This window comes from Impatiens glandulifera, chromosome 1 (assembly GCF_907164915.1).
Source record: "Impatiens glandulifera chromosome 1, dImpGla2.1, whole genome shotgun sequence".
Taxonomy (NCBI): domain Eukaryota; kingdom Viridiplantae; phylum Streptophyta; class Magnoliopsida; order Ericales; family Balsaminaceae; genus Impatiens; species Impatiens glandulifera.
The window spans coordinates 87,680,927-87,753,015 of NC_061862.1; the positions used below are offsets into that span (position 1 = coordinate 87,680,927).

The following is a 72,089-nucleotide window of genomic DNA, read 5'->3' on the forward strand; positions in this document are numbered from 1 at the left end:
GCCTAAGTGTTGAAAGTTAAAGTGTGTTCTACAATTTCGGTGTAAATTGTAAGAGTGTTATCGAGCAGAGAATAAGTCTCGATCGGCTTGTATTTGTATTCCTTAGTGAATATCCTTCTCGCGGTTTCGAGAGGAAGGGGTGACGTAGGAGTTTTATCTCCGAACATCCATAAAATCTGTTGTGTTATTTACTTTCTGCTGGCTTCACTATATAACCGACTAACTTAACCACACCGCTCCAAACTGACTAACTTAACCATACCGAATATCCAGATTACCGAAACCGACCCACCATCTCCAAATCTTCATCATCCGAAACCGACCGTGCCTATCATACAAGTGTACCGCTTCAACCTGAAAGCAAACCTCTTCCGCGCTTGAACCTAGTTCAAGGGTTTGTGACAGGTTGTGTAGTATTGAAACCCCGGTGTTAATCTCTAACCGGATTAACCACCACCCTACGAGTGAGAACCGCTAACCGGTCCAACCCCCGGTCCACCAGCGGCGACCTAGATCCTAACAATATATAATATATAATATATACATATATATTATATATATTATATTATATATATATATACCATTTTATTAATTTTAATTTTATAAATATTATTTATTCTAAAACCCTAGTACATATATATATATTTATTTGATTGAAAACTTGAAACCCACATTTAGTAATTCTGCTGCTAATCACTCAAAACCTACCACCGCCTCCATCTCATCTCTTCTCTTCTCCAGTCGACGTTACTTCGGTCGCCGCCGCCGCCTTCATGTAGTTCTCTTCTCCGCTCGTCGTCTTCTCTACTCTACACTACTCTAGTGATTTCTCAGGTGAGTCATTTTCTTCTCTGGTCATGTATTTCTTGACTAGCTGTAACCCATATCTAATATGACTATTAAATATTGTATATCATTTAGAATATATATATATATATTAACATTTTAAGCTCTAATTACATATTTGTTATGAAAGGGGGAGAAAAGTATGATCGAGATAAATGATGATGAATGTGATGGTGCCTTTAGAATTGAGAATGTGAATGTTGATGGGGAGAAAGATAAGAAAGAAGATAAAGATGATGAAGTTTTGGAAGAAGGTAAAAATATGGAAGATGATGAAGTTGAGGAAGATAAGAGGCATTTTGAAAGAAAAAAGAGAAAGAAAGTTTCCAAAACTCATACCGAATTCATTGAAGTGATCGGAAATGATGGAAATTTTAAGTACCAATGTATATATTGCAAGAGTCTTCTTTCTAGGCCAACTACCGGTACAACAAGTCATCTTTGGAATCACTTGAAGAGGTGCATGCAAAAAGAAAATGCACACTGAAAAGCAAAAGATATTGCAATTTCAGCCTATCAAATCCAAGTTTGACATGAATCCTTTGTCAGATGGTAAATATGATCATATGAAGTAAAGAGAGGCCATTGCCCATTGCATTTTAATGAATGAGCAACCGTTTAATGTTGTAGAAAATTTTGGTTTTACTTTCATGTTGAGTATCAACCAACCACTGTTTGAAAAGATTTCTCGTGCCACGACAAAGAGAGATGTCATTAATGTATATGACATAGAGAAGAAAAAATTACAATTGGCGTTGAGAGACATCAATAAGATTTCCTTAACCACTGACATTTGAAAGTCAAAGGTGCAAAAGATTTCTTATATGTGTGTCACTGGTCACTTTGTTGATTCAAATTGGAACCTTCACAAACGACTTCTTAGCTTCATACCTCTACCTCCTCCACATGCTGGTAAATTTATTTTTTATAATTAAAATTTTTCTTGCATTATATTTATTGTTTAGTAATTTGATTTGTTTATTTGGTATTCAGGTCATGATATCATTAATGGTCTTATGAAGTGTATAGTTTGATGCCTTGGCTTGGTGGAAATTTCAAGAATTAAAGTTTAAAATTCTATCCAAGTTAGCTCGTGATGTTCTAGCTATCCCTATTAGTACAGTGGCATCAGAGGCTACATTTAGTGCAGGAACGCGAGTGTTGGATCCTTATCGATCAAGGTTAACATCTGATATGGTACAAGTGTTGATTTGTGGAGCAGATTGGGTTCGTCAGATTCATGGGATCAAGAAACCCCTTATGACATATGTGAGTTCTTTATTTATTTTATAATTTATTTGAGTTATATGCATGTTTTCATAAATAAATAAATTTTTAATTGATTTTTATTTTTGTTTAGGAGCAAGAACAACCGATCAATGTCATGTTGCAAACCACTTGATTTGCAAACAATGAAGGATTCGAATATTGATTTACAAACCACTTTAATGAAATGTTATTTTGATAACTATTGTTTATGTTATGTTACGCGGAAGTTTTAATTAATGGTTTGCATTGCATTGTATTGGGAGTTGAATATTGAAATCGTAATTTGAACATTATTATTTAATTTTTATTAGGTAACTTTATTGAATATTGTTATATATTATGTAAAAATATTATTTTTCAAATTTTCGAATAAATTGTATAAAATATGTTTAAAAAAAATCGAATCGAATAATACGAATATCAATTTCAAATCGAATACAAATCACATTAATTATTCGAAAAAATTTCGAATACGAATATTCGAATAGTTTCACGAATACGAATCGAATACAGTAATATTTGCTTCGATTCGATTCGTTTACAACCCTATATGCCACGCCACTATCAAGTGCCGGCCCCGAATTTTGGGATGCCCTAGCCCCGATAAAAAAATTCATTTTTTTTTTGTTGTTTCTTTAGATTTAGTAATAAAAATTGATAAAAAAAAATATTATTTTTGGTGAGATTTGAACTCTTAACTTAAGCAAAATTCTAAATTTGTATCTAAAACCACTATACTATAATATTATATGATTAAGGATCATATATTTATCTATATATAAATTATATATTTTATTAAATGGACTACCTTAGGGAGTGGCTTCCCTACCCGAGGGCTTGTCGGGCTTACTCTAGAGTCGCACTGTCACCATCTATCAAGAAACAATCAAAAAGAGAAAAAAAAAATGGTTAAAACTTTGACAACAAATAAAATCTATGATTATCTCATAAATTTCCATGTGGATCAAAACTTTATATTTCCATGTGGATCAAAACTAAAATTTCCCAACAATACAGTAAGATTGTCATCTTCAACATAGACATGTTCAGGTAGAGGAACCTCCTTAGTTGTAGCTAGAGCCGGCTCCGAGTTTTGGGCTGTCCCATCTTCGGTAGAAAAAAAGTTTATATATTTTTGTTGTCTTAATTATAGTTTATAAAATTGATAAAAAAAATAATTGTTTTTTTTTGAAATTTGAACCTATAACTATATTAAAGTTTCAAGTTTTTATTTTAAACCATTAAATTACAATATTTTATGCTTAAAATTACAATAAATATAACTAAATAATTTAATATTTTTAATAAATGGGTTATCATAAGAGTGAACTGCCCTAGCTTGAAGACTTGTCAGGCTTAGACATGGTCCTGGTTGTAGCATAACTGCATTCTCCACATTGAAATTCAGGTAGAATTTTGCCAAAAATTTTGGAGAATGCCAAAAGAAGATCATCACTGTTATTCCATGTTGTTCACCATTTTTTGGCCTGACCCACTCTTTTGACATATGAATCCTGTATCCAAGAGGAAAGCCACAATTAAAAAAGAAAACATCATAATGGATATAATGTTTAGTTTGAAAAGTCAATCAAAATATGAATATGATGGATGAGACAATATAAGTCAAATAGTACCTGGATAAACCCAGCTTCAGTCATTGATGGGTCTTCAATCTGATATTCATGGATGACCCAATTTGTTCTATCTCCATTTGAGGGCTTGGTCATTGTGAAAGTCTTGATCATTCCACCGTTACCTCATCTCATCTAAAATGTGAGAGACCATACGGAACCTAAATCATAAATCAACTCCACATTCTAAATATTAAAACTAGATACAACGAGAAACACATACTAGAGAAGAAGTTGTAAGTTGTCGATCCTGATTTGTAATCGCAAACAGTTGCGGAATGTTAAAAGAGACGGTGCTGCAAAAACCCTTTTGAAGCACAAGACTCATAGATTCTATATATACCACCCTAGACATTAACTTTTTTTAGTAGGCTATGTTACATGGTATTTCAATCTTGGCATATCAGAAGTAGAAGCTAGAGGTTTATTGAATTTTTGTAGAGATTGGAAACTATGGTAGAAATATGAGAAAAAGAAGGCCAGAAATAAAAAAAGTAATTAGGCTAAAATCACTATTAAGCTTTTTTTTGAGCCTCTCTTTTTATTTAACATTTTTAAACTTTATCATTATATCAATAATTTTTTAATATTAAACTCAATCTTACAATAAAAAAAATACAACCTTTATAGTTGATATTCAATTTTTCCATATATTCATTCTAACAAAATAAAATATCTTCAATTCCAACACCGAATAACAAACTTTTATCAACATGGAGTCAAAACACAGTACACATATTGTCTCTAAATTCAATGGTATGTCCACATTATATGGATGAGAAGTGTGATCTGTGGGATAAAGGCAAAAATCATGAGATAAGAGGTGAGTGGTTAAGAATAACATGAATTAAATTTTGATTGACCAAAATGTGAAAATGTGTGAACTCACGATACTAGAGGTCGATTGAGATTGGTAGTTGGTTTGTCAAGTGTGATAAGAGGCATGTTAAAAATGTAAGGTCATGATATTAGAGGTCTATTGAGATTGATGATTAATTTAACGAAAAATGATAGGTGTGTGAAGTCACGATATGAGATGTTGATTGTGTGATTGGTGGTTAGTTTGTCGAAGTGGTGATAAAAAATATCGCGGTAATAGATAAGATGTTGGTAATAGTGTAAAACACGTCTAACATTACTTTATATAAGAGCAAAATGTATGACACAATTTTAAGTAAAATTTTTAAATAAATCTATACTAACTAACAAGATAAATTGTGTAATTTATTTAATTCGAATAAATTTACATTTTTTAAGTATTTTTTAAATTCATAAAATTATTTTTTTTAACTTTAGATATTTTATAAATTTTAAAATATATTTTAACATTAAATTTTAGATTGAACTTAATTTTTATAAATTAAGACTAATTTTAAATTAATTAAGTTTAAATAATATTAATTTTATCTAAAATATTTATAAATAATTAATATTATATTCTTAAATGTTAATTTGCACGAGAATTATTTGAATATTGATTGATAAGGTCATCAAGCATCCCAATTGCTCAAACAAAGTTGATCTAAAATGACACAGAATGAGCACCAAAATATCCAAAACAAACACTAATCCAAATTATACAATCAAAAATTCATTTATGATTTTATTATGAGAATTCTCTTGAAACCATAGTTGATGTAATTCCAAATTTAGAGTTTTTCATCATAATTAAATTTTGTTTTTTTTATTCAAATTTATTCCTTAAGTGGACATCATGATTCATTTTACATCAGAAAAATAGAAACGGAGATATTTGATCACTTAGGTCATTTGTCAAAAATATATCTGAATTTTGATATTAGTTAAGTATACTGCAAACCTATTTGTACATGTAAATGTGGAGAATGAGGCTGCTCAAGAATTGTATAAAAAAACTGGTTTTAAGGTTTGCATTTTGACCAATAGGAAATATATATATTTTTTTTAACATAAATCATCTAAGATTTACAAACTATCTGCATTATTTAGTACGATGTGACTCTCGTTTTAAGCATTCATTTGTTAAGATATTGAACATTAAAATATAACTTAACAATTAATAATAAAAGAGATAGTCCTCACCAAAATGTATAAGGATTAGTAATGCTAATATTTGAATTTATTGGGATCGATGATATTTGTTAAGAATTGAAAATGAATTTTATAAAATTTTGTTATTTTTATTTTAAATGATAAAAATATTAGTTGAAATTTTCTATGTTTTATTCTTTACACTTTTAATAACATTTCTAACCTTGGGATTAGTCCAAAAATGAACATTACGGCTTTTCCCTCGTAATAAATATAAATATAACTAATCTTTGCCGGTTAAAAATGAAGTTATCCATTCCGTCAAAGCAATATGGTCACTTACCTAACCTAACAAAATTATAATTACTCATCATTTACTTTACTGTTATTAACATTATCTTTTCAACTCATTATTTATAAAAAACTTTAATGATTATAATTAAATTTAAAAAAAAAAATTAAAAAAATTGATGTAACGGATGACTAATGAGTTATTAACACTATCTTTTTTAACTCATTTATTTATAATTTTTAATAATTTAATTAAATTTAAAAATAAAAATTCAAACAATTAGTTCACTATACTTAATAGACTTTATAGTTAAATAATTAAATTATTAATATATTAGTAAAGACAATTTTTAAATATGATTAGAATTAAGTATATAATTCAATAAGGTGATCAAATCTTATATTAGTTAATCTAAATAATTATTCTTATAAACTCTATATCAATAAAAATGTCAATGAATCATGATAAAATAATACGAGTATCTGGAAAAATATCATTTATTTAATATATTCTCTCTTATCCTAACGACTCATCTATTAAAAGGGTAAAAGGATAATTATAATTAAAAAAATTAAGTATAAATAAAAAAATATATATTTTAAATTTATAACTAAAGATGATTATATATATTTTAAGCATCAAACAAGCTTAATAAACTCTAGTCGTCTAGGATTAGATAAAAAGAAAGCTATGACTAAATAAACTCTATAATTTTTCTTTTCATATTTACACAATTTTTTTTTAATATAATAATAAAAAGTTAATATTTAACCAATTAATTATTATAATATTAATTAAAATAAAATTTATATTTAAAAAAAAGTTATATATTATTAATTAAAATATACTTTACTTTACAATATAAATTATTTGAAAAGTTTTTTATCATAACCTAATAAATTGATTTTTCATTAATATATAAATTTCCAAAAATGCCTTTATTTTTATTTTGTTAAATACGGTTATACCATCATTTCAAAATTAAAAATCCATCAATTATGTTAAAAAATATTGTTAGTATAAAATAAAATATTATTAATAAAAATAATATTTGAAATTAGATTGGTCTATTCTGCCTCAAATCCAATTTGACTGCACCGGAAGAATGTATGCCCTTCTCACCCATGTGACAGATGGTGACTCCTTCATCGCATCCTTTGCTGAGGTAGAGTGCCTGAAAGAAGAGCTTACTAAGCCAAGAAGATTCATATAGAGCCAAACATACGGTTTTTTCTCATCAAGCAGCAATCAAATCCTGAGAGTAGGGTAGAATCGCCAAGTCGTCTAGCACCGTTCTATAATTATAAATTAATTTAAAAAATGAATTATATAGATATAAATTGTATTAATTAATAATAATAATAATATCATTAATTTATATAATTAATTATAAATATCATTTATTAATAATTTAATTGAATTTTGATAACCCTAATATGTTTTGTTTTGATAACTTATATAAGTTAAACAATAAAAATAAAACCAAAAAGCATATAACATTCATTAAACAAACTCTATCCATCCGGCCGGCAAACCCTACTTCTTCCTGAGTATGAAGGGAAACACAACCGTCAAAGGCATTCATTCTCTCACATGCTTAATTTGGCCAACTTGGCTGAAGAGGTTCAAATCGCATCTCTGATCAAGAAGTTGAAGAAAGGTGGTTTCAGAGACACTGAAAAGACTTGTTGGGGAGCTAAAGAAGACCCCTGAGGTAACCAAACTGTAGATCTGGTTTTTACAGCTCACCCAACTCAATCGATCCCCTTCTGCTGCGGAAACATGGAAGGTTCGTTTCTTCGAGTTTTCATTGCAATTAGAGAGTAATGTTATTATGCCTGTACCAAACTGTAAATTAATTCATTAATCTCATCTTTCTTTCGGCGCTTCCTCTTCTTCTTCCACTGCAATTAGAGAAACAATAGATCTAAATATTCCATAGAATAACATCGAGAAATCGAATCTGTTCAATCATAGCACCACCAGCGATTCATCTTAGATCTAATTAATTTAACAAGAATTTCTAAACATATGATTGTTGTTATACAAACAAAGATTATCAACATCGTAATAGATCTATGTTCGGAGATTTAACAGACTTGGATCTCAAGATAGGAATAAGTTATTTCAAATCGAACAAGTATGATGATAAGATCAAATTTCACGGTGATTAAAAGGAAAGATATACAGATTCAGTGATGATCAACCATTACAGAATCGAGATCGTACCTTAGCTCTCATCGCAGTTGTTAGATTCTTCAAGCTTTTTCTCTCGGCTACAAAGAATAGCGACTTGGCTTCTTTTAGGTCTGTTCTAGGTATTTAAAGGATAGGGTTTTTAATAAGAGAATAGAGTTGGGCTTCAATTATCTATAACTAAAAGAAGATCCACTGCAAAATGATGAATGCTGATTCAAGTGTTTCTTTCTCCTTTATAGGATCCGAGATACATAATTATTATTAATCTTTTCGATTTCGTGTTCAAATTGTCTTTGACATCTATACAGGTTATCCACCTCGAGTTACACCCGAGGTCACAAGGGTGTGACGTCTGTTTACTGGCAAGAATGATGGCTGCAAACTTGTACTATGCACAGATTGAAGATCTGATGTTTGAGGTTTGAATAAAGACTTCTGTTCCTTAAAAAAATCTTTACTGTCTTCATTCGACCATTTCAAAGATGAAAAATCTTTACTGTCTTCATTCGAACATTTCAAAGATGTTCTAAATGATTCATTATAAATTCTTGTTTGTCAGTTGTCCATGTGGGCGGTGTATATTATGTTTGTATTATTGAATTTTATGTTTGTATATTTCATCTAAAGTATTTCATTAAGTTATATCTTGAATATATAAGGCCTTGTTCTCTTTGAATTTTTTAAAAAATTCATTCCAAATCAATTTTCCAATCAATCACTTCTCAACCATCACATCACTCATTTCATTAACCAAAATACTAAAATACCCTCTATTTTAAATTATTATTTTTTATTTTATTCATATATATCAATACCCTTAAGTTTTTTTTACCAAAAATAATCATCACCTCCTCAAAATCATCACCAATCAATACATTTTTTCCGCTCTAGGTTTTTTTAAAACCCCAATATCCAAACAAGGCCTAAAACTATTTTGAAATAGAGTAACTTTAAATGTTTAATAAATTAATTAATTTTAGATATATAATAAATTAATTTTAAATAAATGGTAACAATATGTATATTTTCTTTGACAATTCAAATAAAAAAATTGATAAATCAATTATTATGTTTAAATTTCTTTTATTATTTAGTTTTTTTTAACTAATTTTGTTACTCATTTTTTAGTTGTATAAATATTTTAAAATTATATATATAATTAGTGAGACAAATTATATTAATATATGTGAAATTATATATTTAAAAAAAGTATTTATCATCTATGTAAATTTTTTTATTTCATATATTTATATCTCAATTATTTATATTAACCGTTGTCATTTTTTTATTTCATATATTTATATCTCAATTATTTATATTAATCGTTGTTATTTTTAAATGTATAATATAAATTTTTTGGTTTTAATTTGATTCAAATAAGATGTTAACTAATTTATCATATTTAAAATAAAAAAAATAAATTAAATTAAACAATTTTAAGTGAAAAAAATATGTATATCAAAAAATATATTATAAACTCATTTTTGATAAAAAGAAAATATAAAAAAATATTAACACATTAAAATATTAAAATATTCTTTACTTTAAATTATTATTTTTATTTTATTTATATATATTAATACATTTTATTTTATTTTTATCAAAAATAATTATTATTTTTTCAGAATCATCAATAATTATTCTTTTTTTTTTCTCTCTAATTTTTATAAAACCTCACTCCAAAAAAGTCATGGTCTTAATCTTCGAAATCGAATGAAACTAACTTGAAGGGATTTTTGGCCTTATAAATCATAACTTTTATAAATAAATGGATAAGCACAAATGTAGAAATTTAATATGATTAAATTATTAAGTATATTGACGGGTTATTTATTTAATCTTTGTGGCCATATTTTTAATATAGTCAATTACACTTAAACCACCTATTTATTATTATATGCATGGACTTAAAAAAATAGTTGAGAATTTTGTTTCATCTATTTGCTTTTTTCTATAATATTTTTATTTTGTCTTTTGTTATATAACATAGCTTATCATATATCCTATATGATTACTATCTTGTCAAGATACATGCTCTATAGTTGTATCATTGAGTTGTATTCATTCAAATAATTGGGTACATTTTCCTTCTTTGACTGAACATTTCAGGCTGAATCAAAGATACAAATCCAGAGACATTACTGGTATGAAAAGAAGACAATACAGAACATTACTTATATGAAAAGAAGACAATACATAACATTACTTATATGAAAAGAAACATTACTTGAAAAGCGATTTATATGTAAAGAAGACATTAGTATGAAAAGAAGACATTACTTATATGAAAAAATGGTTGAAAAGAATTAGACCGTTTAAGAAATATACAAGAAGCCTCCCTTACTATAAGGTCCAATTGTCGAGGCTTCACATGCTTGTGTAGTGAGTGGGAATTATAAACCTATATTTATAATTAATGAGATTTGAGATTCTTAAGACAATTACGATGCAAGTAGAAAAATCGAGCTAAAAATAGCATAAAATAAAGGTCACATTGCACTAAAATCATGCAGATAGCTAGAAGAATCGAAAAACGACATAGTCAAAGTCATTTTTAGTTTCTCATGCATTTTAAAACTAATGGTGAAGTCAGATTTCAAATAAGATGTACACAACAAAATCAAGAAAAAAGTAGCATAAAACGAGAATTCGACGAGGGAGCAACTTTTTTTTTTTGGGGGAAAACGACTTAGCGTCATTTCATTAAAAATTCCCAAAAACGGGAAAAAAAAAACCACGAGTTTAAGAGATCATTCTAGACAGGCCTAGAATGATTTTGAAGTCGTAACATTCTGAATAAAAGCTAAAAACGTAAATGAATTATCTGTTTACAATGCTTTTAATTCTAGTGAGTTTAAAAAACGGTAAATTCCAGTTCCTGCAGATATTCCAGTTCTGCTCCGTGCTTGGAATTCCTCTCCACGTTCCCGCGAGGGCGCTGCAATCCGATACAATATCTTTCCATAACTCGTCAATGCTCCTGCGGGTTCTGTCATATACCCTTGCATTCCGTTCTTGCCAAATGTTATACACCATTGCTCCAAAGCCGCACTTGAACACGCTTGTTGCAAATCTATTTCCCTTGGCTTTGAGTAGTGCCGCTTCTTTGATTTCATTCCATTCGCTCGGGAAACTGATCAGCTCCAGGCTTTTATAGAATCTGTCCCAAAACTCCGAAGCAATACAACAGCTCCCGAATAGGTGATCTATGGTTTCTTCATTTCCTATGCATAGAAGACAGTTCGCGTCCGGGATGCTCATATACTTACTGATACGATCACGTGTGTTAAGTCTTTCCCAGAAGGCGAGCCATAGGATGAACTGGTGTCGAGGGATAATCTTCGTTGACCATACAAGAGGAGCCCATTCTACTTTCTGCGCTTTTTCCCGGATTACCTCCCATATTTTCTTCAATACCAGCTTCCCATTGTCCTCAGCTTTCCATTCATGAATATCCGGTCTGTCGTGTAGTTGTATGTTACTTATATGATCAAGTATCCTCTTTCCTTCTGGAATTCTTCTCAAGAGCAAGTTCCAATTCCCGTATTTGATGTCTCTGATTTTCGCTTTTGCGCAGTCCCTTCTGATACGAATATTTTGAAACTGCTCCTTGTCGATGATGGACTGGTTTTCAAACCAAGGGTCGTGCCAGAATAGAGTGCATTTCCCGTCCCCTAGTCGGATGTCATACAGATCTGCAATATCGCTTCTTAGTTTAAGAATCTTTTTTAGAGACCAACTCATACCTTCGTGAATTTTGCAGGTCCAGATGCTGGTTTCGTGTTTCATAAATCGACGAGGGAGCAACTTGCGATGCACCCATTCCCGTTACGAGACTTAAATGATGCCCCAGGTCGAAAAGAGACCAAGACTTCGTCAGTCATGTCAATAATAGATTGACATTTCGTCGACTAATATATATATATATATATATATATATATATATATATATATATATATATATATATATATATATATATATATAAATTTTCAAACATTTAGATTGAACTCTAGCGAAATCACACTATCCTATATATTAAAGGAATCAAATAAAATTGATTGTTTTCAAATTTTATGTGAACATATATATATATATCAAAATTAATTATATTAAAAAATAGAATAAACACATTTGTAGAATTATTATGAAAATATTATATTAATCTAAATTCCTTCTAATCAAATCATCGATATCAAATCTTATATAAAATGATATAAAATTTGAATAAAAGATTTAGTTTACGAAATTAACCTACAAATATCTAACCATGATTATCTCTTAAAAACAAACTCTTAATTTTTAAAAATTGTTTGATTTATTGTTACATCTATGATAACATCTAGCAAATCAAGTGTGAGATATGAATAACACATGAGAATATAATGAATTTTAATTTTTAAAATAGAATTAGATATTAGAATTTGAAATAGTTATATAGCTTTAACATGTTATATCGAATTTTTACCTAAATAATTTTGATTAGTCGTTTTACAAATAATCATATTTCAATTGCATTTTTTGTTTCAATTGCATTTTTTGGAATGAAGATAGTACAAATCATGACAATGACAGATTTATATTTAACTTTATAAATTGTTACATCCCTCATAATGGTAACTTGAGATCCTCTACTACCAAGTTAGTATGTTCCCATGTTCCCCTCTCACAAGGTGAGGGGTAGTATGGTAAATAAATATTTATTTATTTATTTACCATACTACCCCTCACCTTGTGAGAGGGGAACATGGGAACATACTAACTTGGTAGCAGAGGATCCTATTACCATAATGGTTCATAGCCCTATAATTAAGGGTTGGGATTAGATTGGGGATAGATTTTTTTGCTATTGGTATAATTGGGGCTCTTGCAAGACTTTTGTTTAGTAACCCAGTTACAAAATGAATAATAAATCCCTTTTAAATCCCCAAATTCAATTCAAACTCTTACCCCTTTACTTTAGTTGGAAAGCCACCAAAAAACCCATTTTTAATAAAATTGAAGACAAGTACTCGTATGTGTCTAGTTTTACCCACAAACAGACAAACAAACATCAAAATGTTAATTAATTTGGTAATTTGTATTGCAGGATTCTAGTGCAAGAGTTGTGCATTGCAACATTTCTTCATGGGATGCTATGATTACCTCTACGGAAAGCATTACTACTTCGCATACTTATTCCTCCAAACGATTACTTATACGATCACGGGTCTTGGATACATAGGCGCCATTGTTCCATAGATCAACCCGAGCCGAGCCAAAAGTGATTTACAAGTAGTCTTGTGATGAGTGTCCTGTCCTAAGGGCCAACACAAAAGTAGGCAGATTCATTGAGATCAATCTTCTTGGTTGGATTTGGAGTGGGAGGGTCTTAAATTGGTATTACTATTATTGTTACATGAATAAAGGTTCTTTCTACCTGTTGATCATCATTCAACTGCATATGTTCATATACTAAATGAGCTAAGTATTCATCTTCTTCATCCTCCCAATTTTTGCAATCATTTCCATTATCTGCAACTAGATAAAACTGAAAATAATAAGTGCAGAATCAGAACCCAAACAAACAAGTGCCATTTCATCATAAAAAATATAGAAAATGAGACTAACCTGGTGTTATTTCATCTTTCTCAAGTTCTTCATAGAAAGTTCTTTGCATTTCTAACAAAATATCCTCACATTCTCCTTGATAAGCTTCTTGAAGACCAGCATATTCCCATAACATATCATCTTCTACTGAAGTAGAAGTTAAAGATTCTTTTGTGTTCTTATTAGCATCCTGAAAGTTTCTTATCTTCTTAAAGTTGTCATCAACTATCTCCTGGAATGTCAAATTGATAACATACTGCGCCAACAAAGATATATGAATAATATGATAGAACAGAAGAATGAATTAGGAGGAATAACAATCTTATTGATGGATCCAGATTGATTCTCTTTAGTTTCAGATAATCGTAATTTCCAAAGCAAGTTAGCACGTTGCTTGTGAACCCTTTTGCAGCAGTTATCCCTGAGCTATACGCCGACAAAGAGATACATTTATATACTCTCTACCCCCTATACTTAGGCAAAGAAAGGAAACAAGATTTGCGGTTTCCCCAATTTAAAACATATCATTGTCATCGAAGCATGAAATATCAAGAAATTTTACATCGACATGTTTCGAGGATTACCGAAACATGGGTTTTGATTGCGTACCTTCTCCTTCCAGTGGGAATAACCACGAAAATTGGAGCTTTTGATGTAATGTCGTCCTGGTGGCCTTCGTCTTGCGCCATTTACAAGAAATTAAAAGCAATCAGAAACCAAAGTATGACATAGATGTAAATAATGTAGATAACAGCAGATAATTTGCAAAGACGCTTAATTTTATTATGAAAACAAGCATGCACAGTCAGTTACATTAACATAATGATAAATTAGTTATGTGCTTGTGCCAAAAAACAACAAATTGTAATAATTTCTTGGCCCCAGGACTACCAACAAATATATAACACCATGTCACCCTCAAGAATAAGAATGTTAAATGATACGTCATTCAATGGTATATAATAGAAATTAACATGTAAAGCCTTAAAGAAAGATTATTGATAGGTGACTTGACCACAATGAAAACTCAATTTCTAACAAAGGATTCCTAAAGCAAATGGAACTGATATCATCATAAGTTCATAACATAATCAAATCCCATATTTCAACCTATATATAAGAATGAGAAAATTCAAGCTCAAAATATAATTCAATAGACGGAAAGAAAATCACTAAGAGTTGTAGACTATATAACCAATCAACCCCGGTCCAGCACTAAATATATGTTCACTAAGAGCATCTCCAATGGAGCTGCAAAACGAAACCCAAAATGGGATCAACAGCTCCAACAGTACGCAAAACGAAAACCTAAAATGGGATAACCCATCCTCCCTCTCCAAAAGCTGCATATATGCGTTGCTCCTGTAGCAATCGCATATATTTTATTTTTTTTACTTTTTAGCCCTTGATCTTTTATTTAGTTCATTTTATATATTAAACTTATTTATATAATTAATTTATATATTTTATTTATATTTTAATTTATTTATATTTTAATTTATTTATATTTTAATTTGTTTATATGTTTAATTTATTTATATGTTTTATTTATTTATATTTTATATTTATCTTATATTTTATATTAAGTTTATTTATATAATTATTAATTTAATTTATATAATATTTTTTATATAACATAAATTTATAATATAATTTAAAAAATTATAATAATATTAAAAAAAATTACTTTAATATATATATATATATTATATATATTATTTTAATAAATTTTTATAATTAATTTATATTTAAGTTTAAAATATTTAGATGATATTATAATATTGTGGTGTAATTTATAAGTTTGTAAAAGATATGGATGATATTAAAAAGTTATAAAAGTTGATGTAAGAAGGAATATTATAAGAATATTCTTTTGGGTTTGAGAAGAGGTTTTTCGGTTGGAGTAGAATTACTGTTTGATGTGACATTTACACCAAAATGAGTTTAAAAATGGATTTTTCGGTTGGAAATGGTCTAAAAATACACTAAACAAAAATATATAACACTGAAAGAGAATAATAAGTGAACATGTCCAGCAGCAGCAAACATGGCCACACACAGGACGATGCAGTCCTATTTCATAACCTAGAGCTATGATACTGATTAGAAACGTGAAGGAATATTTTGATTTTTGATAAGAGCTTCATTAAACTACAAAGATCACATCAACTGCACATGTAAAAATTAAAAAATAATTTAATGATAAGTAAATTTACCATGAAAGCTTGAAAACCTATATATATATATATATATATATATATATATATATATATATATATATATATATATATATATATATATATATATATATATATATATATATATATATATATATATATATATATATATATATATAAAATGATGTTTAATTTTTAAAATATTCGGATTAGCATGTCAAGAGTTATAATTAATTTAAATATACATGTGAGAGTAAATGTATATTTGGGTTAGATTGAGGGTTGACCCGTCCAAAATTTAAATGGTTAAAAATAAAATTAAAAATGCTATATGCATAAACTTAAAACGGTTAAACATAAAGATATATGTTTAGGGTTTAGGGTTTAGGATCAACTAGTATGTATCCCGTGCATTTGCACGAGTAATAATATAAAAAATCGTGAAAAAAATATTACGGTAAAATTTTTATGGGCGGGTTAACCCACAATCCGACCCAAATATCCATTTACTCTCACATATATCCAAATTAACCACAGCTCTCGACCCGGCAATCCGGACACTTTAAAAATTAAGCATCATTATATATATATATATATATATATATATATATATATATATATATTAGTTAGTTAAAAAGTTGAACTTATATTTTTTAAATGTCCCGCGTTCATCAAATTTTGGGTTGAATTTAAAATATAAAGCATTATTAGCCTAGTTGATTAAAAAGTTGTATTTGTTTTGTTAGGTTGCAGGTTCGAACCATAACTATAACATTTTTAATTTTATTTTTAACCGTTTTAAGTTTATGGGCGGGTCAACCCACAATCCGACCCAAGTATCCATTTACTCTCACAATTATCCAAATTAACCACAGCTCTCGACCCGACAATCCGGACACTTTAAAATTTAAGCATCATTATATATATATAGATACCAAATTTGTTTTACGCGGGACATTTTAACAATATAAGTTCAACTTTTTAACTAACTAATCTATATATATAATCCGGATGGCCGGGTCAAAAGAGTAAATGAATATTTAGGTCGAATTTTGGATTGACCATTCCATAAACTAATATTATAATAATGATGCTTAATTTTCAAAGTATCTGAATTGTCGGGTTGAGAGTTGTTGTTAATTTGGATATATATGTGAGAGTAAATTGATACTTAAGTCGGATTTTAGGTTGACCCACCCATAAACTAACTAATCTGTCCGGATTGCCGAGTCGAGAGCCGTGGTTAATTTGGATATATATATGAGAGTAAATGAATATTTGATTCGGATTTTGGATTTTGGATTTTGGATATATATATATATATATAATGATACTTAATTTTAAAAGTGTCTGGATTGTCGGATCGAGAGATATGGTTAATTTAAATATATATGTGAGAGTAAATAGATATTGGATCGAATTATGGGTTGACCGTCTATAAATATAAAACGGTTAAAAATAAAATTAAAAATAATATTATATTTTAACGTAATTTTTTTCATAATTTTTTATAATTACTCAGGCGTCTAAATGTACTGTTTATATGCTAAATAAATAATCTAATCAATTCATCATTGGTCCTTTGAATTTCCATCCTTGGGTTTCTGAATTGATTTATCCTCCAAATAATATATTCCTCAGCCATTCCTTTGAAATTTAATGCAAACCCAATAGATCTTCAACATCTGTCACAATAATTAATTCAAACCCGAATTGAGCCTTTTAATCAATGAACTCTCTCGTCTTCATTGATTAAACCAGAAGACAGTACAAAAACAAACAGATCAATATTAGAGAATTAAATCAAGACAATATCTCTAATTCTCAATATCTAGATAAATATCACATATCTTTTCTAATCATACTGTATCTCTTCTAGTTAGGTTTGATTAATTCTCTTTATAATCCTAATGAAGATGATGTTATTTTGAAATCTTTTTCTTAGTACAACATAATAGCATACCTCTGTATGCATCTGTTATGTTTAGTTGGGTTGGTTGGATTGATCCTCTTTTCGAATAAACTTGACAAATTTGGACCTAAAATCTGCTGGTAATCGGACAGGGCGATAGTTCTTGCCAATCCAAACTGCAGTGGCTTTGGCTTCAAGAATAGGCTTTGTTTAAAATGGAAAAAAAAACAAACAAATTAAGCATGATTCAAGATGTTGATCAAGAAACAAGCCTTGAAGAAATTAATTAAACCTCATAATCTGGCAACTTGAAGATGAAGTGTTCAATGTATACTCGAATTGCTGATGAATTCGATATTCTGACCTTCATAACAAACCTGTCTCCACTCTAGATAACATATTGATTGAGGGTCATAATTCAGATTACTAAAAAAAAAACAACCCATAATTAATGTTCTTACATACTCTTAGTGGATTGAGGAATTTGAGTGTAATCTCAGACAAAGCTAGGGCCTCGCCTGAATTAGCAACGTCATCTGCGTTTATTCCTATCAGTTCCAGCAACTCGTGATGTCCTTTAATTAGAAGGAGGAGTATAAGTAACAAAGCATTTATATATACATGAAAACATATATTAGCAATATCTAATTAATAATAGTTGTTACCGTGTTGAATATAACTTGAATAAACGGAATTGTTTACGACACCAAATTGATCGAGTTCGTAGTCTCGCACTTTGAGCTCAATTTCATGGAACCCACTCATACTGAAAACCATTTCTTTCTTTCAGAAGAAAAAGAAGTTAATTAATTTAGTTAGGAAGAAAGAAGATGAAGTACCTTAGACCACTCTTGAATTCCAAAGCTAGATTGTTACTACAGCAGACTGGACGAACAAAGGGGGGCCGGCCAACTTTCCGGGATAGCGGCTGCGGCCGATTGAGATTTCCATAAGGACGGCGGTCACCGATCAACCACTTTTCCCTCCAAGTTAAACTTGGAATTGTTGCCGACAGAGGAAACACAAGACATTGTGACATTTTCTTCTTCCTTAATCGATCGCTGATGGCGGAAGATTTTTCGGTTCAAACTGTTATAATTTGGTCGTGTTAACCGGTGCGATGCATCTTTTTTTTTCTCTTTCTCGGTGGGTTTTATAGCCATTGTTTTAAATGTGGGTCTAGTGTAGTTTAAGTGTGTCTAGGGATGTAAATGAATATGGTCGGGACCTATTCGAATCTCTAGCCGAACTTGAGTAAATTGAAAGGCTTAAAATTTTAAATAAAAGAAGTTAAAAGTTTTAAATATTTGGTTTGTGAATTCTTTATTGGTCTCACATGCATATTCATATATAGATTAATTTAAAATATCGTTTAATATTTAATAACCTAAAATAAATGTAAATTTTTTAAGTTTAAGTTGTAAAAAGTTATAAATGATTTTGACGGCTCATCTCAACTAAATATATGTAAACTCGACTTTAACACTACACTAATATAAAAGCTTAAATTGTATTTGAAGACTTGAGGATAAATATATGCTAAATGATTTTAGCTTGAGCTTTGAACTGTTTAATGAATTTATCATAGTTCAGTTTCTCTACCTAACTTTTGCATCCATACTTGCTTGTTAGAGTTTTCTTTTAAACAATACTAATTATATAATTTTATTATAATTAAATATAAAATAATTTAAAAAAATAATAAATAAAAAACAAAACAAAAATAGTTACAAAATTATTTATTTCAAAAACTAATAAATTTTTTTGTGTAAATATAAATTCTTATTTAATTAAATAAGTATAAAACTAAAATAATATATAAAATCATAAAATTATAAAAATTTAATTAGTTTAAAGTTATTTTAATAATAATCCATCCTCTACCGTAGAATTGTAATATAGTAAAATTTTAATAATTAAATAGAGATTTTAAATATCTTAGATTCTCACATATTCTTACCTTTAATTTAATGTGTGTCATTTCATACCAAACTTAAAATTTGAACTTAATTAATAAAAAATTAACCAAAATAATTATAAACCCTCTTACATATGATGACATTTTCGACCAATTATATATATATATATATATATATATTTTGATTATTTTATTTTTGGAAAAGTACTCATCTACAAATTAAGGTCATTTTAAATAGTTATTTTTAAGTCTAGTGGTAAAAAAAATAGACATAAGATATGTTTTTTTTTTAATTTTAGTGTTTGCAATCTTGACACATATTTATTACTTTTATATTTAATTTTTTCTTAAACTCTAATTCATATTTTAATTTTTTAAATTAAATAATTAATTTATATTTTAGTGATTTATAAATAAATTTACATTTTTTATTAGAATTTTATTTACAAAAATATTTATCAATTAGTTTTTTATTTTTAGTTGATTATATATATATATCCAACTGACCTATTGGAATTTTAAAGAAATACTCAAATGATTAGAATCAATATTTTGGCGAAAATTCAACAAATTGTACTGCTTCGCCTTTAATGCGAATGCAATACTTTGTAAAGGCCTTGTGCAATATATACATTTATTTTATTTAGGAATTCAAATAATTTAAGTGATAATAATGGTTCACTTAAAATAAATATAATGACAATAAAAAATAAATTGAATTATAGTTTATTTGGGATGATTTTTCTCGTCTAATATAATCAACATATATATTTTTTACTTTTTTACTTATTAGAGTTTTAGTGTTTTTTTTTTTTTTTTATAGTTTCTATTTCAATTTGTATAATAATATATAATTTTTAATATATTACACTATACAAAATATAATTATTTTATTATGAATATAGTATTAACCGTGCATCATAAGGATTCTTAAATTTATTAATTATTTTTAATATATGGATATGGACATTAAAGAAGGGGTGACCATAGAGTCTATAATTCGCCCTCGAAGACCGATCCTAATTCAATTCCATCTTGTTATCATATTTCATTTTATTAAAATAAATTATGATAATATTTTATGACAATCATGTTTTTCATTTTATGAAAATATGGGTGCCCCGACAGAAGGGGAGTAGATATGTATTTAAATAGGCCTATGACTCTGATTATGAATATGGGCTTATTTAATTAATAAAGATATATTATGAATTAATTAGTATTAATATTTCTTTCAATTGTCCCATTCTTAGGGCTGGCTGGTACCAATATGTATAAATTGGAGTTGGTTGGTTCTGTCAGCGCAACCACATCAACCAACCAAATGTACAGGCATTTAAATCCGTTACCAAAATCAGCTATATATCATTAAGAATCATCACAACTATATGTGTAATTTTAAAATCATAATAAATATGACCCTTTATTTATTAAACACCAATTTATGTCATTTATTCATTAATATTTTAAATGATAAAATAATGAAACGGTATCTCGAAATTTCTCAATTCTGTATCTTTAATTTTTTTATTTATTTGTCTTTTAATTCTCGGATATGTTTTTAGAAAATATTTTTGAATATTTTAAATAAATTGAGAATTGACTTTTTAGATTATAGAGTCGACACTTAATTTTTCTAAAATTAAGAAAATATTTTGCGTAATTACATGCGTTTTAAAGAGTTTGTTTTAGTGCGGGGGTTGGTTACACTCGAAAAAGAGCTATCGCGCTTACTCCTCCGTACCCATTAGAACGTAGGTCTCTACTTTAAACTTTTGGCCAATTTATTTCTTGACTTTTTCATCAAGTTAAGATTCTCATAACGACAACTTTGTACTATTAATGAGAGTTGACGAAATGTTGCCCCTTTCGATTTTTTATTAACACATATTTTTTAGGGTTAATCCTCCCTTTTTTGCCCCTCGCTTTTATCGAAAGGGTATTATTTAAAATAGCGATGTATTTTTTTACAAAGTGCAGCTTGTTTAGGGTTTGTCATCGCTTCTTATTTCGATTTTGTTTTGGAAGTTGGAATAAAACATTGACCCCTCTAAAAAATTTTGATTTAGTTATCAGGATTTTTTAGAAATCAAAACGTTTTCAGAGCTTAGTCTTAAACACCAATTCTTTAAATCATCTTAAAAAAAAGTCGTGTTTTTTTCTTTTCTTTTTTTAACTTCAAAATCATCATTTTTGAATTCAATCTCGTGTATAAACGATTATTTTGAATTTCTAATTCTCGAAGGAGTTTGATCAAAGTATTAAAACTTTGATGATGATTTTTTTATAGGCCTTACTTCGAGCCATATTTTTGTTGAATGTTACTTCACCTCTATATTTTTAGAGAATGTTTTACAACTCTTGGCTTTGAATAGAGATTTATTGATTTGGGGTTATATGATATAATCGGTATATTTATACTCTTACCGTAGCAATCAGGACTAAGGTCTTAATGAGCAACATGTGGTGATTTTAATGTCTCAACCAACAAAAGTACTTTGCTATTTTCTATTTTTTTCATTTTTTTTCAAAGCCTTAAGCTCTAAAATATATTTGTTCTTGGACATGATGAAATAACCTTTATAATTTTTGGCTTTCAGTTCGGCCTTAAAGTTTGTTCACGAAATTTCCTTCAGGAATTAACACTTTTTAAATATTCATTAAACACTAGAAGGAATTCAATTTGATATTTCTTAATTGAATTTTTGTGAAACGATGGAGTTTCTTTTGAGACGATCACTTTGAAATAATGATCTTGACTCTACTCTAACTTGTTTTTTAAAATCCTTATTTTATTTTGTTTATGTAAGAGGGGTCAAAGCCTCGTTCTTTCTTACAAAATATAAGAGTTTTATAAACATTCGACTGAACCTAAGAACATGTTTCCTACGTATTTTCCATTACAAAAGAATCAGGTCAGTACGTAGTTCCGTCTTGTGGAACATTAAATGATTTTACAAAGAAAGCGATAAAGACTTTTAATTTACATCTCTTAAACAAGGCATGACGTTTGATTTCCTTTTTTTTAACAAGGGAGTCTTTCATTGGTTGTTGTGCTCCTTACTCGTGTTTTGGTAGTGGGTTCTTTTTCACGTCAATAACATGTTTGTCGACCATGTCTTGGATCTTGTCCTTTGGGGTAAAACAATGATTAGTTTTATTTTCTTTACACTGGTGGTACTTACAGAACAAGTTTGTCCACTTCCCATTACTAGTTTATTAGTTCTTAGAGTTTCTGGCTCGATTACCTTTTGTTCGAGTAGTCTTTCAAATACTTATTCCACTATTATTTCCAAATTATCATATACCCGACGGGGTTTGTCATATATCTGAAGATTTTTTTTTATGAGGTTGAGGGTTTTTGTCGTATGTCTGATTGAGTTTTTTACGCCTTAGTTTTTGACGCATTGGACTAGGCTTTTTGTTAGCCATCTCTACGATGGTAACATTAGGCACGTAATGAATATTAGTTTCCTTTTCTTGTCATGTTTGTTTTTGGTTTCAAAAGTAGGATCTTCTTTGGTCATAACCTGATCCATTTCGATTCCAACTATCATTAGGATATCCAAGGTTTTATATTTCTTAATGGCCATTCCAACACTATATGCTCGATTGATACATTCTTTGACCATTTGAATTTGTTCCGTCTCACATGGGAGTGCATTCATATATGAAGCGACATCTTTCTATCTTGTGATGAACGTTGAGAACTTATCATCATGCATTTAATTAACATCTTTTAACTTCCTTTTAGATTTCTCTAATGTGATGTACATAGAAAACCTATCGATGAACGCTTTAGCGGTTTTATCGAAGGTTTCGATCCTAGCTATATCTTGTTGGTGGTACCAACGAAGAGCCGAATTAGTGAGGTATCTTAGAAGCATTTGTTGCATAGTTTCCCTTCCGAGTTATAGGTGACCAAAGATACCTACGTACATTTTCATCTACACTTGAGAGTCCATATCCACGTTGAATTTATCGAGTGACGACATTTTTAAGTCACATTGAATTGGAGTATTCTCGACGACTATTAATCTGACTTTCCATGTGTTGTGGGATCTCGTTCCTTTTCCCTTATTCAATTGTTCACATTGTTCTTGAACTTTGAAAGTTAGGCCTTCAAGTTGTTCCATTTTTACATCGTACATTTTCGTGTACTCATTGACCCGAGTAGTTGGGATTGGGTCAACGAGAGTATCAACATATTGTGGATTATTTTCTTTTTCACGAGCTCCTACCATTTCTTTGGGTCATTCTTACTGTGAAGTTGGTTGACACCTTTCAGTATCGAAATCTTCGTACATAGAAATATGGTTTGGAGGTACCAAAGGTTTAGGTATGGCTTGTGTAAGAGAGATTTTGTGTAGGAGGGATTGGCGGAATATGTTCAGAATCAAAGACTCATTTTCCGAGTCTATTTTCGATGTTTGAAGATAATGATGATATCTATGCGGTCATTTGGGCCATCATGACTTTCATTTTAGCCATTTCAAAATATGACCCTGGCTTCTTTTGTACGGAACTTCCATCTTCAACCATTTATGGCTTTGCAAACCTTCTGGTTTTGGGATCACGTTCTTGAAGAGCCATTTTTAGAGGTCTATTTATTATAGAAGTTTAATTCCTTACGTAACATGTACGTAATAGATGTACAAACACATGTTCTTAAATGAGCGAACACCTCTTTTCCATTCTTATTTTGATTTGAGAAATTTCCCCCTAATTTTAAGAATTATGATTTTCTTTGTCGTTTGTTTTTGTTTTTTAAGTCAAAATGTATTTAGAGGTGTCACTTTGACTATAATAGATATACGTATTCATAAATATAATAGTCATGTAAGGGTTGTAGTGACGATGTTTAGTTGTTTGGCACGACAAACAACCAGCTTGGAGAGAGTATACATATTTTTTTGTGCTAAGAGAATAATAAAAGAGTATCATTCACCGATAGTGGAGAGGGTAAGCCACCACTATAAATAAAAGAATATCATCTCAATCTGGAATTTTTCCCACCTCCACAATGCCTACGTCCTATCGGACGGCTCATCGCCAAAGGGGGGTGGGGCGGTCGATCCCATGCCTTCTAGTTTTTCCTTTCGCAGCATCGCTCATATAGAATATATCGTCATTCCATTTGACGAATCTTTGCACGCATTTCAATAGATGTATAAAATGTATTGTATAATACATTTATTACATATTTTCAAATAAATAGGGTGTTTGTTCCCTTTTCAAATAAAGGCTAACGTAATTTAATTAGATAAGTGTAAAACAACTTTTAAAAAGATTTTTGAATGGCCAAAAATTTGTTTTTAACTAGGCCTCAAATGTCCTAGTAGAGTTGTCAAAGAAGTTATAATGCCTCGAAATCTCTCCGCTCTTTATCTTAAATTTTTTTTATTTATTTGTCTTTTAATTTCCGGATTTGTTTTTTGGATATTTTAAATAAATCGGGAATTGACTTGTTAGATTATAGATTCGCCACATAATATATATATATATATATATATAATGATGTTTAATTTTTAAAGTGTCCAGATTGTCAGGTCGAGAGCTATGGTTAATTTGGATATATATGTGAGAGTAAATGGATACTTGGGTCGGATTGTGGGTTGACCCGCCAATAAAATAAATTTTTTTACATGTATGTTTCAAACTTGAACCTAACAAAACAAGTACAATCCTTTAACCAACTAGGCTAATAACACTTTATATTTTAATTCAATACCAAATTTAATGAACACGGGACATTTTAACAATATTACTTCAACTTTGTAACTAACTAATATATATATATATATACATATGCTTAATTTTTAAAGTGTCTGGACTACCGGATCGAGAGTTGTGGTTAATTTGGATATATATGTGAGAGAGTAGATGGATAATTGAGTTAGATTGTGGGTTGACCCACCCAACTTAAAACGGTTAAAAATAAAACTAAAAATGTTATATGTATGTTTCAAACTTCCAACCTAACAAAAAAAGTACATCCTTTAACCATCATTTATCCATATAGGCTAATAACATCTTTATATTTTAAAATCAACACAAAATTTGATGAACGCGTGACATTTTAACGATATAAATTTAACTTTTTAACTAAATAATATATATATATATAATGATGCTTAATTTTTAAAGTGTTCGGATTGTCGGGTCGAGTGGTGTGGTTAATTTTGATATATATATGAGAATAAATAGATATTTGAGTCGGATTGTGGGTTGACCCTCCATAAACTTAAAATGGTTAAAAATAAAATTAAAAATGCTATATGTATATTTCGAATTTGCAACATAACAAAATTAGTATAACCCTTTAACCAAGTGTGATTGAGATGTGGAGGGATAATAGGCCGGTATCAATTGAAAGTGGTTAAAAAAATATGAATCAAATATTTTATTGACCAAAGTGTGAGGTCACGATGTTAAATATTAAAAAATATGAATCAAATATTTGATTGACCAAAGTGAAAGTGTAAGGTCACGAGATGATAGATTTTTTCGGAAAAAATATGTGAGAAGATAAGTTGTTTTACCGAAGTGAATAAAATGCTGAATGAAAGTTTTCTATTTTTTATTTTAATATATTATTCGTGATTTTTTAAGAATTTTAAACATTGAATACATATAATTATTATTTTTTTTTTAAAATTTTATTTTATTTATATTATTATTCGTATGGATTGCACGTGGATCTTCCTAGTTTTTTTAAAATTAGGAAAATATTTTTGCATAATTACACTCATTTTAGATTCTGTTTTGGTTCGGAGCTTGGTTACACTTAGAAAATAGTGCTAATGCTTACTCGTCTATGCCCGTCAGAACGACGGTCTCCACTTTAAATTTTTTACCAATTTTTAAATTTTATTGTTTTACACATTTAATTTGTTGATGATTTAAATAATAATAATTAAAGATGTTAAATTTTAAGAATTTAAATAATACTTGTAAATATGATTGATTGAATTTGTACCTATAAAAATAATAAACTAACAAATTTAGATATATCATAATGAATATATTATTTGTTTATTATTTTTTTAGGAATTTTTAAAAAAAATTGTACAAATGACAAGGAGAATTAGATTGAAAAAAAACTAATTCTTATGTGTTAGGATCGGTGTTAACAATAGAGACAGGAGTCTGACTACAGCTAACATCTTATGACTTTCAATTCGATTTTAACTTTGTTAGAAGTTTAAACATGTTTCTATTCTTCACAAACTCTTGAACAAGTTCAAGTGCGGAACAATTTGTTGGATTTAAAGTGTCAGACAGTTGAATGCAATGGACGGAAAGTAAAGAACGCAAGGAGTTTTATGTATGTTCGGAGATAAAACTCCTACGTCACCCCTTCTTCCTCAATATGAAAGATATTCACTAGAAGACTTTGATTTAGTAAAGCGACTGCACAAACCCAGTCAGAAAACACATGACTTAACAGTTGCAAGCTTCTGAACTTCTAGCTAACTCTCTGTTGAACAGAACAATCTCTGTTCAACTTTCAATACTGAAATTTCGCACAGAAGAACAATAGATGGATTACAAAATGATTTCAGGGAAAGTGAATACAACACTTGGTTAATCTTAATTCGTACAGAGCTTTCAGTAAGTAAGAATTTAGTGAGCGTGTAAGCAAGTTCAGTAAGTAATGAGTTTAGCGAGCTTGTTCTTCGTTCGTTGTCCTTGGATAGTTATTTATAATAGAAGTGCACCAATGGTCGAATCTTATTTGTGGACACGTGTCCTCCTTTCATTGGACGACCGCCAAAAGTACAAGATGGTACAACATGGATATTATCGTTGGGATCGTGTCTATACTGGACTGATAGTGCGTCAAATATTCTCATAGATCGTGTTGTACTTGGAAAGGTACAACGAGGGAAATTTGAATAATAATAGCATACGTGGTAGTTTTTCATTCGTTGTTTGAGCTGAGTTGTCAGACTGTTAAAAACGAGAATTGTAGATGAGCTGAGTACGAGATCAAACGCTCCTTCGAATGTCTGATGAGGTTGGACGACGTCTAACTATGCTTCTTTTTTAGACCATGTCTTAGAAGATTAGACGATGTCTAACTGTGCTTCTTCTTTAAAATACGTTTAAGAAGGTTAGACGACGTCTACTCGCGCACTCCTTAGACCACGTCTAAGAATGTTAGACGACGTCTAATTGTGCTTCTTCTTTAAATCGCGTTTAAGAAGGTTAGACGACGTCTAACTGCGCTTCTTCTCTAGACCGCGTATAAGAAGGTTAGACAACATCTAACTGCGCTTCTTCTTTAGACCGCGTCTAAGAAGGTTAGATGACGTTTACTCGCGCACTCCTTAGACCACGTCTAAAGGAGTTAGACGACGTTTATTTGTGCACTCCTTAGACCACGTCTAAAGGAGTTAGACAACGTCTACTCGCGCACTCCTTAGACCACATCTAAAGGAGTTAGACGACGTCTACTCGCGCACTCCTTAGACCACGTCTAAAGGAGTTAGACGACGTCTACTCGCGCACTCCTAAGACCACGTCTTAAGGAGTTTGACGACGTCCGAATAAAAATACTTCTTTTATATCTGTACCTGCACAAAATTAAATTATCCAACTTAGTTTTGTTCAAGTCACAACTTAGTTTTATTTAATCACATCATTAAAATTTTAAAATTATGTCGTACTTATTCTTTTCAGTTAATTAATTATTTATCTCTTAATTAATCTTTCTCTTTTCTTTATTTAATTTAATCTAACATTATTATGAGTTATTTTTGCTATATTTATCATTATTTATATTTATAAATGAAAGAGAAAATATTAAAAAATATTTAAATATTATTAGTTTAGAAATGTGTGAATGTTTTTGTAAAATACATTTAAATCTTTATTACCTATCATCATTATTAACTAGCATATAGCCCGTGCATTTGCACGAGTAATAATATAAAAATTAAGAAAAAAATTATATTAAAAATGTGAATTTATAATTTAATATTTTTTTATCTAATTATTAAAAAATATGACAAAACTTATATTTATCCACTCTTTTATATAAAATTGTTTTGTTATTTTTTTAAGCATACCCAAAATCATATAAATTGAAAATATTCATTAGGTGGAAATAAAAGTAATTTTATAAAACAAATCTTCAAACATTGAATTTTGGATCAAATTACTAATCAAATATAAAGTTTTACTAAATCTAATATTACTCATTATTATATATACTTATTTGAAAAAACAAGAATATTAAAAAAATCATTAACCAATTCATTTAAGTTTATATATTTATTATATTTATAATGATTTTGATTATTCAATAACCAAATTCGAGAGTGCATTCTTAAGCATTCGATTACACCTTTAGACATAAACCCTTAGGTTTTTTATCAACAATATTTTGGTTACTCAAGTCGACATTCTCTCCATGGACGAACCTTTAGGTTTTCTCAACATTATCGATTCTGCTTCATCTACCAATGTTAGCAAACTCACATATAATAATTGCTTCATCTACCAATGTTCGCGAACTCAAATATAATAATTACTTCTTTTAGAGGGATTCGAACGCTGGTCTTTAATATAAATATTAATACTTTAACCGTTAGACCATTTATTATTGTTCTAATAATTTTATAATTTTGTGTATGTATATATATTTTGTAAGTTAGATTTTGAATAATTATATGAATTATCTACTAGGGTTTAATATTACTTATTATTATATACTTATTTGAAAAAATAAAAATATAAAAAATAAACTAATCAATTATTTAAGTTTTTATATATATATATATAGATTTTGATTATTTAATAACCAAATTCGAGGGTGCATTCTTAAACATTTGATTACACCTTTAGGCATAAACTCTTATATTTTTTTATCACTAATTTTGTGTTACTCAAGCCGACATTCCCTCAATGGACGAACCCTTAGGTTTTCTTACCAATGTTTGCGTTATTTAAGCCAACATTTCCTTCATCGACAAACTCTTAGGTATTCTCACCAATGTTTGCGTTACTCAAGTCGACATTCCCTCCATGGACAAACCCTTAAGTTTTTTCAAGCCAACTTTCTCGCTTCCGCTTCACCTACCAATGTTCGCGCACTCACATACAGTAATTACTTCTTTTAGAGGGATTCAAACCCCGATCTTTAATATGAAATGTTAACACTTTAATCGCTAGACCATTTATGATTGTTAAAATAATTTATAATTTTGTGTATTTATATATAATTTTGTGTATTAATATATATTTTGTAAGTTAGATTTTGAATAATTTATTTATATATAATGATGCTTAAAGTCAACTAGCACCAAAATAATTCAAGTCATCATGTAGAATCCACGTCATCACCAAAATATTTTTTCTCTCATCTCTCTTACTCTCTTTTTCTTAATTAAATTTTAGATTTTAAATATTATAAATATATTTTATCTTATAATTTTTTATTTCCTAATAATTTTCACCCTATTTAATTATATATATTCTCACTAATCATAATATATATATATATATATTTTTTTATTAATAATTTATATAATATATATATATATATATATTAGATGTAGTTACCTTATATATATTATATTATTTTTTATCATTAATTATATATATAATAATATTTAAGGTCAACAGACACCACATTAATCCACGTCATCAATCATCATTTATTTTTACACTCATCTCTCCCACTCTTTCTTAATTAAATTTTATTTTCCATTATCATATATATATATATATATATAATATATATATATAATATATATATATATATAATATATTTCCTTACCATATATCATCTAAAAAATTATCTATATTAATATTAATTCAAGATATAAACAAATATTTTTTGGTTATAAATGTACATACCTGTACAATTTTTATATTTATTTTATTTATATATTAAACAATTATTTTTGGTTATAAATGCACATATCTCCATAATTTAATATTTATTTATTACCTTATATATATTATATTATTTTTCATCATTTATTTTATATAAATACATTTTATCTTTTATATATAATAATGTTTAAAGTCAACCAGCACCACAATAATCCACGAACATGAAAACCTCGATAAATTAATACCCATCCTTGGGACCAGGAAAAATTATTAATTAATCGAAATATTAATTAATCGATAAATTAATAATTTATTAATTTATCGAGATATTCATGAATTTTAGTAAATTTAATAAATTTCTGAATGTAATTAAATTATAGATGCATGAATTTAAATAAATGCACGTGAATATAACTGCAATTTCAATTTAAGAAGATATAGACATATAGGCCAGTTGTCTGAAGATGTCCAACATTTAAGTCTTCTATTTAAAGAATTGAATTATCATGATGCAATGGATGCTGAAAAGGTTATTGATTATCTTGGTGAAAATGAAGTCGTTGTAGAAATTTTGAATGATGAACAAACTATTAGAAGTGTTATGGAAAATGAGAAAAAAGATGAAACAGAAGATGACAGTACAGAGTTGGAGCCGGTCTCACGAAAGAATGTCCTTCAAGCAATAATTACATTACGTAATTTTCTCTTGCAATATGAACATAGTATGCCACAGCTTCATAATGCATTAAGAAGGATTCAAGATAAAGTACAAGGAGACATCAATTTCAAAAAGAGTAAATTACATTAGAGTCTTATTATAATAAATATCTATAATTTTGATGTAATATGGAATTATTAATTTATATATTATATGAGACATATATGCATTAATAAAAATATATTATCTTATAAATTTAGCGAATTATTAATTTATCTTAATGGTCTCGAGTTGGGACTACAAAAAATTTATTAATTGATAGAGGTTATTAATTTATCGAGATTTTACTGTAATCATGTATAATCCACGTCATCAGGTATATTCTCTCTCCTCTCTCTTATTCTCTCTTTCTTAATTAAATTTTAGATTTTAAAGACTATAAATATATTTTATCTTATATTTTTTTTCTTTTCTAATTATTTTCACCCTCATTAATTATATATATATATATATTCTCACTAATCATAAAATATATATTTTTTTATTAATAATTTATAATATATATATATATTAATATTAGATGTAGTTACCTTATATATATTATATTATTTTTTATCATTAATTTTATATAAATATATTTTATCTTTTATTATACATTTTTTCTCTAATCATATATATATATATATATAATATTTTCTTGATTAGCAAAAATAATTTTTTGATTAATATAAAAATTAACTAATTGGTAATAAATATTAAATACAAAATATATATATACATACACAAAATAATAAAATTATTTCAACAATCTCAAAGAGTTTAACGGTTAAAATGTTCACATTTTATGCTTAAGACTTGGGTTTGAATTCCAAAACATGCAAATTTAGATTTTCAAGAATTTATTATTGACTATAATATATGGTGACGCAACTTTTAAACAAAGGCTGAAAGTGTGAGGTCATAATTAGTTTTTGGTTTTGCGAACATTTGAAAGTGTGAGGTCACGAGATGGAGGTCGGTTGGTGGGTGGTTTGTCGAGTGTGAGGTCGGAATTATTGGTTGATTTGGCGAGTATTTGAAAGTGTGAGTTTACGAGATGGAGGTTGGGTGGTTTGTTGAGTGTGGGGTCGGAATTAGTTGTTGGTTTAACGAGCATTTGAAAGTGTAAGGTCACAATATGGAGGTTGGGTGGTGGGTGGATTGTCAAGTGTGAGGTCGGAATTAGTGGTTGATTTAACGAGTATTTGAAAGCATGAGATCACGAGATGGAGGTCGGAATTAGTTGTTGGTTTGATGAGCATTTGAAAGTGGGAGGTCACGAGATGGAGGTCGAGTGGTGGGTGGTTTGTCGAGTGTGAGGTCGGAATTAGTAGTTTGTTTAACGAGCATTTGAAAGTGTGAGGTCACGAGATGGAGGTCAAGTGGTGGATGGTTTGTCGAGTGTGAGGTCGGAATTAAAATATTGGTGGTTGAGTTTGACGAGTGATATAAGAGACGTGTCATCAATTAAAGTCGACTAAGATTGGTGGGTGGTTCCCCGAGAGGATAAAAAAGACATATGAAAAAGTGTGAGTCACAAGAAGATGGTCAATTGAGGGGTTAAGTGGGTGTCGAAGGGATAAAATATATGTTAACATTAAGTTTAAGATTAAACTTAATTTTTACAACTAAAACCAATTTTAAATTAACTAGATTTGAATAATATTAAATTTATTTAAAATATTTATAAATAAATAATATTTTAAATATATTCTTATCCGAGCAAATTTATGATAGTTATATAAATTATCTACTGGATATAATATTATTTATTATTATATACTTATTTGAAAAAATAAAAATATTAAAAAAATCAACTAACCAATTCATTTAAGTTCTTATATCTATAATGATTTTGATTATTTAATAACAATTTTGAGGGTGTATTCTTAAACATTCAATTACACCTTTAGATATAAACCCTTAGGTTTTTTTTTATCACAAATGTTTGTGTTACTCAAGCCGACATTCCCTCCATGAACGAACCCTTAGATTTTCTCACAAATGTTTGTGTTACTCAAGCCGACATCTCCTCTATGGACAAACTCTTAGGTTTTCTCACCAATGTTTGCATTACTCACATTCCCTCCATGAACAAATCCATAGGTTTTTTCAAGCCGTTGCAAGTTCGAAACATATATATAACATTTTCAATTTTATTTGTAACCGTTTTAAGTTTATGGGCGGGTCAACCCACAATCCGACATAAGTATCCATTTACTCTCACATATATATCTAAATTAATCACAACTCTCGACCTGACAATCCGAACATTTTTGATATTAAGCATCATTATATATATATATATATATATATATATATATATATATATAGATTAATTAGTTAAAAAGTTAAACTTATATTGTTAAAATTTCATGCGTTTATCAAATTTGGTGTTGAATTTAAAATATAAAGTTTTATTAGCCTAGTTGCTTAAAAGGTTGTATTTGTTTTTTTTTTGTTATGTTTCAAGTTCGAAACATACATATAACATTTTTATTTTTATTTTTATCCGTTTTAAGTTTATGGGCGGGCAACCTATAATCCGACTCAAGTATCCATTTACTCTTTTATATATATATATATATATATATATATATATATATATATATATATATATATATATATATATATATATATATATATATATATTAGGTTCTCTTTTTTCTTTTGAAGTAGTCCATAAATCTTTATTACTCATCATTATTTATGATTATTAATTATTTTTCTTTTTGAAATAGTTAATATTTTAATTTATATTGATATTTGTGAATCATTATTTGTAATAATATATTTTCAAAATTATTACTTATTTCAAAATATTATTATTTATTATTATATTTTATCCATTATTATTTCATTTTCTTTTTATTTATATGGCCTTTTCACTTTTTTTTCTTCACTTTTTTTATTTTTCTTTTCTTTGTTTTTTCCTAATCAAATACAAATAGTGAGTGTAAATGGGCTTTTACGGATATGGGCTGGAGGTGAGTTGACCTAGGTAAACGATTGATCATTGACAGGAGACAAACAATAGTTAGGTAAGTGCTCGATCCAATAACATTGCTATTATTCAATTTAATATTAATAAGGTTTTTCTGAAATCAAAAATACTTTTTAGGTTTGATATCTTAAAATCTACCCAGAATTAGTTGCAACAATTATCATGATGTGAAGAAACTAAGAGAATCAGATTTATGTGACTTGATAATCTATAGTGGTCAAAGGATAAAGACAAACGATTTTCAATCCAAGCAAGTTTTCAAAAGGAAGTGAAAATATGAATCACTTTTATTTACATTCAACAAATTATCCTTATCTTTAACGCTCTCTTCTTAGATGTTTGTTGAGCTAACATCATCATCAGGGTGGATTTCAAAATTGAGTAATAGTTTAAAGGGTAATACAATACCTCCATATAAGGATGACAATTTAAAACCGTCTCGCGAAAACCAAATCAAATTATCCTGTTTGGGACGGTTTTTCCTCGAAACCGAACGAGAATGGGGCGGGGATGGTATTTGTGTCCCCTGCCCCGACCCGCCCCATTTCACCCCGTTTTCACCCGGAATATCATAAACATAATTAAATATATTAAATCACTAATATATTTATTTATTTACTATATTTTATAAGAGTATTAAAATTATTTCTTTATAATAATATAAGTTTTTAATATATTACAATATATATTATATTAAAAAATTCGTTTATACAATTTTATTGTATAATTTTTATTTATTTATTTTAAATAAAATTTATTAACGGTGCCTCGCGGGATTCCTCGAAACCGAAAAAACCCGAACGGGACGGGGATGGTATTAAAAAAATTCCCGAAATTAAAACGAGGCGGGAATGATAATTGCATTTCCCACTCTGAACCGCCCCATTGTCATCCTTACCTCCATACTTTGGTGTATTAGCCCTAAATTTGAAATAAAAAATAGTTATATAAATTAACATGGTATAACTACGTAGTTAGAAAATCTTAGTTGTAGCATTTCTCGCCCATTTTTGCAATACTAGATTTTACTAGCATAAAAATTATTGTTTTTTCTTTGCATTTCCTTAATTCCTTTTAGCACAATTTATTTTTATTATTATTTATTTATTTTAAGAAATGAAACATTGAAACACGACATTAAAACTCAAAACAAAATTTTATTTTCCTTATTATTTTTTATTTACTTCCTTTATTATTCTAACTTCCATTATTAATATTTATTTATTTATTATCATTTTATTTTATTTTATTTTATTATATTATATCTTATTCATGTTGTCTTATTTGTTTTATTCATTTATAATATTTATTTTTATTTTTTTAGTGTAAAATATTAGTGTCTACCGTATTATTATAAATTTTGACATATTTATATTTTTTAACAAAATAATATAGTTTTAATTTATTTGTATCTAATTTTTTTATCCGTTCTCCTATAAACATTTATTTATATGTTTTTTTTCTTTTTATTTTACTATCGTTTTTACTATATAATATTGATCAATTTAATTAAATTATATTTGAAACATTTGATCTGATTATTAATTTTGAAATCGAAAGATATATTTTAAGATTATAATATAAAATATCGCTATTTCTCTAACTTATATAATTATTTTTGAAAGCCATAAAATAATGAACAATCTAATAAATATGGAAGAGAATTAAAAAATATATTAACTAAAATAAAAATATATTTATTGAAGAGTTAATGTATATATATGTAAAAGAAGAACAATAGTCAAACTAATCCATATACATGATAAAAAGCCGATATATAGTATATTAAAAAAATTGAGAGAAGAGATGAAAAAGATAGAAGAAGTTCAATCACAAACAAAGAAGGAGAGAATAGCCACTCATACTCATATCAAAGGCCTTGGTCTTGATGTACGCCAATCTACTCCTTTTTTGTTTTTCCCTTCGGGCTTGTTCGAGGAATGGGAAATTTGAATTTTTTCAAAAAAATTCTTGTTTCGATTAAAAGGTATGAAAAAATTGGTTTTTCAATTTTAAAGATCAAATTATTCTTGACCTGCTTTATTTATAATATATATATATATATATTAATAATAAATTTAATTAGAATATAAATTTAATATTTAAATAAATAAAATTTATTGATTAGATTATTAAAGTGATATTTGAGTTTTGGGATAAAAACGATATTTTGTCTCAATAACCGAACATCATTTGTTTTCGCATCCTTTAGTACAAACTCAGGCTACAAATTATGTACTTTATAGAATAATTTTATTCTCGTTCTTCTCAAAAAGCAATAGTATTCTGAACTTGGTTTAAGGTTTATGGTTTCCTTACTTGCATATTCATCATCTTATATTTATTTTTTAAAGGTGAACTTTTTATTGAAAAGAACGGTAGAAGCGTTACCTCATCCTTATATACTACAATTCTAAACTCGGTTTTGGGAGGAAATAAGGTTAACTTGTTCATTTGTACATCCATACATGATTGATCATGGAAATAAATGTGTATTTGTTGTCATTGGGACAAAGATGGGACTAATAATTTCTTGATAATAATTCTATATAGAAAATGGTTTCCTAGAATTAGCATCCTTCTACTTTATCTCATACCTTTCTGGGATTAAGTTGAATGTTCATGATGATGATATATTTTGTAGGTCAATGGAAGATCTATCCCTTTGGCCGCTGGATTTGTTGGTCAGTCAGCTGCCAGAGAAGCTTCTGGTCTTGTAGTGGACATGATTCGCCAAAAAAAAATGGCTGGACGAACACTTCTATTTGCTGGACCTCCAGCTACTGGTAAAACGGCTCTTGCCCTTGCTATATCTCAGGAACTTGGGAGCAAGGTGTGTGCAAAATGTCCTCATTTTCCATTATTGCAATGATGCATAATCTCAATATCTGTAATTATTTTCCTTATCTTCTTGTTTAGACTTTTACTTAACAATCTATTACAGTAGTGACATAATGGAGTGTTTAACTTCTTTGTAGGTTCCATTCTGCCCAATGGTTGGATCTGAAGTATATTCCTCTGAAGTCAAGAAAACAGAGGTGTTAATGGAGAATTTCAGAAGGGCAATAGGTTTACGTATGAAAGAAAATAAAGAAGTGTATGAAGGAGAGGCAGGTTTCCATGATCAATCTTCTTGATGTGTTTTTTTATTGTTAGAATTGGTTGTAGAAAATTGAACTCTTCTTCACAGGTGATTGAACTCTCTCCTGAAGAGGGAGACAACTTAACAGGTGGATATGGTAAAAGTATAAGTAGTGTTATCATTGGGTTAAAATCTGTCAAGGGAACTAAGCATCTGAAGCTTAATTCAACCATATATGATGCCTTGATCAAGGAAAAGGTAGCTTTTAGAAACCTCTTATTATATTGAATCTTCTTCAACAGTTATATATCTTTTTGCCATCCCTCTTTGTCATAGCTGAGATTGATTATAAGTTCATGTTTGAATAGTTGATTAATGGATTTTTCTTGTTTGAATAAAATCTTTAGGTAGCTGTTGGTGATGTCATATACATTGAGGCTAACCGTGGGACAGTTAAAAGAGTTGGAAGAAGTGATGCTTTCGCTACGGAATTTGATCTCGAGGCAGATGAGTATGTTCCACTACCTAAGGGAGAAGTTCACAAAAAGAAGGAGATAGTTCAGGTTTTCTTCCATAAATTGTTTTCTTGACATGCATCACTAGTTTTGAAACATGCATGATGTTAGCTTGTCCATGTATTGGAGTCAACTTTCACAAGCTTTATATCTTGTTTTAATTATTAAATCAGTACCAAGTGGTAAAAGTACTGAACTTAAGAGGTTGAGGTCTCGAGTTCGATTTCCACTAAGAGCACCATGATTGAAAGTTGGGTGGTCATGGTGGTGGGTTGATGTGCTAGGCTCCTCGTCTAAAAGTATAATAATAATTAAAATACCAGTTCAATGGACTATCCTGGTCTCTCTTCATACTTTGCTTGCATACCTTGCAAGTAGCTTATGCTATTCTTTGAAGCTATGCATCATAATCCTGTTTGGACATTTCATTATAGAACTTTGTGGAGTATAAATAATTGCTTTGTGGAGTATAAAGAAATGTCATTCACATTTTTTGACAGAAGGAAAAGTATTTTGGACTTTCAAGAAAAGATGTTTTTGTATGGTCAATGTCATTCTGGATGAGTCCAATTGAAGATTTTTGAACTAGAACTTATTTAATATGTTAATGTACAGGATCTGACTTAAATCCTAACTAACAAATCTAATCATTAATTAAGTAAGGATCATACCTCGGTCCTCAGTTAGCATCAAATAGAAAATACTCTTTGGACTGTATTTTCTCTCGTGAAACTGAGGTTAAACTGTAATCTTGAGTGCTTCAGAAATTTCAGTAATAAGAGGTTTTTTAATAAGATGGTACTCATAAAATGGACATGATGTGAAATTGTGTTGATTGATGTTTATGTGTAATATCAGGATGTAACACTGCATGATCTGGATGTTGCAAATGCTCAACCTCAAGGGGGACAAGATATTTTATCCTTAATGGGGCAGATGATGAAACCTAGGAAAACAGAGATTACGGATAAGTTACGACAAAAAAATAACAAGGTAATTACTATCTTATCCTCTTAACATGGTTTTTATGTTAGCATTCAATATAGTAAAAAAATCAATGTACTTTCATCTGTGTCTATAGGTTGTTAACCGTTACATTGATGAAGGTGTTGCAGAACTTGTACCTGGTGTTTTATTTATTGACGAGGTCTTATAAGGATATTTGAACTTCTTTCTAGTCCTGAATTGGCTGAGTGCGATTATTGATTCTTAGTACTTCCTTGCAGGTACACATGATGGATATAGAGTGTTTTTCGTACTTAAATTGTGCTCTTGAGAGCTCACTTTCACCTATAGTAATTTTTGCCACAAATAGAGGAATATGTAATGTGAGGTATAATCATTTACTACTGTGCTTACAGAAGACACTCTTCAATATCATGAAATTTTACAAATCAAGGATTAGTTATTTGACTATAAGTGAACACTTGATTCAAAAGAAACAAAACCTCTATATGTGCACATTCTTGCATATTTTTCAAAAGCTGACTGTATAAGACATAATGATTTACTTTGTTTTGATTTTTGGCAGGGGAACAGACATGTTAAGTCCTCATGGAATTCCTGTGGATTTGTTAGACCGAGTGGTAATTATAAAGACAGAAATATATAGTCCACCTGAAATGATACAGGTTCAGAACCCATTTCATAAATAATATTTTCTTATCCTTGCTCTATCTTAATTCTTGATATTATTATGATTCCTACTTGATTAATTGTTTATCATCTTCCTCGTATTAATGCTGCTGGAGCAGATTCTCGCTATTCGAGCGCAAGTTGAGGAACTAGTAGTGGATGAAGAGAGCCTAGCTCATCTTGGAGAGATTGGACAATTGACATCCTTAAGGTTTGCCCTGGTCCTCTACTTACTTTAGTAGTATCATAATGGAAGCATTATTATTAGAGAGAACTTATACAACAGACATTGAGACACAATTTCTGGAAATAGAGAATACTGAAATGAATGTGATGTTAAAATTTATAAATGGTTTTTGAGTTCTAGAAACCTAGCTATATCCATCCAATTCAGATCATGAATTCAGTTTAGGACTTTTTGGAGATGAGTTTGACGACGACTTACACCCCTAAAATTCCTTAGGCATGCAGTGCAACTCTTAACACCGGCAAGTGTTGTGGCTAAAATGAATGGTCGCAATAGTATTTGCAAGGTAAAAACTATTATTCTTCATTTTTGTTTGTTTAGAGAATTGATTTGTATTTCATTTTGAGATTTGCGATTTACTGCAGGCAGATGTTGAGGAGGCAAGTTGTCTCTACCTCGATGCAAAATCATCAGCAAAGCTTCTTCAGGAGCAGCAAGACAGGTATATAACCTGATATTGCTTGCTTCATTTTGCAATTATCGGTTAAAATTTATAACTAACTCAGTTTAAATCTCTTTTCTTGTCTAATTGTTAAGTAACTATACAAAGCTATTATTTGATTCAAATTTATAACTGTGTTTTATCTGGGCGGTTTTTTGGAATTGTTGAGTAACTAATGTTGTTAAGGACTGATTTTAGATAACATTTGTTTTTTATGTTCGGACTGCTTGTTAAGAAACCTATTTGATTACTTTCAAGAGTTCTTAAAGTTTGGAATTTTGTCACGTTAACGACAAATTATACATATTATTTTTAATGAAACAATATAATGTTATTAGTATCAATTATAAGTAGTTTTACAATTATAATTGAAATATAAGTATGATATACAAATAACTCTTAAAAATGTATTAACTTATTTTAATTTTAAGACAAAAAAAGAAAAGAAAAATCATTCCTATATAAAGGGTCAAATATATAGTTTTAATTTTAAAAAATTGATCAATTAGTATCAAACATTTATTCTATTAAAACAATTATAATTGAAATATAAGTATGATATACAAATAACTCTTAAAAATGTATTAACTTATTTTACATCTTTGTTTTGTTTGATAAACATTTTTGTTAAAATTATTTTAAAATGTCTAATACAAATTGTTGGATATCAAAAAACAATTATCAAACTCACCTCAATATCCATTGGGTGTAGGTCTGGATAGATATAACTGTTATTTTTTTTTAAAGAAAAAGAATATAATTCAAAAAAATAATATAAAAGAAGGCTCAAATGAGATTTTCAAGAGCCCATTGCATGCATAGGGGTGAACTCAGAGGAGAGACCTCTAGCACAGAAAAAGAAATTGAGCCTTTAGAAGGATTTGATTAATGAAGAATAAAGGCCAATTAAGCAAATACTAACATTAAATAAACTTGTCATTTTCCAAAAACCAATTATACAAAATACTAGTCAACTTTAATCTCTTCCTTCTCATCTACCACATGCTTCTTGCCCTTGGTCTCATCCTTATCCTTATCCCCATCCTCATCTTCGTCGGAATCTTCGTCGGAATAGTAATTTTCGCGTAGTTGAACTAACATATCGACGTTCCTCTGCATCGACTCAGTATGGGAAAGGATACGGCCCATACGGGATATCATGTTATCCACAGCCTCCTGATTTTTCTTTATCCCAGCCTCCATAGCCTCCCTGGACTGCTCAATCTCAGCCTCAATCTTGTTCACCATTGCCATGGTAATCCTATAATCAGATTTGATTGCCAAGCATTCATAGTTCAACTCTGCAAACCTTGTGATCTCCTCAGATGTCTGTTCAGTCTTCCACATCCGTCCCAGAGCCATAGCAAATGAGCAGTACTCATTCTTGTAGGTTTCCCACACATCAGGACCCATGATACCAGGTGAACCAGAGTAACGGAGGCACATAGGCAGACCTCCAATATAGCCTGCAGCAATCTTAGCCTTATCGATATAGCTCAAATTCCCCATTCTAACCAAATTACAGTGCATATCCCAAGTCAGTATTGGGAATGACTGCATGAGCCTAGGGACAGTCAGAGTATCACTACTGTTCTGTCTCCCAATTTTCACTGAGAGGAAATCCACTACACTCTGCAGACTCGCACTGCGGACCGTCTTCACTGTTTAACATACTATAGATGCTTTCCCATGTCTTCTTGTCACCAAAGCCTCTCATCAGACCAAAGACAATCATAGTTTCGAGATGATCTTTGGTCTTCTTGTCCTCCTTAAACCTTTTGGTAAGAGCAGTAAGAATGGGCATTGGGTCAAAGGGCTCTAATTGCTGCAAGGAGTTTTTAATCTTCTCCAAGTTCTCCTCACAACGATCAGAATTGATATCAATGCCTTCTAGAGCCTCCGTCATGTCAGCTGTGAAAAAAGGGTCGCTTAGATTTCTTTGTGTGTTAGAGCAGAAGGTATGATGATATCTTTATACAAATACATTCAGATTCATTAGTTATAATAAATTAATTGTTTGGGTATTCAAAGAAATTAAATGATATGACTCTTCGTTTTATTGGACGATTCAAATACATGTAATCTCAAATACAACCAAATTTTGTAAATTGGCTGGGTAGTCTAAGGAAATTAATGATGGGACTCTTCATTTTATTTGAAATCTTTTTTGATAAATAAAAATTCAGTTATTTGAATTTTAAATTTGTTTATTTATAAAATTATTTTTTAATATTTTAAATAAAATAGGAGAATTTTACTTATTATTGATTAAATTAGTCATTTTATATGTTTAATTATAACAATGTAAAAAAAATAATTAAAAAAAATAATTTAAATATATATATTTCAAAATATAAATAATTAAATTTATAAAAACAATAATAGATAGCGGAAAATAAATAAAGGAATTTGTAAGTAATGATGTGACATATTTTAAGTGCATTAATAATTTAATAAGAGAGAGAATTTTTAGATTTTGAATTTAATAAAAATATGATACATCATTTCCTTACAAATTCTTATAGTATTTTCTCATTCTCTATTATTTATCTTTAAATATATATATATATATATATATATATATAATAAATTTAAATGCAATTAAATTAATTAAATAAAAATAATAAATTTAAATAGAAAGAAAGTTAGTTTTGGAAGTTAAACGAAAAATATGTTATTTTAGAAACTAGCATGTATTCATGCATTTGCACGAGTAATAATATAAAAAATCGTGAAAAAAATATTACGGTAAAAATATGATAGTATTTTTAATTTTATTTTTAACCGTTTTAAATTTATGGGCGGGTCAACCCACAATCCGACTCAAATATCCATTTACTCTCACATTGCATAACGATCTCCAAAATAATTGATACAATTTGATTCCTCAACTCATTTAATTTGACTTGTAGATTCAATTCTTCCCAATACTACGAGTGAAAGGGAAAATGTAAAGTCTACCATTAAAGTAGCCTAGACGAGACTTACTATATCCATATGAATTATGTCCCCTATCTCTATAAATATGACGGAATTCTTCCATTATTGTTTAATAATAATAGTGAAATCTATAACGCAAAGTCAAAAAAGAATTATGACTGATTAAAAAACTATTGATGAACCACCGCGTTCATCAAATTTGGTGTTGAATTTAAAATATAAAGTGTTATTAGTCTAGTTGGTTAAAGAGTTGTACTTGTTTTTGTTAGGTAGCAAGTTTGAACCATACCTATAACATTTTTAATTTTATTTTTAACCGTTTTAAGTTTATGGGCGGATCAACCCACAATCCAACTCAAGTATCCATTTACTCTCACATATATATCCAAATTAACCACAACTCTTAACCCGATAATTTGATCACTTTAAAAATTAAGCATCATTATATATATATATATATATATATATATATATATATATATAGATTAATTAGTTAAAAATTTGAACTTATAATGTTAAAATGTCACGCGTTAATCAAATTTGGTGTTGAATTTAAAATATAAAGTGTTATTAGCTTAGTTGATTAAATGGTTGTACTTGTTTTGTTAGGTTGCAAGTTCAAACCATACATATATTAGTTTTAATTTTATTTTTAACCGTTTTAACTTTATGGGCAGGTCGGGTCAACCCATAATCCGACTCAAGTATTCATTTACTCTCACATATATATTCAAATTAACCACAACTCTCGACTCGACAATCTAGACATTTTAAAAATTAAATATAATTATATATATATATATATATATATATATATAGATTAGTTAGTTAAAAAAATTGAACTTATATTATTAAAATATTCCGCGTTCATCAAATTTGGTGTTTAATTTAAAATATAAAGTGTTATTAGCCTAGTTGGTTAAATGGTTGTTCTTATTTTGTTAGGTTGTAAGTTAGAACCATACCTTTAGCAATTTTAATTTTATTTTTAACCGTTTTAAGTTTATAGGCGGGTCAACCCACAATCCGACCCAAGTATTTATTTACTCTCACATATATATCCAAACTAACCACAGCTCTCGACCCGACAATCCGGATACTTTAAAAATTAAACATCATTATATCTATAGATTATTGTGTCTCTACTTACATGATTTCTTCTTGAGTATGTTATTGGTGTCAAAACATACATTCACACTCCTCTTAATAAAGGTTGCAATCAATTGTTTAATTTTGACATTTATGAGTATTTGTTGTTAATAATTATGATCCATCATTTTATCGTTTAATTTTCAAAATTTCACTATAATTTTAGTTTGTAAACGTGACAGAAGCGAAGTGGTTGGAAAAATGAGTTATTGATCATGTTTTGCAAAGAGGTACGTAGAGTATAAAAACACTATTGTTGAGGAATTATAAGTTTTCGAACGTTTATATATTGATCTAGAAAATACAAGTTAATAGACAATGTCAAAAGTTATAAGATAGACTCCTCATATTCATAACTAAAAATTTGTTGATTAATTTTTCATTGGTGATTGCGTTTGCTAAAGATAAACCAACAAAAAGTTCAAATTCTCATTTAAAGCGTACTTAAAATATGTCTTATTTATTGTTAGATATATTGTCTTTAAATTACATAAATATATAAATAATACAATGTTACAAATAAATAAAATAAATGAAATTTATACCAAAAATGATATCACTGAATAAATTGTTGATTCAAGGCATGTGTTTAACACATTTTCCTTAAAACAGTTACGTCGTCTCCCGTTTGTGCTGGAGCTTATCGTAGATTACTGTCTCACATGGTACAACGAATCTAATAGTGATTCTGCATTGGAATAACTTTGCATCGAACTTGACCAACGTACCTGAACTATCACCGGGTTTTAATAGAAAATATCGAATGAAAATCTCGAAGATCACTAATAAATTAAGGAGAGAACTTTTGGAATTCTAGAGTGAGAAATGATAAGATGATGTATTTGTGGGAATTATATAGAATGGTTATTTATATTATTGAAATAATAAATCAACCACTAATCATTCATCGATCGGTTGACATTGATTGTCTCTTTGTTGCCCTTTGTATTTTCTCTTCATTAAGAAGACATGTTAGATGATTTTTTTAATTGCTAATAAATTGATAGCAATAATTTTAGAAATGTTACAATGACAATTAACAACATTGAATTAATTCAATTTGTTAATTTCTTCTTAAATTATTAAATATTAATTAAACTATTAAATCAAATTTTATTTTAATTAACGTTTTAATTTCGTTTGAATTTCATTTGATTTTATCTACACAAATTTTTATTTTCATTCATTGATGAAGTTTATAAATTAGTTTAAAATTCCAACATTTATGTCTACTTTGTAACCACATATTTAATGTATTAGCGGCAAATTTGACATTTTGATGCCAATTTCATTAGATTTGATATGCAATACTCATAAATCTTCTCTACATTACTTTTTGTTCATTGTAGATAAATATATAATAATAGAAAATGATAAATTGTACATTTTTTATACTATATATTTGTGCTTTTCAGCATAAATATTTTATTCTCTCAATGTCAATGTAAAAATATAATACGTTTTGAAAGTTTTATATAGATTGAAATGAAGATAATTTTATCAATCACGGTTCACCCATTTTGATTATTATCTTCTTCTACCAGTATGTTATGAAATTGAGCTCATTTTGATCAAATATTGAAACTTGTTACTGTTGGGAGTAACTATATTGTCTGATTACTAAGCAAGTTTACAACTTTTATTACAGGATTAAAATGTTAGGGACCGACCTTTTCATTACACTCTTCTTTTAGTTTTTCATACATTGTTTCACAAATTTCAGGCTTCTACTCATGAAGGATTTTCTAATAAGATCATTTTAAAATTCAACAAATTTTATGTATCATATATTGGTCCCAATAAATAATCATAAATTTAATTTAGATTGAATTTATATAAAATATTCAAATCATAAAATAATAAAAATTCAAATAATTATTTTTCCATCAAGGGTTACAATTACATTCATCCATCCTATACACTAATAAAACTCTACCACATTTTACAACTTCTACAACTTCTAATATGATAGTTAGTTTTTATAGATAAAGAGACTAATTCAATCAAACCTTCTAGTTTTTCTCACCTTATACAAGGATGAGTGAAAACTATGATCCTAAAATATTAAAACTAGATGTACATTCTCGTGCCTAATTTAAAAGCGCACAAAAGGAACCCTTGAAATTCTTGTGCAACACCAAAACCCATAGTTCCTTAGCAACTACGTTTACATGGTATTTGTCCGACATATTTTAAACATTACAATGGTATCAATAATTTTAATTAGTCAATAATCTTATAACAAAAAAAAAGAAAATAAAAGTACAATCTTTATAGTCGATATTGAAATTGTCTTTGCTTTCTAACCCGAATGAAGTGTTGAATAAATCACCATCTGGCCACCCATCAACGGTTAGGATTTGTATCTCTAAAATCCGACCAGCTTGAAACAATCTGTAAAAATGCAAGAAAGAAGAACACAAGAAGACACAGATTTATAATAGTTCACTCAAATTTAGCTACGTCCACTTCAGCCACCACCAGATTTCACTATGAAGAAGAAAAAGGAGTACAAAGTTTTTGCCTCACACTTTATCTCTCTAGAATTCTGTCTTAATAATGTAAACCTTTAATAATCACATATTTATAGGGTAAACATTCAGGTAATAAACCTAAATAACTTTGGCCAAGCCCAAAACCAAAAAGAAAACTCAATAAACTTTAATTAACAATGTAGAGTTTATTATAAGTGTAGGCTCCATAACTCAACAATCTCCCACTTGGAGACTAACTTCATCATCTCTCGATCTGTAGTGGCTTTCCATCCGGTGTCTTAACGAAGAAGACCAACTGAAGTTACACACAACTTCAGTTTCTCATTTGTCACAATTTTCGTCAACATATCACCTGGATTCTCACTCTTGGGAATCTTCTCAAGAGTTAATACTCCATCTTCTAAAGCTGACCGGATGAAATGATAACGAACTTGTATATGCTTTGTCCTGCCATGATAAACAAGATTCTTTTCCAAATGAATGGCACTCTAACTGTCGCATCGCAACACACTTCCCTCGTAGTCTTGACCCAATTCTCACAAAAAGGATTGTAACCACATCTTCTCCTTAACAACCTCTGTCACAACAACATACTCTGCCTTACAACTAGAAAGAGCAACAATCTTCTACAATTTTGAAACCCAACTGATTGCAGTACCTCCCAGAGTATAAATGTACCATGTTGTGCTCTCCTACTATCAACATCACCACCATTGTCAACATCAACATATCCATTCAAACTCATATTAGACTTTCAAAAACACAAAGCGAGACCCGTACTTCCTCTTAAGTATCGTAGTATCCACTTTACTACTTCCCAATGTTGTCTACCCAGGTTGCTCATGGACCTGCTAACAACTCCCACTACATGTGCTATGTTTGGTCTTGTGAAAACCATCGCATACATAATACAACCAATGTCAGAGGCATACAAAACAATGGCCATGTAATTTTTCTCCACATCTGTTGAAGGCGACTGATCTTTAGATAGTCTGAAGTGACTAGCTAATGGGGTAGTAACTAGTTTTGCATCATATAAGTTAAACCTGCTAAGAACTTTCTTCATATATTCTTCTTGTGAAAGCTTGAGAACTTCTTCATCCCTGAAAATTCTCATTCCAAGGATTTGTTTTGCAGCACCCAAATCCTTCATTGCAAACTTTTCAGACAACTCTTTCTTGAACTTGTTAATCCCATACAAACTTGCTCCAACAATCAACATGTCATCAACGTAGAGGAGAAAAATAATGTACAATTTATCAAACCTCTTGATATAGCAACAATGATCAGCTTCACACCTTAGAAAATTGTTACTTTTCATGAAGCTATCGAACTTCTTGTACCATTGCCTTGGAGCCTGTTTCAAACCATACAGACTCTTCTGAAGCTTACACACAAGCTCATCTTTTCCATTTCAAATCCTTCTGGTTGTCGCATATAAATTTGTTCATCTAAATCACCTTGAAGAAAAGTAGTTTTGACATCCATTTGTTGAAGATGAAGGTCTTCTTTCACAACCAAACTCAAAATAGTTCTGATTGTCATTAATTTAACTATTGGAGGGAAGATCTCATTATAGTTAATACATTCTTTTTGTTGAAATCTTTTCACAACCAATCTTCCCTTGTACCTCATGGTTTTGTCATGTTCTTCTTTAATCATAAAGATTCATTTGTTGTGAAGTGCTTTCTTTTCCTTTGGTAGCTCAGTGAGCTCCCAAGTCTGATTCAACATTAAAGAGTCCATCTCATCTTTCATAGCAGACTCCCACTTAATCGATTCATTATATTGTATTGCTTCCTCATAACATTTAGGTTCACCTCTATCTGTCAACAAAATATAGTTCAGAGATGGAGACCACCTCTCAACTGGTTTTCGATTCCTTGACGATCTTGTCAACTGTATAACCGGTGTTTGCTAATTTACCTCTGGGGCCACGTTGTCAACAATTTCATCTTCAAGAATACATTGTTCTTCTGTGACAGTCGGTATATATTCAGCTAAAAATTCTCTCAAATCGACTGTACCAGTCTCTTCCAACTTGGAATCACCATCTGATGTCTTCCCAACACAATCTTTGTAGAGAACCTGTTCATTAAAGATAATATTTCTGCTACGAATGATCTTCCGATTTTGATTATCCCAGAAACGATAACCAAACTCGATATCACCATAACCAATGAAAAAACATTTATTAGACTTTGGATCAAACTTGTCTCTATCACATTCATTAATATGAACATATGATAAACAACCAAACACTTTTAAATAAGAAATGTTTACCTTTTTATTACTCCAGACTTCTTCAAAAATTCTGAATTTAAGAGGAACAGAGGGTCCCCTGTTTATCAAATAGGCAACAGCATTGATAGCTTCTGCCTAGAAAGTTTTAGGCAGTCCTGCATGTAATCTAATGTTCCTAGCACGTTCGTTCAATGTTCGATTCATCTGTTCAACTACTCCATTCTCTTGAGGCGTTCAGGGAATAATCTTCACAATACTGATCCCATTTATATCACAATATTTTTTGAAATCTGAACTGATGTACTCTCCTCCGTTGTCGGATCTCAAGCATGTAACCTTCTGATTTGTTTCATTTTCTACCAAAGTCTTCCACTTCTTGAAAATAACAAATACTTCAGACTTGTGCTTCATAAAATAAACCCATACTTTTTTTGTTGAATCATCTATAAAAGTCACATAGTAGTATGATCCGCCAATAGAAAAATAGGTGTAGGTCCCCACACATCAGTGTGTACCAACTCTAGTTTTTCTTTCTTGAGCTCCTTCCCAATCTTTAAGAAACTCACCCGTTTCTGTTTTCCAAGAATACAATTTTCACATAACTAATGTTCAACAGACTTCAGTTCTGGAATTTGTCCATTCTTCAAAAGAATTTTCATCCCTTTTTCGCTTATATGGCCCATCCTGCAATTCCACAGCTCACTGTTCTTCGAGTCATCAACTACAGCAGCAACTGTTTCTCTGCAAGTTGAAGTCGTATATAACGTTCCAGTTTTGTGACCTCGAGCAACAACTATTACTCCTTTAGTCACCTTCCATGCACCATTTCCACAAATGAAATTGTGACATTCTTCATCAAGCTGTGTAATAGAAATCAGATTGCGCATTAAACTTGGAATATATATCACCTTATTAATCTTCCAAATAGAACCATTTACCATCTTCAATTTGATGTCACCCATGCCAATAATATCTAGTGGATCACCATCTGCGAGATAAACTTTTCCACAGTTTCTAGCCACATAATTCTCCATTAATTCTTTGTGAGAAGTGGTGTGAAAAGACGCTCCTGAGTCCAAAACCCATGAATCTATCGAGCTATCAACAGATAGAAGTAACACATCAGTGACAAATTCTGTAACAACGTTGGCTGCATCATTTTTATCATCACCGTTTTTCTTCAATGCTTTGCAGTTCCTCTTTAAATGACCATGTTTACCACAATTCCAGCACTCAAATGTCCTCCCAGACTTGGACTGACTCCTCCTGCTTCTTGACATAAATCTGCTCTTACCTCGGTTGAAATTTCTATCATTATATCTACCCATGTTTTTCACATTCAGAGCAGAACCTTTGAATGTTTCACCAGAATCAATTTTACGAACCTCTTCAGCAAGAATACGATCTTTAACTTCAACAAATTTCAGTTTAGCATTTCCAACTGAATTACTAATTGCTGCCCTCATAGGTTCCCAACTATTTGGTAGAGATGCTAAAAAATCAGGGTACTAACTTCATCCCCAAAATCAATCTCAATAGATAGCAATTGATTCACAATTGTATTGAATTAATTCAAATGAGTAGTGACAGAAGTACCATCAATCATTCTTAAGTAAAAGAGTCTTTTCATTAAGTGTACATTGTTGTTAGAAAATGGTTTTTCATATATATTAGAAAGAGCTTTCATCAGACACATGGTGGTTTTCTCCTTTGCTACATTGTCAGCAACCGTCTTGGCTGACGTCAATCGAACAACTTCCAAAACCTGTCTATCAAGGAGTTTCCATTCAGCTTCATCCATCTTCTCTGGTTTCTCACTCAAAGGAACATGAAGCTTCTTTCTATAGAGATAATCTTCAATCTGCATTCTCTAGAAGGCATAATCTGTCCCATCGAATCTTCCAATCCCATGTCCTATACTGTTCTCAATTGTCATTGTTTCCAATGCTCAGATCTAGCCTAGCTGCTCTGATGCCAGTTGTTAGGATTTGTATCTCCCAAATCCGACCAGCTTGAAACAATCTGTAAAAATGCAAGAAAGAAGAACACAAGAAGACACAGATTTATAGTGGTTCAGTCAAATTAAGCTACGTCCACTTCAGGCACCACCATATTTCACTATGAAGAAGAAGAAGGAATACATAGGTTTTGCCTCACACTTTATCTCTCTAGAATTCTATCTTAACAATGTAAACCCTTAATAATCACATATTTATAGGGTAAACATTCAGGTAATAAACCTAAATAACTTTGGCTAGGCCCAAACCTAAACCAAAAAGAAAACCCAATAAACTATAATTAACAAAGTAGAGTTTATTATAAGTGTAGACTCCATAACTCAACATCAACATCTCCGTGGCACCCTTGATCATAAGGCGCTTACATGTGAAATCAACCCCTGGATGTCTTGGTGAATTTTCTTGGCATGGTACCTGTTAACAAACATAGTACAATCATATATATTTATTAGTATAGAATAAATAGGTGGAGAATTTTAAGGTAAAACACTAATTTAATCTTAATCTTAACTAGATATTTGTAAAACTTTAATTTATTTTTGTCACAATCTTTCAATCGGGGCGTGATGCCATATCAGGGGCGTAGAGTACTATTTTTTCTTGACTCACAAAAATATAAGATTCCAATCTTTGGGTTTTTAAAATTCGGTTGACATTTATACTTTCGAAGCCATATTTATCCACGTTCACTTTATGTTCCCCAAAATGTGCATCAAACAACTTACACTTGAAGAGGACAACCTGTATGTGAGAAAAATATTGTACTTGAATTATATTCGTTAAAACTCCGTAGTATGATAGAGTATACGATCCATTGTTTCATACAACAACAAATCTATTGTTTTGAGTGGTCAAACATTCGTCGTGTTTTTTTGTACAGAATTTGTATCCGTTTATTTTACACCAAACAAAACTACACGAGTACATAGTTGGACCGGAGCCTGAGATCTTAAGGTCTCTTCATATATCCCTATCATCTATCAAATGGCGACTTATATACATTTCAAAAAATTATTCGTAAATTGTAGATTCAAGTTAAAGTTATCAGATATGCATGGTTCTGGTATCTACTCACTCTATGCTTAAAATAGTTAGCATACGTTGAGGGAATTTCTCCATAAAACTCCATGTTATTGCAATTCTGTACATACTCACTGCACATGTGTTCAATATTAAATTATAAAATCATATCTTTAATGTTAATAATTCGTACTAACAATGCAATACAAAATCATTTCCAATTTGCAAAGTATCGTTACAATATCCAGGTACAATTGTTCTAGGTCTAATGCACTCAACATTTTGGAACACAACAAATGAAAGAATCACGATAAATTTACTATAACATCATACACAACATCTAAAAGTAATACACAGGTTGCTAAAGGAATAAAGTCTAATAAAATGTTACAATCATGACTCTTCAATCCCGTAATCTTCTTTTCTTCCAAATTTACACAACCTCCAATGTTTGTCAAAAGCCATCAGGCAACTTAAGGCCATCTCCAACCGGCCGACAACCCAAACGCAAAATGGGAATAGACAATCTCTCTAAAAAAAATCATATATGCAGTATCACTATTCATTTACACTATTTTGGCCATTTTTCAAAAATGGCCCTTAAGGCTTTTTTTTAATAACTTTTAATTTTTATACATATAAATTAGTCCTTTTAACTTATATTTTTTTTTTACTTTTTTGATATAAAATTATAATATTTTTTAAATGTATAATTAAATTATAAAATTTATTATACTTGAAATTTTATCTAATTTATTTTATATTTATAATGTATTTTATATTTTTACGTTATATTTGATAACCTAAATTTTATAAATTATGTACCAAGTGTTTTTTATTAATAATGTTTGTTTTAATATAATATGTTTGTTTATTTAAATGTATTATTGAATTATTTTTTTGTTTATGAATTATTGATATATATACTTAATTTTATTTTAATATTATTAAATGAATGAGAAAAGATTGGGGTTAAATATGTAAAGTTAATAAATATATAGATAATATTAATAAGGTTAAAAAGTTAGTATAAGAAAAGAATATTCTAAGAATATTCTTTTGGGTTTGGAAATGAGTTTTTGGGTTGGAGATAAATTACTGTTTGATGTGACGTTTACTGCATTTTGGGTTTGAAAATGAGTTTATGGGTTGAAGATGGTCTAATATTCTTCAGGAGTTTACAAAGACGTTGCTTATATTTAGTGGACAAAGTGAAAGACGCTTCTGCAAAATGAACTACTCATCCAACATTTATAGAATGTAACAAGTGTTTTATGTTCAAGAGTTGTAAATCTGTACGGGCTTTAGGACCATTCTTAGTCTTCTCTTTCACATTCATCATTATTCCAAACACGTTATCACAAATATTTTTCTCAATATGCATCACATCCAAATTATGTCTCAATAATAATGATTTACATTAAAGAAAATAGAAGAAAATGCTAAGTTTTTTCCAAGTGTCTCCCCGTGTTTCATGACATATCTTGGTTTTCTTCTTACGAACAGTAGTCATAACTATGTCTTCTAGGTCTCATACTTGCTTGTAAATTTCTTGCCCCGTTAATATTTTTGAGGTCTCTCTATAATCTCTTCGACCATCAAATGACTCTTTATCCCTCTTGTATTTGTAGTTTGGTGGAAGGAAGTATTTGTGACCCATGTAACATTGTTTCTGCCTATTACTCAATCGAAAAGATATAGTGTCACAATTACAATAAGAACAAGCGAGTTTCCCTTTTGTATTCCACCCAAACAAGTTCGCGTACGCTGGAAAGTCATTAATGGTCCATAACAATGTTGCTCGCATTATAAGGATTTCGAGGTGTGTGCATCAAATGTTCTCATACCATGAAGCCACAGTTCAGATAACTCTTCGATCAATGGCTGATAAAATATCAATTGCATCTCCTAGACTCTTTGGGCCTGTAATTTACATAGATAAAATTAAATTGCTAGAATTCATGCAAAGAGTAAGTGACACGTTATAAGGAATTAGAATAATCGGCCAAATACTATATGACTTTTTCCCATTTGTAAAGGGTCCCATCGCTTGATAAACCAAGTCTCATGCTACAGGGGTTCAACGCGAAGTCTTTATACCTCTCATCAAACGTTTTCCAAGTGTATGAATTATCCAGATGTCTCAACATATCACCTTCAACTCTTACTTCCTTGTGCCATCTTATCATTGTAGCGGTCTTAAAACACATGTATATCCTTTGCAGTCTTGGTTTAAAAAAAATATCTTAACACCTTAGTGGGCATAAATTTTATATTTTGCTTCTTCCGAACTACCTCACTTGTTTGGTCGACTTTCCATCTAGAAATGACACAAACTCTGCAAAACTCTAAATTTTTGTCGTCCTTCTAAAATAACATACAATTGTTCTTACATGTCTCTATTTTCTCATACTTAAACTCGATATCTGCAATGAACTTCTTACCTTCGTAATATGAGTTTGACAATTGACAAAAGACAAATATTAATGTTTTATACAAACTTATAAAAGGATGTACTCCTTCCCTAAGTGGAGACAACTAATTAAAACATTAAGAAATATTAATCAATAGCTTGACATTTTCACATAATAAAATCTCGATTAGTTACTCCTTTCACGCACGTGAAAGAAGTCAATAGGATCAAAAAGACGGACATGGAGACAATATAGGTTGAGATAAATAAATTGTAGTTTTTGTTCATTATAATTTGTGTTTGTAATGTGGTTTAACTGCCACCATTCAGAAATTTTTAGGTTGCTTGTTTGTCATTTTTCAATCAAAACTAGGATTTGTCTAATTTTGATTATTGACACTCCCACTTTTTTAGTTTCTTAATTAAATAGTGTTAAACCGTTTTAAAAAAAATCTTGATTAGTTATTGTTTAGTAGAAAAATTATATTTTTTTAATATAAATTGAGAATATATATATAAAAAAAATCTTACCGGAGCTATAAGTTTGAAAATAAACACAATAATTTATATCAGCTCTTAACATACTAATATTTAATCCACACTTATTCATTCAATTAAGGATCAATTATTTGAAAATAAATAAATTTGCGAAATGACATTTGTTTCATTTTGAATTTATTCTCTTTTAAAATTGTTTTTATTTGAGTTTAGATAAGATTCAAACTAATATCTTCGAAAATATTTTGAAAATGATTGTTTTTATAAAGAATTAATTATCAATAAATTTAAATAAGAGTTATAAATAGAAAATTAGTTAATAAATAATACATCAAAATAAACTATTGATGATATAGATATCAAATTGTATAAACAATAAAAAAAAAAACCTTACAGTGAAAAAGACCCAACGATTATGCGATCGATTTGATGAAGATTTCTCAAATGACGAACTCATTTTAGTTCATGAAAGATTAATGTTGAATTATCGTAAGTCGAAGAAATTAATAAAACGTTGTCGGAAAAATCTCTACAAAATATTCTGAAGTGTAATTAAAATTATACTTAGTCAAGGGTAGATAAACAACTTAAAAATGTCCAAAGTGCTACATTTTCAAAATGATGTAAGCAATTTGATGATGTACATGTTTATGTGATTTGATTGATATAAGACATGAAAATGTGTTGAATATTTATGTTGTTTGATTTATGTATAATGTTTAGGCTTAAATGAATAGTTTTTAAGTGTTTTGATTTGGTGATCTTAATTAATCTCAATGTTCTAAATGGCGGTGGCGGTGCGGTAAGTGACGACCGCCTATTGACTCGGGTGCTTAGATGGTGCCTAGGCGGTCCCCTAAGGGCTTGAATATAAATATAAATAAATTTAAATATAAATATAATAAAGATGTTCTATAATTATTATTTTATAAAAGCCAAATTAATAATCTTTAACATAGTAATATTTAACAAAAATAAGTATATAAGCATAATTAATTTTCTAAATCATCTATGTATGCACCATCAGCTACATTCATAATTCTCTCATCATCAGACTCAAAATCAACATTTTCTTCATGTTCCTCATCTGATGTATCTAAACCAGTATATTGCACATAGATTCAAGTAATGTAAAAGCCTAATATACTGAAGAAGAGATAGACGACTTAAAGAAGAGTAGACGAGCTGAAGAAGGGGTAGATGATTGAAAAATGGAAAAGAAAAAGATAAATGAATTGGAATGTAAATTGTCTCAAAATTTAAATAAATAGTGAGAAATTAAGAGTTTGTTTTATTAAATATATATATATATATATATATATATATTAATATTAATAATTAATTAAAAATAATAAATAATTAAATAATTTGATGCCTCAGATAGGAGGAGCCGCCCGCCTACCGTGTTTGACCGTCTACCGCCGCCATTTACAACACTGATTAATCTTGAAGGGTTTTCTTCAATTAATTGGTTCACAAATGTGTTTAAATATGTATTTTGTTGTTATATAAAATTTTATCAAAGAAACTTGATCGCACAATGAATTCTTAGTTGAAAATAAAAAATAAAAATTACAAATAAAAATTACAATTAGAGTGAATGGGTCACTCATTCCCTTACAATTAAAGCTCCTTTTGAAAGAATAAGAGAAAAAACAACTCTAAAGCCATCATGCACAATTCCATTGTTTAAACTACATACAGGTCAATGTGGTCAGGCATATAATCAGCCTAGTCAAATTACTCATCAGAAACTGAAAGGAGGAAATCACGCTCTGGAATGAAGCATGCATCATGGAATAGAAATCAGAGTGATTCGTATTTGGTTTGATGTAGGTAGAGATTCGATAGGCACAAAGGAATCTGGTTTGATGCATCACGGAATCGAAATCAGAGTGAATCTTCCCGACTACTTCAACTTTCATAGGAATCTCAATGACCGGAGTTCCCTCTTTTGTGTCGTTAAAGGCTTCTTAGCTGATGAACCTTTATCAACAGAAGAATGAAACGATTATTAAAAAATCAACAAAATAAGTTTAGATAAAAAAAATAATGATTGGATGAAAGCATAAAAATAGAATCTCACATAAGATGATGAAACAACATCTTCCTTTGAATGAATCTCCCCCTCAGAAGCAGGATTCTCCGACAAAGTCCATAGTTCTATATAAATCATCCTAAACATAAATGTTTTAACAACTACACTTACATGAAAGGATTATGAGATCAGAAACTACGACAACTAAATTTAACCAGAAGAATACGGCTAAAGATCGGAAATGGTTCATTGAGATATGGAAAACTAGGGCAGGATTAGGATAAGAAGACGCGGCCAGGAAAAAAAATTATTTAGGGTAAAATCACTGTGAAACTTACTCTTGGGCCTATGTCCCTTATAAATAAAACATCAGGTATAAAATATAAATTTTTATCTCACATTTTTTTTTTATTTTACAATTGTATCAATCATTTCTTAATTAGTCAATATTAAACACAATCTTATAATAAAATAAAATACGAGCCAAAATGTCGTACAATTTTTTTTATATATATATTTTATGTTATATCTAAGTGAAATGTCCTAATGAATAATAAATTAAGAAATTATATCTAAATAAAAACTCAATAAAAACAAAACAAAAAATGTAAAACCATTTATTATAAAAAATATATTTTCTTTTACAAAGATAAAATCATATAACTTAATTTTGAACATAAAAGTACATTGAAGCAATTTTTTTATTCTTACCAAATCTTAAACCTCTTATCTCTTATGATACAAAATTTTAATATTTTGATATGACAATAAATGAGTGTCAAATGTTCAAAAATTACAATTTTAATAAAAACAAATTATTAAGAAAATTGAAATATTTCCATTGAAAAGTAATATTGGAAGATAAAAAAATATTTTGATAAAATAATTTAAATACACAATAATAGGTACTAAAATCGTTCAAACTATAAAATAATTTTATTATTTCTAAGAGACATCTGAATGAAGATAATAAGTAACACAAACATAAAATTCTTTCAATCTTAATATCTAATCTCAATTTTAAAATGTATTAAATAATTTTTAATGATCCTATCAAAGAATGTAGAAGGACGACTTAGAAATAATCTAATATTAAGAGATTTACAAATAAGTACTAACTTCCTTATTAGAAAAAGAATAAAATAAATGCAAAATTGAAACAAGTAGTAATGATTAAAAAATAAACATTATTTACAAAAACTGAAAGTAATTCTCAAAATTTTCAATATACAACTAAAATGCTTTTTTTTCAATGTTGATATAGTTTTACAAACATTACAAATATAAGTGACAAACAAATATTTCTCAACCAAAACTTTTTTTTTTTTTTTGTTTGTTTGTTGAGATAGCACGTTTTGAATACAAACATGATTATCTATATATATATATATAATAATGCTTAACTTTAAAGTGTCTGGATGGTCGGGTCGAGAGCTATGGTTAATTTATATATATATATGAGAGTAAATTGATACTTGGGTCGGATTGTGGGTTGACCCGCCCATAAACTTAAAACGGTTAAAAATAAAATAAAAAATGCTATAGGTATGATTTGATCTTACAACCTAACAAAAACAAGTACAACCTTTTAATTAACTAAGTTAATAACACTTTATATTTTAAATTTAACACCAAATTTGATAAACACGATAATTCATCAATAGTTTTTAATCAAGTCATAATTCTCTTTTGACTCTGCGTTATAGATTTCACTATTATTTATAGAGATAAGGGACATAATTCATACGGATATAGTAAGTCTCGTCTGAACTACTTTAATGGTAGTCTTTACATTTTTTCTTTCACTCATAGTATGTGGAAGAAGTGGACTATAGAGGTGAAATTAAATGAGTTGAGGAATCAAACTGTACCAATTGTTTTAGAGATCGTTCTGCAATGTGAGAGTAAATGGATACTTGAGTCGGATTGTGGGTTGACCCGCCCATAAACTTAAAATAGTTAAAAATAAAATTAAAAATGCTATCAAATTTTTACCGTAATATTTTTTCACGGTTTTTTATATTATTATTAATGCAAATGCACGGGATAAATGTTAGTTTCATTAATAAGGACTATCATTAGACACGCAACTCTTATGACATAATCATGGTTATACTTTTAAACATTTAGATTGAAGTTAACTCTGTCTCACGAAATAACTATGACACATGTTTGGAAAAATAGATGAAATTGTTTTGATATTTTAAAATTTTAAGAGAACATATATGTATCAAAAAGGGTATTTTAGATTAAAATAAAATAAGAATCCTTAAATAATTAGAAATTTTTATTTAATGTAAAGTTTGAATAACTATTATGAAAATATGTTGGAATAGCACAAATCATTCCTAATCAAATTCATTAATATCAAACTTAAATAAAATCTTATATAAAATGATAGAAAATTTAATTAAAGAATTTAGTTCACAATGTGTTAATACATAAATATTTCCGTATCGAGTACTTCTAACAAACAACTACAATTTTCAAAAGTTATTAAATTCATAGTCGCACCTACAACTTAGGCTATCAAATGGTAATTTGACTTCTAAACTAAAATTGCATAAAAAAAACAGAAAATGTAAGATAAAATACAAGAGAATAAATATGTGTATAAACCCCTCACCGTACCAAAATATTCAATCAACAAAACAAAAAAAATTATAAATACAATAAAAAATTTGACGATCTACTAATGAAACCAAGAATACGATCAAGACAAAAAAAAATGGAGATAATTGTCGACAAACCTTAAGTTACAAATATTTATATATCGTTCTTCTATTTTTGTTATAGGTCATATTTATTTTTGTTATTGTTTAAAAATATAATATAATGACTCCACACTTTCTTATATTTTTACAAATATAGCACCTAGCTATTTTGATCAATTCAATAATTTTTCTTTTAATAATATTAAAATTTTATTATCAAATCATAAATAAGTCATCAAACTATTATTTAAATTGAATTGATAAAACATATTAATCATAAAATAATGTTGCTATTTTTACTTACCTATGTAAAGTTAAAATCTAGTTACTTTTCAAGTTACTGATAATTTTTTAATTTATCATATCATAAAATAGTATAATATAAATAATCACCCCTTCTGGCTTAGCGAAAAAATAAAATAAATATCTCCGGTCTCCTTAAAATGTTTTGAGTTCGAGTCCGGCAAATAATGTGTTTGATTAAATGGTTAAGTGTGTTTGTGGGTTATGTGTTTAATTTATTGTGGCCACATTTATCCCCTCTTCTAGCTTAGCAATAACAAGAGATAAATATTCTCAGTCTTTTTTAAAGGTACTGAGTTCGCACCCGTCGAACGACAATTTTTGCACTGATTAAATGGTTATGTGTGTTTACATCTATGTGTTTAACTCTTGTAGCCTCATTTTTTTTATAATATAAAATTATGTACCTATACAAATTATAAATTTTTATTTTTTTATATCTGTATCTGTAGATTATATCACTCATTATATTTTCATCATTAAAATTGATTTAAATATAACTTTTATTTTATTTTGATCTAAATAACAAAAATAAATAAATAATTTATTTATCAATGAGTTATTTAACATTTTTTTTAAAAAATAATTAATATTATTTCTTCTAAAAATTTATATATATATATATATATAATAATTACTATAATTTTAATATAGATTATATGAATATATATAATACATATATTATAATATATATATCACATAATCTCAAACATAATTACTAGAACATTAATTGAGATTATGTAAATATATATTATAATATATATTAACCTAATCTCAATTATTATTATTATATATATATATATATATATATATATATATAAATATAAATACAAATACAAGATCTTGTAAACAGAAGTGATTATTTTACTATAAATGTAATGTTTTCAATACTTTAACCAATAATGAATACATGTGATATAATTTATAATTATATTATTACTTTATTTTCTTATAAAACTAAAATACAAAATATTTATTAAAACATTGTTACAGTTATTAACTTAGATAATTTTTATTGACTTTTTATATTAGTTTTAGTTTAAATATGTTATATTTTAATGATTAAAATTATATTTAAAATATATATTTTTTTTATAATAAATAACACATGATCACAAATTACATTAATAATTTAATTTTTTTAAGCAATTATTTTTGTTATAGAGAAGAAATTATAACAATTAATATAATTAAGTTGAGATTATAATGTATATAAAATACTAAAAAAGAAAATGTATTTCTTTTAACAATATGCATTTATAAAGTAAGATATAAAGAATCTTAATTTTTACTCTAATAGTTATTTTTCAATTTTTAATTATTAATTTATACATAAAATCTGTAATTATGAAATTTTTTCATAAAAAAAGTTTATTACAACTAGAATGTAACCAATGATATAAAAATCTAAAAAAAAATTACATTAAAAATGTGACTTTATAATTTAATTCAATATTTTTTTATCTAATTATAAAAAAATATGAAAAAACTTACCGTTATCCAATCGTTATAGCTAAAATTATTTTGTTATTTTCTTACCCCTTCCCAAAATCATATAAATTGAAAACATTTATTATGTGAAAATAAAAGTAGTTTCGATAAAACAAATCTTCAAACATTGAATTTTAGATCAAATTATCAATTAAATATAAAGTTTTAATGGGTAAAATATTACTTATTATTATTATATACCTATTTGAAAAAATAAAAATATTAAAAAAATCATGTAACCAATTCATTTAAGTTTTTATATTTATAATGATTTAATAACCAAATTGGAGGGTGCATTTTTAAACATTAATAATTACTTATTTTGTAAGGATTCAAATCCTAGTCACCAATATGAAATGTTAACAATTTAATCGCTAGACCATTTATGATTATTGAAATAATTTTATGTATGCATATATATTTTGACCACTTTCAATTGATACCGGCATATTATTCATCTTCAAACCACATCTCAATTACACTTTAAAAATTCAGTATTATTATTATTATTATTATTATTATTATTATTATTATTATTATTATTATTATTATTATAGTTAGTTAAAAAGTTGAACTTATATTTTTAAAATATTCCGCGTTCATTCAATTTGGTGTTGAATTTAAAATATAAAGTGTTATAAGCCTAGTTGGTTAAAGAGTTGTACTTGTTTTGTTATGTTACAAGTTCGAAACATATCTATAACATTTTTAATTTTATTTTTAACCGTTTTATGTTTATAGACGGGTCAACTCACAATCCGACCCAAATATCTATTTACTTTCACATATATATCCAAATTAACCACAACTCTCGATCCGACAATCCGGAAATTTAAAAAATTAAGCATCATTATATATGTATATATATATCATTTAATCATTATTACATAATAATATTTATACTCAATTAAGTTTTTAAAACTAATTAAAATGATTTTTTTTTATTGTGCACATACAAATATAAAGTGATAGAATGAGATGATTGACAAGTTTTAAATACAAAATTGGATCATTTAATTAATTCAAATTTAATTTTAGAGAAATGTATTAATTGTATACATTTAAGATTATATACTTAAACTAGGCGGAAAATGTGAGTTATTGAGTTAAGAAGATAATATTTTATATTTTATGAATCTTATATATTAGAAATATGTAATAGGTGTAATATTACATATGCATTCAATTAAGTTTAAAATATATTTATATACATGCTTTTGTTTCGCATTACTCAGTGTAGTTTTATTTTTGTCTGAAATTACTCCTTTTATATTTATGTCTCTTCATTTCAAATTTCTATTTATACATTTCTTTTTGTTTGAATATATAATCTAAATATCTAAAATAATTTAAGATGTTAAAAAATTGTTAATTTGTATTAAAAAATTTGCAAAAAAGAAAATTTATACATGATATATCCATTTTTTATTTTTTTTATTGCGGGCAAAACTTTCACTTTCATTTTAAAATTACCTCTTTAACTTCATTCTCAAACGACAATACATATTCTCGTTTCATTTATAAACAACGATGTTGCAAACTAAGGCAACATTGACGTTACTCATTCATCTCTTCCATATTTAGATTTTGTTGTTTAAGTTGTGCTTTTAAAATTATCTCTAAAAACTAAACAATATTGATGTTGAAAGAGAGTAAAATGTCCGTTAGTCATATAATTAAAGTATAAATAATATAATAGAGATTATAAAATATAAAATATGATATCGTAATTCAAAATCTGTAATTTGTTTGAATCGGCTGACTCGATATAGATGTAGACCGGACTTACACCAAAATGACTAATATCTCCATAATGAATGAATGTAGTTTAATTTGAAGACATAGTTTTATTAGTCAAAATAAAAATGGTTTATTATAGGGGCACTAAGTACTTATTGGGGGCACAATTGATCATATCCCTATAGTTAAACCTATATTATAAATAGGTGTTGTCTCCTTATAATTATGAGTGACTAAAATGAGATAGAAGATCTTATAGAATTTTTCCCTATAGTTAAACCTATATTATAAATAGTTGTTGTCTCCTTATAATTATGAGTGACTAAAATGAGATAGAAGATCTTATAGAATTTTGTGATACCAGGACTCATTAAAGAACATTAAAAGTTATGGCAAAATGATGTAAATCTTGTTTTTTCCAGAAATTTGTGGAGTTAGAGTTAGTCTAATTTTCCTTTAAAGTTTAACAAAATTCCAAGGATATGATATGTTTAGAACTAAAACACGTGAATATTTAAAAGAAAATGATCCACTTAGATTGACTCCAATGGAATGAGAGACAAATTTTAACATTTAGTTACTTAAGTTATTTGAATATTTTTATGGACATATAACTAGAGTTGAACTTTATTATTTCATTAACTTATTTTTTAAGTGAATAACCCATTTGTATGCTATTAATAAATATTTATCCAAAGTCTGATTAAATAATAAGTGTGTTTGTGGGAGATGTGATTAATCCCTTGTGGTCACATTTTCATCGCATTTAGGGGTGAGCATATCTTGGGTTGACCCAACCCCCAACCCTAAATCAACCCAAAATATTAATTTGGGTAAGTTCATTTAGGTTGGATTGAGTATGGGTTGGTTTAGGATGACGAAAATTACCTAAATTAAATAAATTTAATTTAATTCTCTCTTATCAATCCAATATAAATCAATCATCTTTAAACTCCAATATATTCTCTTGATTTTTACTACGTCGATTTTCATTACAGTCAAATGAAAAATAATTGAAAATTTTAAAACTCATTAATAATATATTTATTAATTATAGTCTAGCTATACAGAATTAACATATCACTATTATTATAAAATTCTTTAATGAATTAATTTTTTTTATGAAAATTAACATAATTTATCATATTGAAGACATTATTTAGTATAAATGATTTAAATAATCCATATTAATCTCACTTATTATTTCTTCAACTAATTTAAAAATAAAAATATTAAAATAATTTTAAAAAATCAAAATTATGTTAAACGTATAATAATGTCAAAGACATATTAGACAGAGCAAAAAAAAATTAAACAGACTGAAATTGCTAATGTGTCACAAGTGTGATAAACGAATTAAGACATGTCAAAAATGTGTTAAACGTGCCAAAATGTGTTAAATGAGTCAAAACGTGTTAAACGTGCCAAAAATATGTTAAACGTGTCAAAACGTGCCAAAATGTGTTAAACTTGTCAAAAACGTGTTCAACGTTTCAAAATGTGTTAAACGTGTTAAAAACATGTTAAATATGTCAAAAACGTGTTAAATGTGTTAAACATGTGAAAACATGTTAAACGTGCCAAAAATATGAAAAATGTGTTAAACATAAAAAACATATTAAACATGTCAAAAACGTGTTAAACATACCAAAACGTATTAAGCGTGCAAAAACGTGTTAAACGTGCCAAAAACATGTAAAATTGATTAAAACAAGTTACATACTTGTTAAAACTAAAAATGTATTAAGCGAGTCAAAATAAGTCAAACGTATCAAATATTAGATAAACGAGTTAAAAACGTGTTGAATAAGTAAGAAAAACGTATTAAATTAGGTAAAACAAATTAAATAATTATTAAACGAATCAAAATGTTTTAATTGGGACAAAAACGTGTTAAATATTAAACTAATAAAAAGCATAATAAATATGTTACAAACTAAAATCTAGTTTAGGTTACTCAACTCATACCCAACCCATATTATTCATTAATATGGGTTGAATAATGGGTTAACCAAATTTAATTTGGGTTGAATATGGGTTGGGTTTACCCATTTGCACACTCCAATCGCATCACTAGAAAATCAAGAAACGTCGTTCGTCAATTGAAACACGATCGGCGCGGTCGGTACAACACAATCGACAGTACGATCGGTACGAATGGACGAATGGCACGAACGACACGGTCGACACAAACGACAAGATTCGCAAAGTAAGTTCTGGACGCTTATTTCCTGGTCGTGAGCGTCGGTGTGTTCTTTAATATTGGGTGTTGGAAGGTTACCTTTTGATGCGATTTAATCGCTAAATCTTCAAGATTTCTAAATTGCCCTGTTTTTGCATTTACTCTACTTTTGTGTTCTGGTCTTCAACAATGGGGAAAAAGAAAAATAATAAAGCAAGGAAGTCAAATAGTTTGTTATGGAAGGTCTCAAGGAGATTGTTGAAAAAAGTCATTAAAGAAAAACAATACAAAAGCAAAGAAAAATCAAATGTTGTGGAATATTCTAAAGAAAATAATGCAGAAAAGTAAGGGAAGAAGGTTTCTGATAAAAATAATGCAGAAAAACAAGGAAAGAATGAAGGAGAATGGAAAGTTGGTTACAATGAAAGAGTCAATCTGTTTGACCTCAAAACCAAATCACTAAGCTACTGATGCATTCTAAAAAAGAAGAGATTATTATTAATAAGGAGAAAGTTCAACATATAACAGTTCAACTCAATATTTATTATCTTCAAGACTAGAATTTGTTGAAAAAGAAAGAATATGAAGAGATAATTAATTGGTTAGTGGCTATAATCAGGGAGTTGATGAAGACCCTAAATCGAAGACATATACTATCAGGACCAACTCTACCTGGAAAGTAACTGAGGTATGGAATAAAAATGTAGGAAAGAAAGCTGAAGACCATGCCTACAAAGAGAAAATCTTCTTGAGGGATATTAAAACAAAAGCGGAGGTACTTAATTATCCTTTTGAATTTATACTGCCCAATGAAGTAGAAGAAAAGTGCATAAAAGAATGGAAAATTGTAGTGGTAGAGAATTATATTGGAAAAACAGAGTATCATTCTCAATCACTAAAGAAGTTTTAATGAAATAGTGGAAGGAAAAGAGGTTGGAGAAGATCTCTACAAATATACATGATCTCTACTTTTTTTCAATTCAAGAATGGATCGAATCTGGATAAAATTCTGGAAAATTGGCATACATATATTGGAACTAACTGTATGAAGTTGGAAAGATGGTTTGAAGATTTGAATTTGTTAAGTAAACCTAAGAAGATAGCATAAATATGGTTCAAGCTTTGGAATATCCCTTCACACATGTACAAAGAAGAAGTCATTTTGTAGGGTTATTGGGAAAACCATTATACATGGACCCAATAACAGAAGGAGGAGAGCATATATCCTTTGTTAGAATTAGCATAGAGGTGAATCCTTGTAGCACATTATGGAATAATATGACAATGGCCGACAGGGAAATTTTTTTTTAATGTCATGAGAATCACTTATGAGTGGAGACCAGACATGTGTGCATTCTGCAAAATATTCCAACATGCCAGCACGAAATGTGCTCAAGCTATGGAAGAATATTAGAAAATACTGAAAAGTCAAGAAGAAAAAAAAAATCAAGAAAAAGAAACGGAGGAGTCTAAAAGCAAAGAACAAAATGTGGAGAAAGAGAAGAGAACGAAGCAAAACCAAGAATGACTCTGAAAATGAAGAAAACAATGAAATTGAAGGAAAGATGTTAAGGTGGTTTATGTTGAAAAAAGAGAATTAAGGTAGCGATGAAATAGAGAATGAAGAAATGAAGGAAGTTAATTCTCAAACAAGTCAAACTGTAATACAGGATACCATAGAGGAGGATACTCAGAATAATCAAGCTGAAGTAGATGTTAGCAAGTTTATTGCAGAGGATATAATAAATGAAGCTGAAAGAAGCAAAAACAAGAATCCTAAAACTGAAGTTGAGAACAACAAAGATAAAAATTCTGAAATCCTAAAAAAGAATATATTTTCTATTAGATTAGAACGGGCTCGTTCAAAAAAAGATTACACAATGAGAATAAGCAAGCTTCAACATCTTTTTTAATTCAATCTTTTTTCAACGCAAAGAGGAAGGGAAAGAAAACCACAAGATGCAGTAGACTTATATGAAAATAAATATCCCGATTGTGATAATTTAAAGTTGTTATTGATTGTAATCTTTTAGTTTGTAATATTTATTATATGATTATGCGAATGTTACTAATCAGATACTTTAAGATATGTTAATTGTCATTCTTTATTCATAGTTAGGTCTATATATAGTTATTGAATAAACAAATTTATCCATAAATATAAATGATTAATAATTTGATTCCAATTGATTTAGTTTTATTCAATTTATTTATTAATAATTAGTTTGGTTTATTTAAGAAAAATATATATATAAATTATTAGTTTAAATATCAAGTAGGTTATATACTTACAAAAAATAACTTTACAAATCTTTTCAACTGGTTAATGTAGTTACATCGTTTACAAATCTTTTCAACTACATAATGTCATTACATCGTTTACAATTTAATGCCGTTATTCACTTAATTCATCAAAAACATCTTCAATCTCCCAGAAAATGTGTCATTTTCATCTTCAAGATCAGGTCCGGTCCCTCCAGGGCTATGCCACCACTAGTTTCATTAAATCCAGGCATCTATCCAGAAATAATCCAAGAAAAGAAGAAAAATGGTTAAACTTCACAACAAATAAAATCATGATTATCTCATAAATTGCCATGTGGATCAAAACAATATATTTTATTTTACCTCAACAGTAAAATTTCTCAGCATTACAGTAAGACTGTCATCTTCAATATAGGTGTAGGTTCAGTTAAGGGAACCTCAGTTGTAAGAAGTCATTTTTCCGAGGTTTGGAGCTTGAAGATGTTGATAGAATGTTACATGGTTAAGAATGAGTTGTTCCTGTCGATGACTGGAAGAAACATATTGATTATAAGAAAACTGATCATCAGATAACTTGGTTTTGGAAGGTACTATTTCTCTTTGGGGTTTGGTTGGTACAGAGAGTAGAAGAGATGAGTGCAGAAAATTGAATGAACCTTCTGATCTTCTGGACATCAGTGAAATATCTACCTTTGGAAGGATTTAGTGGTTTGGGATCGAGGCTGTTAATATGCATATCAGCATCAATTGTGAGAATCATCTCCCATCTTTGCATACATGCATTCCTGGCCCAAAATTAAAGAAAGAAAATCATAATGGATATAATGTTTTGTTTGAAAAGACAATCACAATTTGAATATGTCAAATATTACCTGGATAAACACAGCTTCAGCCAATGATAGGTCTTCAATCCAATATTCATGGATGACCCAATTTGTTCTCTCTCCTTTTAAGACTTGGCCAACGTGTGCCGACCAAAGGCGCGAGAAACACATACCCCAACTTGTGTGCCGACCAAAGGCGAGAAACATATACCCCCAAGTTGTGTGTCGTCTGTCGAGCCTAATTTGAGAGCGTAAACAGTTGCAGCACCAAGGCTTATAGATATTATATAGACCATCCTAGACATTAACTTCTTTAACAACTACTCTTACATGCATGATATTTGAATCTTGGCATAAGGAAAAGATTGCGATCAAAGATCGAAACTATCATAGGAAAAGGAGAAAAAAAACAGTAGAGGGACAGCGGAGAGGAAAAAAATAATTAGGGTAAAATCACTATCAAGATTATCTTTGGGCCAATATCATTTTATAGAAAAATTAGTATGGAGGCCCGACTTGTATTAAAATATTATATTATACTTGTCTAAAAATATTTCATTATACTAAGTAAATTAAAGAAAAATAACTAAATAATAATTATTAAAATATAAATAAATAATTTCAATAAATAAAATTTTCAAATTTTATATTTATGTGTATCAATTATTAACAAACTTTAATTGTGTTTTTAAATTAAAAATATAATTCTTATTATTTATTTATTTTTGTATTAATATAAAACTTATTATATTTTGTAATAAAAAAATTATCTTTAAATAAATAATTTTACATTTATTTATAATTTATCTTTTTCATTTATATATTTTTACATATTGATATATATAATAAATAACTTTACATTCTTTTTCTTTATTCTTGATCCCTTTATTAAATTTTATTAAAAGAGTATATAAATTTAATTCTTATATTTGTGTTAATATAAATCAAATTTATTATATTTTGTAATAAAAAAAATTATTTTTAAATAAATATATATTATGAGATTGAGTATGATATATCCTAATAAAACCATCATTGTTTTTTCTAACTTGAACTCAAATTCGAATTAGCCTATAAGAGATTAATTTCATTTTTCTTGCTGAAGCTGGCATAGGATGATATCTTCCACAAGCTCATGTCTCCATCAACCTATTTCTTCCAAATTAAATGTTCTAACAACAAAGGTTAATTATTGCCTACACTTTTTAAAATTGTCTACAAACGAGTGAATAAAATGATTTGTCCAAAAATTATTATCATCTTTTATCTCACTTTTCTTGTTCATGTCTTCATTTCATCATATGATTATATCTTTCAAAAACTCATATCTCATCTACCTATCTTCTTTCCAGTTAGATGTTCTAACCACCAAAGTTATTGTTGCCTACATTTTTTACCAATCAATTATATATCTCTCTTTGTTAAACATTATTTATCAATCATTTTAATATTTATATTTTCTCTTTTACATCAACTTTTTTTTTCACATTTACCACCATTATTTAAATCATATCATTCCAACAACTTAACATTCACGGTTGACTTTTTAGCACAATAAAAATCCCACATGAGAAAATGATAGGAATGAGAGAAGTTTTTTATTCTATAAAAGAAACTATCATCCATTTGATTTTATGCAACAAATATTTCGGGACGATAAACACCGATTTTGGGTCCCGAAACTACCCTTTCAGGTTCTGAAACCACCCATTTCGGGACAATAAACAGTTATTTTGGGACGATAAACAGTCATTTCGGGTCCCGAAACCACCCTTTTGGGTCGATAAACACTCATTTCTTTTTCCGAAACCACCCTTTCGGGACCCGAAACTCCCATTTCGGGACGAGAAACTATCATTTCTTCTTTCGGGACACACAATATGATGGTTTCTCGTCCCGAAATGATGGTTTCGGGACAAGAAATTGTGGTTTCAGGATAATATGTAGTTAATAAACCTTTCGGGACAGAATATATAGATATCAAAAACGTTTCTACGCTAAACCTTAATCGCTATATACTTTTCTACCGTTAAATACTAAATTGAGCTAAACTCTAATCGCTATATACTAAAGAGAATATTGATATCAAAATCATCTACGTTTCTAAAAGATGAGATTTCTTATTTACCTTAGAGTCCTTGGAGATCTTGGAGTCTTGTCGGGCGATATACCTGGACCAACACCAGCCTGAAAAAAAGAGTAGTATGAACCTGGACCTACTCTAAATGAAATGAAGATAGGAAAACTTAAAAACTTATCATTTTCGATCGGACGACGATGAAAAAAAGAGAAGAAGTCGCGGATGTCGGAGAGCGAAATCGCTAGAAAAGAAAGAGACTGATCGCCAGAGAAGAAGTCGCGGATTGCCGGAAATGAAAAATGAAAAGAAGAAAGAGAGGGAATTGAAATATTTTTTAATATTATTGATATTTTTTATTTTTTTCTCTTTTCTACTCTCCACGTAAGATTCGTGGTCTTATTTTCGCTGAAGTATAGTTGGATTTATCATTTCTCTATAAATATTTAGGATCAACATTTGAAACCATATCCCAAGAATTTCCCTGAAACCATTTTAATTGATTACGTGTACAGTTTTACCTCCTTGTTTTGTTTGAAGGAATATATTAAAAATTATAATATCATCAATGACTAACTAAGGATTGAGTCAAAACCAAAACCAATCTCTCCCTTGATACTCTTAAGTTTATGAATTTGTATGGTTTAATAATATTAAGTGACAGCCATATATATGCATGTAGAACCAGGGCGATTTTATAATGAAATCGTGATTTAGTTCACTAAAAAACAACTGATACATGTTTAGAAGTTGGTCAAATTAGTCAAATTAGTATGACAACTAAAACACATTTCAGCAAATGAAGGTAAGATCAGAATGTTACGTAAGAAGATAACCCATATATATACTTAGGGATGGCAATAGTGCGGGGCGGGGAATATAATTACCATTCCCGCCATGTTTTAATGTCGGGGATTTTTTTAATACCATTCTCGTTCCGTTCGATTTTTTTCGGTTTTGGGGAATCCCGCAGGCACCGTTAATAATTTTTATTTTAAAAAATAAATAAATATTATACAATAAAATTATATAAACCAATTTTCTAATATAATATATATCGTAATATATTAAATTTTTATATTATTATAAAGAAATAATTTTAAAACTCTTATAAAATATAGTAAATAAATAAATATATTGGTAATTTAATATATTTAATTATGTTTATGGTATTCAGGACAGAATCGGGGTGAAAATGGGGTGAAATTGGGGCGGAGCGGGGGACACAAATACCATTCCCGTCCCATCCTCGTTCGGTTTCGAGGAAAAACCGTCCCAAACAAGACAATTCCGTTCGATTTTCGTAGGACGGTTTCAAATTGCAATCCTTATATATACCTGCAGTCAGCACTATAGTGACACAGTAACCT

The 72,089-nt window shown here is 28.7% G+C and overlaps 2 protein-coding genes and 1 long non-coding RNA gene across 4 annotated transcripts; 2 read left to right on the top strand and 1 right to left on the bottom strand.

Moving 5' to 3' along the window:
* The first annotated feature begins 7,519 nt into the window (after positions 1-7,519).
* LOC124922241 lies at positions 7,520-8,860 on the top strand. The gene is made up of 2 exons (XR_007097783.1): positions 7,520-7,837; positions 8,556-8,860. It is a non-coding gene; the product is annotated as an uncharacterized LOC124922241 (long non-coding RNA).
* Positions 8,861-17,563: 8,703 nt separating this feature from the next.
* LOC124922324 (acyl-acyl carrier protein thioesterase ATL3, chloroplastic-like) lies at positions 17,564-19,052 on the bottom strand. 2 transcript variants are annotated; one of them, XM_047463057.1, is made up of 6 exons: positions 18,763-19,052; positions 18,589-18,689; positions 18,389-18,498; positions 18,216-18,311; positions 17,975-18,127; positions 17,564-17,696 (listed from the first exon to the last, which is right to left on the bottom strand). In XM_047463057.1, the coding sequence occupies exons 1-5, from the start codon at positions 18,960-18,962 to the stop codon at positions 17,996-17,998; spliced, it is 639 nt and encodes a 212-aa protein (XP_047319013.1). In that variant the 5' UTR covers positions 18,963-19,052; the 3' UTR covers positions 17,564-17,696; positions 17,975-17,995. The 2 variants fall into 2 exon arrangements, with proteins under 2 accessions (XP_047319013.1, XP_047319012.1); XM_047463056.1 differs by having other exon boundaries at positions 17,568-18,127.
* A 17,141-nt stretch (positions 19,053-36,193) lies between these two features.
* On the top strand, positions 36,194-40,321 carry LOC124922081 (ruvB-like protein 1). The gene is made up of 12 exons (XM_047462806.1): positions 36,194-36,277; positions 37,032-37,220; positions 37,366-37,497; positions 37,578-37,727; positions 37,877-38,032; positions 38,843-38,977; positions 39,066-39,131; positions 39,211-39,317; positions 39,516-39,615; positions 39,739-39,830; positions 40,083-40,152; positions 40,232-40,321. Exons 1-12 carry the CDS (start codon positions 36,194-36,196, stop codon positions 40,319-40,321), a joined length of 1,371 nt encoding a protein of 456 aa, XP_047318762.1.
* Positions 40,322-72,089: the final 31,768 nt, after the last annotated feature.

Excerpts from the sequence above, each read along its gene's own strand:
- LOC124922324 (XM_047463057.1), bottom strand. The coding sequence starts at position 18,962 with ATGTCACAATGTCTTGTGTTTCCTCTGTCGGCAACAATTCCAAGTTTA. Across the intron at positions 18,499-18,588 it reads TTCAAGTTATATTCAACACG|GACATCACGAGTTGCTGGAA; the intron begins GTAACAACTATT and ends TTCTAATTAAAG. Across the intron at positions 18,128-18,215 it reads TCAAGTTGCCAGATTATGAG|CCTATTCTTGAAGCCAAAGC; the intron begins GTTTAATTAATT and ends TTTTAAACAAAG.
- LOC124922081 (XM_047462806.1), top strand. The coding sequence starts at position 36,194 with ATGAAAAAGATAGAAGAAGTTCAATCACAAACAAAGAAGGAGAGAATA. Across the intron at positions 38,978-39,065 it reads TACGACAAAAAAATAACAAG|GTTGTTAACCGTTACATTGA; the intron begins GTAATTACTATC and ends CTGTGTCTATAG. Across the intron at positions 39,318-39,515 it reads AGAGGAATATGTAATGTGAG|GGGAACAGACATGTTAAGTC; the intron begins GTATAATCATTT and ends GATTTTTGGCAG.